General features: G+C 35.0%; 2 protein-coding genes across 3 annotated transcripts in view; one reads left to right on the forward strand and one right to left on the reverse strand.

The window, feature by feature from the left end:
• LOC123550440 (uncharacterized protein C18orf19 homolog A-like) overlaps positions 1–7,407 on the reverse strand; it is a 21,100-nt gene extending 13,693 nt beyond the window's left edge. For both annotated transcript variants that reach the window (XR_008371393.1, XM_053546097.1), the window contains exons 1-2: positions 7,141–7,407; positions 775–1,132 (exon numbers count right to left, since the gene is read on the reverse strand). Coding sequence is in view for 1 of the 2 variants with exons in the window: in XM_053546097.1 (XP_053402072.1) it covers positions 775–1,132; positions 7,141–7,267 (485 nt within the window). In the remaining variant the exon portion in view is untranslated. The remainder of the gene's footprint in view (positions 1–774; positions 1,133–7,140) is intronic.
• Positions 7,408–14,359: 6,952 nt separating this feature from the next.
• LOC123548709 (uncharacterized) lies at positions 14,360–48,963 on the forward strand. Its single transcript, XM_045336212.2, has 6 exons — positions 14,360–14,622; positions 41,625–41,835; positions 42,354–42,492; positions 45,287–45,426; positions 45,647–45,824; positions 46,243–48,963. The coding sequence occupies exons 2-6, from the start codon at positions 41,636–41,638 to the stop codon at positions 46,870–46,872; spliced, it is 1,287 nt and encodes a 428-aa protein (XP_045192147.2). The 5' UTR covers positions 14,360–14,622; positions 41,625–41,635; the 3' UTR covers positions 46,873–48,963.
• The last annotated feature ends 23,126 nt before the right edge of the window (positions 48,964–72,089 follow it).

Below are 72,089 nucleotides of genomic sequence, written 5' to 3' on the forward strand. Positions count from 1 at the left end.
TTTTGCTATTAAGATAGGGTAATAACATTCCGAAGTTTCAAGTATATGTATATCAGAATACGTTTTTCGACTTTGTCTCTAATATGTAAAGAAAGAAAAAACTTTGATGTTTGAGGAGGAAAAACTAGAGCTGCTTTATGAAAAGCGTGTCACTCCCAAAACTGCCTAATCATCTGAATTGTAAAAAGTCAGTGCAGTAGGTTTTGGTTTAGTGATTCAAAGTCGTTCGGATGAGTGGTTCAGTAGGTTTTGGTTCGAATCAGTGGTTTCGATCAGTAATTCAAGGGACATAATTCCGAAGTGCCTGGGCTGATTTGGCTAGTTATCGAACTTGGCTGAGGTCTTATTGGCAAACACATTTTGTTCAAGTTTGGTGAAGATTGGATGAGAAATGTTCGACTCGAGTGCGGACAAGATTTGTGACAGACACAAAGACAGATACACACATACACAGACAGGAGTAAATCAATATGTCTCTCACACCACTGTGTGGTGTGAGACATAGTTAACATGTGATCAAAATAATATTACATTCGTGGTTTTCCAAATTAAAATTACTAAATATGTTGAATAAAATTGATAAAATGCTAAACAGAGCTTAACACTTTTGTATTTCATTCAACTTTTTAAATAAATTCAGTATAAAACACTTTGTACTATCCTCTATCTATTGGCCATTTTCTATTATGTAGAGTGATTTCTACTATAAGCACATAAATAGGTACATATATCAAACTCACAATCCCTACTGTTAAGGTACTCTCAGAAACTTACACTTTGGCTGCATAAAAGAAGCTACCAAACCACACAGCAGATGTCACTAAATGCACGCCAACTAACACTTTCCCGTGCTCTTTGTAGGTTTTCTTAAACCTCTGAAATACTGACAACTTCTCCTCTGGCACATTTTCAGCTTGACTATTGACACCTTGATCTGATTTTGTGGTATTTCCACTGTCTACTTTGTCAGTTTTTTCACCAGTATCTTTCTTACTGTCTGTTTCCTTGTCAGGATATAATACTGTCCTTGAAAAATGCAGGTATCTCAACTGTGTTTCTTCAAAATGTGAAATATTTGTCAAAAGAGGAGTGTTTTCTCGTCTGTTAGAAACAACACCACAGTGCCGATAATCTGCAAAGATAAAAATAATTGAACCTTATTAGAAAAGGCTGATCATAGAAAGACGGGGATTTCTAATAAAGTTTCTGTTAGAAACAACACCACATTGCTGATGATCTGCAAAGATAAAAACAAAAGGGTCCTGACGGCCATCACTCACCTCACCTAGTTCTTTCCTCAGATATTTAAACCTAGTAGTAACATGACTAAATCAGCTCACATTTTTGGAGACACACATTTTGATCATGTTCTTTAAATGATTTGGCCAAGTGACATAGTTTTTCATCTTAGGTACCCCACTTTTGAACTTGACCGAGATTTCATACAAAGAAACATTTTGACAGGATTTATTATGATCAAGTTAAAAAAAGTGGCCTTTAAAGTAATAACAAAGTTTTTCTATGATTTTACCTGATGACCTGGTTTCCCCCAAGTGACCCGCTTAAAAATCAAGAAGACAAACATTCCCATCAAGTCTCACGAAGAGTAACAATGACCTAGTGACCTTGATTTTTACACAGATAACAAAGTTATAACCTTGCCTAGATTTCGAGGACAAGAGCTCGTAGAACATGAAATGCCCTCCTTGATGCATTCAGTAATCTGTTTTATTTTTTCAAGCTGTATTCAGGAAATGGTTTAAATGTTCCGGGTCATTGTGACCTTGACCTTTGACTTACTGAACTAAAAATCAATAGGGGTACTCTGCTGGTCATGATCAACCTCCCTACTAAGTTTCGTGATTTTAGGCCCAAGCATTTTCAAGTTATTGTCCGGAAACCATTTAAACTGTTCCAGGTCACCGTGACTTTGACCTTTGATCTACTGATCTCAAAGTCAACCTCCCTATCAAGTTTCATGATCCTAGGCCCAAGCGTTCTTGAGTTATCATCTGGACACCGATTGGTCTACGGATAGACCGACATTTGCAAAACAATATATACCTCCTCCTTCGAAAAGGAGGCATAAAAATTCTGACAAAGCTTTATGAAGATCAAGCAGAAAATGTTGCATGAAGAGGTATTTTTTTATAGTTCAACCTATTGACCTAATTTATGACCTCTGGTAACCCAGTTTTGAACCTGACTTAGATTTCTAAGACAAGAATTTTAACCCTTATCATGCTGGACACGATTGATTCTGCTTTTGTGACCAGTGTAGATCATGATAAGCCTGTACATCTGTGCAGTCTGATCAAGATCTGCACTGTTCGCCATTCAGTCAGTATCTCTTTGGTAAGTTCCCCTTTTAATTGTTAATAATAATGTTCAAATTGAAAGATGGACAAGTTCATTATAGAAATTTAGCAGGGTAAGGATTAAGAAGATCAAGTAGTAAATGTGGCCTCTAAAGTATGAGGAACATTTCTCTTATGATCTGATCTAGTTTAAGACCTCAAGCAACCATTTGAACTTCACCTAGATTTTATATACTACAGACCAAGTCTGGTGTAATTCTGACCAGTAGTTTCAGAGCAGAAGATGTTTAAGTAAAACGACTGACAACGGATGCCAGACCATCCATTAAATGTATTCTAATAGCTCATCTTGAAACCATGGTCCAGGTGAGCTAAAAAAAATAGTGGTTTTCATTTGGGAAGTGGCCGAATATCGGCATGTGTTTATTATGTATGGATGAAAAGCTCTGCTTTACCCATATCACTGAAAAGCTAACTCAACACCATCCATTTATACTAATAGCTCATCTTGAAACCATGGTCCAGGTGTGCTAAAAAAAAAGTGGTTTTCAATTTAGAAGTGGCCAATTATCGGCATGTGTTTAGTTTGTATGGATGAAAAGCTCTGCTTTATCCATATCACTGGAAAGCTAACTAAATACCAAGACTGTTGCAAATGCCCCAAATATACAGTCAGTACACTCCTTTTTAACCATTAAGACATCAGCTGTAAGTAAGTTAGTCAAAATAGGTCTCTGACAAGTGTCATACTATTTACCATTAAGCACCACTAAGGAGGCACTAAGGACTGTTAATGAGTTCTAAGTGCAATATTGGTGCTTAATTATAGTTTCAGCACCACTAAGGACATGTTCCATTTTGACAAGAGCTCATAGAACACAAAATGCCCCCCCTTGATGCATTCAGTAGTTGCACAAGGAGCAGAAATTATTTGGTCACTGTACACTGGACGTTTGACATACTGACCTCCAATCAATAATTATGGGTTATTTACCAGTCATAAGTAAACTCTGTAACAATTTAACAAATGTGATCTTAGACAAAAGCATTCTCTAGTTATTTGGCAAAAAAAGTTCTACTGTTCTGGGTCAATGTGACCTTGACCTTTTACTTACTGACCTCAAAATCAATAGGGGTCATCTGCTGGTCACGATCAACACCTCCCTATTAAGTTTCTTGATCCTAGACCCGATCAAATATTTGATCCACTTGTCTTAAAAATTATTGCATTAATAGTTTGGCGTACAGCAACAATGTTGGCAACGGACAATGAGTCCCAGCATTCAACACTCACTATATCAGGGGTTCCACTAGACCCGAAAACCCAAGAGTCCCAGGACCCTTGGGCCCATATTTTGAAGGGTTCTTTTCCAAAATACAGGAGTCCTGTCCCAACACGTCAATATAATTTACTATATTTTTTTATTCAATAATACGTAGATCTTTACCTAAGAAAACAATAAATCCAAGATCATGTTACAGCATAATAAAAATGTCAGTCTCAGGTCATATAGTCTCATATTGTAAACTAATATTTATCAAAATTCATGTTATTTTAATTAGGTTTTTCTTCAATATTTCATTTCATTTTTAATAACAGAACAGTGCTATAACACTCTAGAAAAAAGTATCCAAAATGTACTATCCGAATACTGTTACACTTTCAGAATGTCATCGGAAAGTAGTTTTTGCTCAGTTTATTTGGCAAACTAAGCGAAATCAGCGATAGTTCCTCAAATAATGATGCTATTTATCATGAAAAAAAACTGCATTGAAAGTCAGTTTTTTTTTTTTAGGAATTTTGGAAATATGAATATGACATATGACATCGGGTGTAATTAGACCCGTGAACGGACATTCTAAACTTACTTTTGCTTTCGAAATTCATCAAAATTTGTGAAGTTTCTTGTTGAAATTACGATATGATCACTAAACAATGGTCTAATTTAAAGTTGGCATGAAAAAATCTTGCAGGGCACTTTTCACATGCTCGGTAATTAGCTGCTTACGATAATTTAATAATTGGCGCCTTTTTTGACAGTACACAGGATTCGCTTTATCAATTAATTTCAACACTTCATTGATTTCTTGTTACCTATGTGCACTCGCCGTGACGTAACTTGTTGATAAAAAATCAGCGAGACATGTCTACAGGAGAAAGGGCGGGATTTAGCAGAGATCAAAGGCAGGAGAGCATGACCGCGAGTGCTTATTTTGAATACACGTGTCTATCGTGGAAATAGTTTTACTGAAGGAAATTAATGATAAGAGAAAGGATTATCAAAGGAAAATGCCCCCGGGTCCCGAAGGACGCACAGGCAAGTATTCTGCCGGGTCCTTTGAGCGTCTTTTGAAAATCTCCCGGGTCCGGACCCGGGGTCCCGGGTCAAATGGAACCCCTGCTATATACAACGATGGGAACCAACTGCACATGCAGGGCTTTCAGTGTTGACCCGAGGTTACAGGTTTTGACCCATGAAAATTGAGAAAAACTTGTATTTGACCTGCACAGACAAGAGATCACAGAGTCTGGCCTTGACACTAACTTATTTTTAGTGGTGTCCCAGAGGGCCCCCTACTTTTAGAATTTGGTGTCCCTCAACAATATATGGGATCACTCCAGTTTGAAAGGATGAAAATGTACTCAACCAAAACTGCTAGATTTAAAATCTTAAATCGTATTTATTTCTTTCCTTGTTGAATATTCTGTTAGAATTAAGAACTCTTTGAATTTAACTTGATCTTTAATGTGGCTATTACATTGTCATTATTGAAAATAGGTGTCCTGGCTGGAGGAACACCAGCTTTGAATAATCGGTGTCCCTCACCAGAATTTGGGGTCCTCAGGATCCCGGGACACTGTTAGTGTCGAGGACTGAGAGTGATCTTGGCGCCCACCATTGAGCCATTTTTGAATGTTCCCAATTTCAAGATTAGCTCAAGGTCAAAGTTCATTTCGGTACACAAAACTATGCATGTGGTCCATGCATGTGGTCCAAAATTGAAAGCTGTAGCTTAAGAAATGTGAAAGTAGGTCACTAGATTAATTTCAAGGTCAACAGGGTTCGAATTTAGCCAGATTTTCTACTTGCATTTTTTCGCAAGTGGTATTTTTTTTAACTTGCTAAATGAAAAAACAACTTGCATTTTCCGCGACTTGTCACTTTATTAGAACATTAACACAAACATCCACGTGACGAGTCCAGCCAATCGTATTTGCACTATATAAATAGTAGCTTATTATAGATTACCAAAAAACCCACCGGATGCGGTAAACGTCATCAAAATTGGCGCAGGTACTTGTCAGCAGTTGAAAAGACATGCGCACAGTACAGTATTGAGTGTAAACTTCCGTTTACGACGAAAGATGTAAGAGTGCTCCAAAATTCGTTCTGCAAATGGCAATGCGCTGCAATGACCGCGAGTTGATAAAGAAAGAACCGTGTAAGATCGAGACGACCGTTAGAAATGCACATTATTCAGTCAAAAATTTTTACTCGCAAAAAAATGCTGGTGTCTGAAATCTCACCTCGCAGTTTGAAATTTGCACTCGCATTTCGAGAGTATGCGAGCTTAAATTCGAACCCTGGGTCAAAGTTCATTACGGTACACAAAACTATGCATGTGCTTCAAAGTTGAAGGTTATATGTAGCTTGAGTAATGTGAAAGTAGGTATTAAGTAAAAATCAGCAAAGAAAAAAAAAAGAAATGAAGTGCTGACGCCAGTACCAGAACGAGGCGAATGACGTCACTGTGACACCAGCTTCCCCTAAATTTTGCAAAGTGTGATATTCGCTGTAACAGTTATGATGACACTAAATGTAAACTTGCTGTTTCAAGCTAATAGCTAGGTTCTCGCGAATTTTCACTTTCTTTTGAGTAGTGAATAGTTTCTTTGTAATAGGAAATATAAAGGATAAATCCCCATTCTAGGTGGTGCTTTAGTCCAACTAATTTGATATGATCCTAGGAAATATTGAGATAATTTTTCCATATGGGCAATATTGCGTCAAACACTCGAAAGACCAAAATAGTTGAAGCAACTTCCGATGAAGTTTTCATCGCTGCTGACGCTTTACATGATTTAGGTTTAAATGCAGATTATTTCACAAATTGGCCATAAATTCAAATAAAACTTACATGTATCGAAAGAGGATTCAATTCCTCATGATTTATGTAAAAAGTTTCAAATAATATCCAAAATTACGAATTATCAGGTGATTTAAACCTATGTATGTACTGTACACGATTAACGTTTACTGTGTACAGTACGCCAATATATGCGTGCGATAAAACCAGTAACTACACAACCTTGTTCTGTGATTTATACTCCCATTATTTTGGTCCTTCAAACTTTAGAGGTTTAGATTGCCCCATCACAAATATAAAACAATCTGAATGTCAAATAATTTTGACTAGGCGGTGCCTTAATTTATATTATCTTTGATGGCATCACAAAAATAAAACAATCTAAAGGTAAAATTTTATTTACCGTCGCTTTGTGAAACAATCAACATAAGCTCTGCAGAGCTTTTTAGCGACCCTATATTAAGAACAGTTAAAACCAATTAAACCTTACCCCCAGCAATTTGCTGGTACCCATTTGCAGCTGGGTAGACTGAGGCAATCGTGATAAAGTGCCTTGCCCAAGGGCACACCGCAATGGGAGTAGCCAGGATTCAAACCAGGGGCCTTCACTTCCATAGCCTAGGAAAGCGTCTTAGCCCTCTCGACCAATGCGTCCACTAAATCTGACCTTCAAATTATTTTGACTAGTACACATACATGCCTATGAGGGCTAAGTATCAAACAAAAATTTTACCTTTACTTAATGATGAAATATTGAAGAAAGATCGGGAATGCTCTAAAAACCAGCGTCCGTGGCACGTCTTGGTTGCAAGCAGCCTAGACTGCAAAAACAGATGCGATCTTAAGTGACAACCTGCCATTTGCCATTCAATGATTTTCGTTCAACACAATATCACGAAACCAAACTGAAAACACCACACATGACGAGGAAATCCCTGACATAAAGCACGTGAAATTTGACAACCGTGTCCTCAGGGGTTACCGAAAGTTGGTATCGTCAAAATTTAACGACACTGCCCTACCTATATGCTGTCTGTTACCGTACCTTACCGTACGTCCGATGTTATATATTATATTTATTTTATGCGAAAGATGAAATACTGTGTTTTTAATTTCAGTGAGATAGATCTGTAGATCTATATAATCCATATCACTCACCGTAAATGCCGATCTACTTGTACATTATGTATGAATTTTAAATTATTTGCTTAAAACAGGATGAAAATTGTAGTCGCACTTTGTTCTTTTATATAGTATATTTCTCGATTCAGTTAATGAGAACTTCATAACGTTATGCAGCAAAAAATAGAATAAAATGGAACTGTTTACGCGCACCTGCTTCCCGCGCTGAGATTAAAATAAGATTTGTTGCAAATGCACATCTCAACGTAATTAAGTATAAAATAAAAAGAAAATTTGTTTGTTTTTCGTGAATATGGAATATATTTCACATCCAAGTGAGAAAATTGATAAGTAACAGAATCCCCAGTAGAGTAACCCTTGATGAATCTAATTATTTTGTTTTTGTTTGTTTTGTGTAAAAAAAATATTGTTAATATAGAGTAAAAGATCAGTATGTACAATTAGTATGGATAAACAGTTGCTTAACTCTAGTAGATGAAGCATTAAGGCGTAAAAGAATTGTTTGTTTCCGGTATTCCGACCTACCCTCATTTTTTTGTCACGACCCTAAATGTTTTTATGGCCTTGGAGAATTTTTTTTCAGCTTTTCAACAAAAAGTTGCAAAACTGAACTTTTTATGTTTTAAACATGGCCAGTGATGCTAGAAATCAACTTACTGATACTCTAAATCATAACTCTGAGAAAATGTTAGTCATGTCCTTGATCCAATGTTACTTTGACTATACCTGCTCTGTATGGTACTATGGTATATCTCGGAGTCTGAAGAATAGGCTCCAGGTTACTTAAAACTAGACCATTAGGTTTGTCCTTAGACTTGATCAAAGTCATATTGATACAGAACACGTCTTGCAGTTGGGCTGGTTACCTGTCACAAGAAGAGTGTAACAAATAACTCTAAATCACGTTTTTAAAATACATTCAGGTTCTGTCCCTTCTGTCCCTTCTTACATGAATGAGTATTTTACTCAAGCCAGTTCTGCACATGGTCAAAATATCATGTTTAGCTTCAGTATTCCTAAAGTCAAAGGATTTGGTAAAAGTCATTCTGCTATATAATGGTTTTTCTTTGTGGAATAATTTGCCACATGATGTTAAAAATTCTGCAGACATACAGCAATTTAATGCTTCGATACTTTGCTCAAGTTACCACCATTTACCACAAAGTCGTTGTGCCTTGCTAGCACATGTCATAATTCATCCAGGACCACAATGGAAATAAGGGGTTTCACAATCTCCTTTTTGTGTAATCCTGGGTATATGAATGCATGTTCTGGTACATTTTTTGTAATTATTGGTATTTCATGTTAGTAATGATTCTTAATTGTCTTTCAATATGTTTTAATTCCTAGTCATTGTATATGTGATATTTGAAATTCTTAATTTGTGTTGTACCATACCATGTATTTTATAAACTGAAATAAATCAATCAAACTTCGATGAGTCACCTCTCAGCCAACTTGATGGCACGAGTCCCACTCGGTCTGGTCCTGGACAGGGCCTGGAAATGTAGTTTGAATACAAACATATATCAAAATGAGCAAACGTCTTAATCATGAGAAAAGCTCTTGACACCTCATTTTACATAAACACAATTACACTCAACCTGTAGTTTTATTCGGCACTACATTCTCCGATTTTCGACATAAGCTATATCAACAAGTTAAAGCATAGCAAAAGTTCCTTCTAGGGCATATCTATATAAATATAAAATGATCATCTTGTAAAATTTTGGTTGCAATGTCTGTTTTATACTGCCAAAAAATTTCAAGTAAGTATTTACGCTAGTTATTTAACATAAATTGTTAAATCCAACAACAAATTAAATCTGTTACCACTTTCAGTAGAGTAAATACGGCAATAAGACATTGACCCGGTTAATCATTTACGACTAGATGCGTGAATTTGTTGCGCATAATTAGAGAGTCGCAATGGGGTTTGTTTTCATATATTAATTATGCATGCATTTCAAGGTAACGATAATATTTAGTTGTTTACATTTAAATTTGCTGATATATGTCTATCTGGCCGACTGAATGTATGTTATGTTCCTCAAGAATGGAGGAAATAACATCCTCGGGTTAAGTAATATGTAATCCACGGAACGCGTTCAGTCAGAGAGTCGCCTCAATTAGGAAAGAATAGTCTGACGTCAGAGGTTATTTCTAAGGTCACGGAGTTTTATTGGTCAGCTTGTAATGACAACAGCTTTCGGTATCAGTAGCTCAGTCAAGTGTGACTTATTGAACTATAATATTCCTTCTCAAGAGAAGGAATAATTAAAATATAAAACAAAATGTGAAACCGGTGATAGGTGCACCACAGAACTTTTCTTTTCGCCACTTTTTTGGTGGTGGAGCTTGGGTCTATAGTAGCCGTGTTCTTGAGAAACGTTTTCAGTTTTATTTATCAACTTGGCCCATATAGGCATCAGCAAAATCTGGGCAGTAAACATTTAAAATGTGTTACCGAACGGTATTTCTCGACCATCAGCTTAGCATTTGATTTCTTGAAATCTGGATAATTCGAGTCCCTAGAAAGAGCGTAAATGAAAGTGTAATCGAAGAAATATGGGTGATTTTCACTATGTACGCTTAATTATTTGTGTAAATAAGTGTTGATAATGTTCACAACTATCGTCCTATTAACGTATTGAATTGCAGAATGAAGTAGTATGCATCGTTGGCAGAAGAATAAAGAAGGAAGTTCAGTTGATTCAGTGAAGAAGGAATTGGAAACCAACAAACAATTGATCACTGTGTTGCTCTTTCGGGAAAGTTTGTGGCAAACTTTGGTAGTTTATTGTATTCATACACACAATAAAATGCAGAACAGTTGCAGTTGCAGTACAGTACAGTACAGATCAGTGCCTTGCCTACCTAACTATGTTTTCATGTCTACCGGTTTCTATGTACAGATTATGAGAAGACGTTCTAAATCTGGCAAATGCTATTCTGTATTTTGGTTCAGAGATCACTTTTAGATATTTTTCTTATTCAAACTCATGTTGCATACGACTGAAGACGTCTTGAATTATTTATATCACTGTACCAGGTACCAATATTGCATGCAAGAATCATGTTTTTAAAATAGCTTCAAAGGGTATGCCGATTTGGAACTGATAATACCAACATAACTAGTTCCATCAAGAATAGACTTTATTTGGTATGCCCAATATTATTTCCATTATTTACCCCATTATTTTCAGCGTCTTAATTTAGTATTTCAAAGGCCTGTTTAACAAGAGATTCATCATTTTATGATAGCATTTTAACTAGTATTTAAGCATAATAACTGATAATGGGACTCGACCCATATCACCGTAGAGGGCAGATATACTTGTTGACCTTTTTACATCTATTATGCGCCGAACAGATTTTGTCTGCAGTTTCTAAAAATCAGGAGCGTTTTGATACCCCCAAATCTTTTAGCTACAATTAATACCAGAGCCAACTAACGTGTCGAAAAGCTCGCGGAATTTCTGCTTTATAGAGAATTCAGCATTATTTCTTAAGCGACAGAAAATAAACAAGGCAAATGATGCGTGTTGAGATGCAAGTTTCTGGCTTCTAGATCAATTACCTTCTTTAAACAGTGATTTAAAGCTCTCCACAACTTCACACAAAAAATGGTCTAAGTACTTATGACAGAGTTGAATCTGTTTGAATATTATTAATAATACAAAATGTATTAATTCAAAATAAGCGGAAACCCAATATTGCGATTTGAAAAACCATTGTTTAAAAGATAATGATCATTATAGCAAATACGCTCCCAAAACACCCGATGACACATCTCAATTAAATACCAGAAAAACAAATGAATTTTGAAATAGTACGAAAGAAGTAGAATGATATTTTAATTAGCAAGCGCGAGTTTTCTATGCATAATACATTAATACATATATGTTCCACTGTTAACCCGGCAATGAAAAAAGTAAGAAGAGAAAACATACAAATAAAATAATCAATTAAATCAGAAGATAACAATCTAAATCAATTGTTCAAGTCTATGAATATTTCACAGTATAATTCTGTTTCGTTATACCTTAAATAGACCTCAAAATAATGACAATACAGATGAATTATTTATGTAACCGCTACCAACCGTATACATTTGAAATTGTTCGATTTTTTTTTTCGAGTAAACTTTACGAGAAAAATATCGCCTTGATATCCGTCTTTCACCTTTCTTACTGATTTTACGTTCAGGATAATTCAGCTGCAAGTCACGCACACAAAGAGAATGTCGTGTGCATAAGAAACTTATGCCTAATTTAACTATACCTAATTTAACTTGAAGCAATATTATCATTTTTACTTATTACATCAAAAACAACCACATAATCAGAACAGCACAGATCTTTTATAAACACAGATTTCAAAACATAATTTCCTAATAACATGTCAACAAATATACAGATATATAAATACAAAGGTGGACATGGATCAACGTGGATGTAGGGATGGTGGCCAGTAGAAAAGCATATTTATGTTAAAAGCACTGGCCTCCACATTGGAAGACAACAAGAAAGAGAAAAGTTAAAAATATTTATCAGGAAATTAATACTCTACTTGAAAGCTTTAAAACTCACTTACTGACATACTGTATGTTATGAAAACACATGAGAATAAATTGTTTTTTTTTACTATTTTTACACTGAAAATTGAAAAGCGTTTATTAACTTTTACTTGAGGTATACTGGCTTAGTTATAAAAACCTATTTTTAACGGACGTTAAATACACATTCCTCCGTGATGTACTGGTTACAACAGCGGGAAAGTTCTTATTGTCGTGGCGGCCCGGGTACAATTTTAGACTAGGGCATCCTTGTTTTTGATTTGGCATTTTTAAACTGGTTTAAAAACAAAGACTCGTATTCTAATGTTCATCATCATCTTCTTCTTTTCGTTCGCGAGTCATAGCGATATTGCATGGTGCTATGGTTCGTTAGGAGAGTGCCAATGGCCCAGCACCTCTGTCTTCAACTCTCTACGTTTCTTTAGGGGTTACCTCACCCTTAGTTCCGAGTTAAAACCCTATCCTGGGAACACAGGAGCTATTTGTCCCATAGCTGGGGGTCTGTTCATAGGCATCAGGGCGTGTCCACACACCGGTGGGCCTGGCAAGCCACATGGCTGGGGGCACACCTCCGAGTCCCCTGCAGTTCTGCCCGAGGCCGCGAGGTGCTCAGTTACCGTGTGGCGCCAACTAGGAGGCACTGCAAAAGGGCTTGTCTGCAGGGAGGCTATGTACTGGCAGGGAAGACTTACGCACTCGGCTCCTTTTTCACCAGAAGGCTAGCCAGCGGCGGAGGCTGAAAGCGGAAGGTGACAAGCACACAACACAACAAGCACACAACACACAGCACACCACACTTGACGCATCAGCAGACCAATTGCTACACTAATGTTCATAATATGACCAAATTTCATTTTGAAAGAAATTCATTTTAGCCAAAATCTGGTGATCAGTTCCTTTTAAGTCAAATTTGGAAGTAAAAAAGCCTTTACATTGGTTATCAATGGACCAGTGTTCTAACATTTGTGTTGCTACATGTATTCATTAGAGAACTTTCACTAAAACAGGTCAAAACAAACCGAACATAAATGTGTTTATAATCGCTCCTCGTCGTCATTGTTCAACTAAAAATATATAAATTTAAAACAGGACTTACAATAAAATATACCTGTTTGTTGTAAGCGTTTCTTTCCTCTCTCTCCTCACTCCCCCTTTCGCCCCATCCTTTCCCCTTGCGTTTACGCTCACTTGCTTTGGCATCCCTTCCCCTTTTACTATGAGTAAGTTATCGCGCCTACCTTACTACCAGCAATTTCGGCTGCCGGACTCCTAGTGCGGTGCCCGATTGTTGATTTTTCCCCTGTTTATGTGTGTGTTTTTGTGTCTTTGTACGTATGTGTGCCTTGGGCGGTGCCCTACAGTGCTGTTATATCTTACTTGACTGTTTATCTATATGTTAGTTTATGTGCGTGGGTGTTTGTTTGTCTTTTGTGCGCGAGTGTCTGCGCTGCTGTGGTTTACGTTGTGGGTAACTGTGACTGAGGCATGTAGCATTACCTTTTGAATATTCATCCTTGTTCCAATTTTTCCTTCAACCCCATCCCCCTTTACATCCCCTACCCCTTCCTCCCCTTTTTCTATATTTTGCATAAAATTTAAATGAACTTGTTGGATTTTTGCAGCAACCCGTTTATAATATTTTTCCGTTACAGCTTCTTTTTGTTGTTGGCCTGCAAATGCGTGGCTCTGAAGCTGTGTTTATAGTGCTATGTGCTTCCGAGAAATCTACCTTTACCTATTATCTTTTGGAATAAAATATAAATGAAATATTAATTAATGATACATCAAAATAATAAGCTACTTAAGTGAATACAATATCTGTGAGATAAAAAAAAACAACAACAACAGAATTTATACCGGTAAGGCCTAAAAAAATTCTTTGTTTTCGGTAACATGCTCAAAACAATTTGGGTAGGTAGGTCGGAATTGTTTTTTTTTTTTTTTTTTGGATTATATTTTATTAAGGGAGACTTTTCAGAAATTATTTTTTGTCAAAAAATAAATACAAATAAGGGGGTTATGCCTTTAGAGCACCAGTAAGTTGATTTCTAACATCACTGGCCATGTTTAAAGCATAAAAAGTATAGTTTTGCAACTATTATTTTTAAAGTTGAAAAAAATATTCTTCAAGGCCATAAAAACATTTAAGAGTCGGGCCAAAAATTTAGGATAGGTTGGGATACCGGAAACTAACAATTTTTTTTTTACGCCTAATAGATCTGTGCGTATTTCAAAACGTTAGTTATAGCAACATTGTCACTGTAGATTTTTTCATTCACAATTTACGAATTACAACATTTGTATAGGATAAAAACAGTACATTAGAAACACATTGTTGAATAGTCAGCCTTATTGATTGATTGACTGACAGCTCACATGACCTTTACGCCCGTCTTAGTTGACTGGTTACTCTGACCTAGGTATCTAGTCAGCGGATTTATAAACATAACATGCGCGGCTCTGTTTGATGGACTTTATGCGGGTAACTGCAAGGTTTGTTGATATTTTAGTCTATATCTAAGCAATTTTATATATTCATTTTTTAAAATTATAAAAGTTCTAGTATCAATTGAAGTATACAAATTGTATTCAGTGTTTTAAGTTAATTAAACTTACATTTTGCTTTTAATATTATTAATATTACATAGTAAAGTGTTTTTTTCATGAACATATTTATGACCAATTAAACATATTATTACCCCACCCCCCCCCCCCCCCCCCCCGAAAAAAAAAAAGATAATAAAAAAAAATAAAAAATAAATAAAATAAAACAGCTTACATGATAACAACAGTATAACAATTCTGTAAAATTACATAGTTGTAAATAAAATTTAAGCGAATGATTTTTTTTCTCACAAAATACTCAATCTAGTCAAAAGCTGCGTGTCGGTAGTTGACAGTAAGTCTCTAAATTCAATAATATTTGGTTTAACGTAATATTTCAAAGGAATATAATTTTTCCTTTCTTCATTAAAGGACGGGCATATCAGAGTAGAGAGCTTTTATGTAATTTGTACCTATGTACATATATGTGTTATAGGACAAGATTTTATGATTTTCTCCTTGACACTTATTCATACATATAAAATAATACGTTTACACTTCATGTTCTTGCATACCAGACCGGTACAAGAAAAAGATTCAATCACTGTTGGTAGGTGAAGATGGAAATATCCGGCTCTCGGGTAACTGTTCAAGCGGTAAGTCGGCTCAGTCTCGTTACCGCCAAAAATAGTTACCCTCGAGCCGGATATTCCCATCCGCACTACCACCAGTGAAAGAATCTTATATTCTTTAGACAGTTATCGGAACAAAACCTATGTAAAAAAAAAACAAAACAAATATTTTTGCATATACTCATGTTGTATTATATATACCTTGGTTGAATAAAATATATGTCTGTCTGTCTTTAGGATTACGGAATGTTGTATTATATATGGTGTTTTTGGTGTAAAAGATCATATCGATAAAAATTAGCATTAATTATACACATGTTTGGTACTTTCCTTACAGGGATAAACATTTCTGTATAAAAAACACTAATGTATTGTGATTTGAATTTATTGATTGGGACATGTATCAAAAGTATGAATAAAGAAGATGCAAACTATTTTAATAATTACCATTAGTAATTCTTATTGACTTTATGTTGATGTTGATAAAATTCTACTCCTTGGTGTTTTGTTACAGGAAGTGGCTAGTGGTTCGGTAATCAATATACTTGTACTGTTATGTACTGTGTTTCAAGCGTATAAAAATATAGCTGTCAAAGTTACCGTTATAACGTAGTTTTTAGTCATATTTAAACCGCATTGTCCAGCCGTGTGTGCGTGCGTGCACACAGTGTGCGCGCGTGTGTGTTTGCGTCCGTGTAAATTCTTGTCCGGGCTGTAACTCTGCCATCCATAAAGGGATTTTGAAATAAATTGGCATAAATATTCGCAATAATGAGACGACGTGTCATAATGATCACGCGCAAGATTCAGACCCCTAGCTCTAAGGTCTTAGAAGTTAAAGGTTAACGTCCGGTCATCGATGAAGGTATTTTAGAATTACATGGCATAAATGTTTCCCATAATGAGTAAATTTATCATGTGCAAGACCCAGACTCCTAGCTCCAAGGTCAAGGTCACATTTGGACATTTTTATTAAATTCGCACTGTCCTTCCGTGTATGTGCGTGCGTGTGTGTGCGTGCGTGTGTGGGTATGTGTATAAATTCTTGTCTAGGCTGTAACTTCAACATTCATAGAGAGCGTTGAAAAATAATTTGACACAAATGTTAACCATAAATGTTAACCATATTGAGAAGGTGTGCCCCGCTTATGACCCGGGTCTCTCAGGTCAAGGTCAATGTCACAAAAAATGATTCATACCAAAACTATTCTGGCATATTTTGCGCAGACAACTGTAGGCTAGCATTCTTTTGCACGCTTCGGGTGCATTTGTCACTAATAGTGACAGCACTTGTTTGTAAACATTTTCTTTATGATCTTGCACTCGGATTGGAGACGTATTGGATATGAAATTTTATCGGCGATTTCAGTCAGTAGCTGCTATATACTTTAGAAGTAAAACAAATTCAGCAATAACTATGAGCACGCTTAATTAAGTTTATTGATTAATCCTTCAGTCCCGCGAAAACACATTAGAAATAAAAAAACCCCATATATTACTATGCATGAATGGCGCTAATTACTATTAATATTTAATCAAAATAGCAATTGGTATTTTTCTCATGATTAAAGATTTATAAATTGTTCTGTTTTTCCACCATTTGCACACACAAACACACGCGCGCGCGCTCGCGCGCGCACACAAACACGCACACGCATAACAAATCATTACCTGACTTTAATGAAAGTTTCCTCTCTGCAAGTACCATTTTAAGAATTCATTTTGATTACTAGTTTTGAAATCTTATTTTTTAATGTTCAAACCATAAAAGAGGCTGTTATTTTAGTTTTTATTACAAATGATAAACGCTATGAACCGTAACCAATACACTCTTCATCAGTTAGGCCAAACCAAATTGAAAAGTCGTTCATCGGATTTTTCTGAAGAAAAAAAATGAGGCTGCAAAGCGATTTTTTTTTTGTGGAGGCGGGGGGGGGGTGGGGGGGGGGGGGGGAGGTTTAGGCGTGAGAAAATCAGGTGCGAGCGAAGAAATATATTTGCCTTGTTTGGCTCTCGATTAACTAACGAAAACCTTATATTAAAGTGTACAGCCCTTTTACATTAAAAATGATTCTCCAGGGATTAAGAAAACATGAGTACATTTTAGTTTGGGTATGTTTTGATCTGCAGGCGCACAACAGAGGGAACTCTTGAAAAAATTTAATAACATTGGCATATAGTACAGTGTAATCAAATAATTTATGTGTTTGAAAATGATGTTAAAATATATATAATATCATATACAACAATGCATAAGCTTAAACCATAATCATACCATAGATATGTGACTTAAATATTTACTGCTATGAAAAATGTAGCATTTTGGTTAGACTTTTCGAAGAAAAAGTAGAGCTATTGCACTTGCCCCAGCGTCGGCGTCGGTCCACTAATGAAAAGGATATGTCAGTTTGAAATTTAAGAAAATTGCTGATCACGGAGGCAGCCATTTTGTGTGTTAATGACGTTACACACTTTTGAATTCTTTATTTAGCAAACAACCTTTTAAATAGATTAATTCTATATGTCTTTTTTGAGTGCAAGATGTAAAAGGCATGGTAATTTCTTTCATTATGACTGAAAAAAAATAGAGAAAGTGATTTACAGACATAAGTAGATACAATTTAAATATGTGTCTAGAAATTTAATAAATCCGACATTTTGTATTTTGTTGCCATCGAAACAAAATTGCCGCCAGTTTGATCAAATATTTTAACGCTCATAACTTTCTCATTTTTGAGTCGATTTTGAAAATTCTTTCACTTCTTTAGATTATTAAAGAAATTCTAGCTGATGGAATTAATTAAAACCAAAACAACATTATCTTTCCCTTTAAAGTTTTTGATAAAGTTAAGTATATCTCCGCTACTATCAAAGCTTTTGACTTGAAACTTATTTATTTTAAGTAAGTAAGTAAGCAAGTAAGTAAGTTTTAGTTGGCATTTAATGCACATCTAAATCATGGCTTAAAACAATGTATGGTATATAAAATATAAAATGAAAACATAACAAAGCAATAGTAAATTACACAGATTTTTTAACCATGATATGCACACCAATACCAGCGATAACACAAAAATTATAAACTGCTTTGGTTTATTCTTACTTTACAAAATGTTATATTAAAGTTTTAAACATTATAAACTTTTCTTAATTTCTCAAAACAGTTGTTTCTTTCAAATTCAGAACATAAATTCATATATTAACATCTGGGTTTTTAAAATACTTTTTTAAAACGTTGTAGCCTCTGTTAATATTGTAAGGTATCTTTAAGAAATGCTGATGTAGTATCATATTTTATGTAGATCATTTGCATGCGGATAATGTTTATACAATGTGTCTATGCATCGAACATACATACACATGTACAAGGTCCCTCGCTTACAGGGCGAGTGCTCTACCGACTGAGCTAAGCGGCTGTCTGAGGCATATTCTCTCCTAACGTGTACATGTCCGTACCATGACAATATTTTTGTCAGTTTAATTTGTTTTGAGAGTCTAAGAATAATTTTGTACGCTAGGTAAACAAAGTATGAGAAAAAAAAGAAAAAAAAATATCTAAATATATATAACCGTATAAAATATACATTACTGAAACGTAGTTTGATGATCATGAAGGTATCCCTCTATCTGCCACATCTGTCCAGCTTTCCGTCCACCCATGCATCTGCAAACTATGGATGATGTTAGAAACCAAAATAAAACTGTATTTTGTACATAATATTTGCAAAAGTATTCGTGAATGTGCTGTCTTTTGCATGAAAGCCAAAGAGACGCGAAAAGCAACCATATTGTCATGACCAGTAGGAATATAATCACTTATACTCGTTGATGCAAATAAACAACTTGATATGAGGATCATATATATAACGTCCTTCATATCATTTTCATTCTTATTATAAACCAAGAGAGTCAATATGGCCTAAATTAGTTCACTTAATAAAACTGACATTGATTTGAACTTTTTAGAAAATTTCATAAAACACGACTTTACAAGAGCTCGTCGAACACGAAATGCCCCCCTTGATGCATTCAGTCTATATGAACCATGTGACCCCTGGGGCGGCGCAATATTTGACCCTAGGGGAATAATTTGAACAATCTTAGTAGAGGACCACTAGATGATGTCATATACAAAATATCAAACCGCCTCGATAGCCTAGTGGTAGAGCGTCCGCTTCGAGTGCGGGAGATCGTGGGTTCGATCCCCGGCCGCGTCATACCAAAGACGTAAAAAATGGTACCAGTGGCTCCCTTGCTTGGCGCTCAGCATTAAAAGGGCAGAAACTGGCCTCTTCTCTCATACCCTCGTGGCGATGGATTCCATCAGGAATGAGGTGTCGAGAGTGATTACTAAAAAGTTGTAGAACTTCCTTCACAATCGACCTAAAATAAATTATGTATAAACTAAAATATCAAAGCCCTAGGCCCTGTGGTTTTGGACAAGAGGTTTTTTAATTTTTTTCCTATATAAGTCTATATAAACCATGTGACCCCCGGGGTGGGGCCATATTTAACCCCAGGGAAAAAATCTGAACAGCCGTGGTAAAGGACCACTAGATTTTGCTACATACCAAATATCAAAGCCCTAGGCCGTATAGTTTTGGACAAGAAGATGAGAAACCGTTCAACTGTTCCTGGCCAATGTGACCTTGACCTTTGATCTAATGACCTCAGATTCAATAGGGATCATCTGCTGGTCATGGCCAACCTAACTATCAATTTTCCTGACACTAGGCCCAAGCGTTCTTGAGCTATTGCCCGGAAACCATTTTACTGTTCCTGATCACTGTGACATTGACCTTTGATATACTGACCTCAAAATCAATAGGAGTCATCTACTGGTCATGACCAACCTCCCTATCAACTTTTGTGACCCTAGGCCTAAGCGTTCTTGAGTTATCATCCGGAAACCGTTTAACTGTTCAGGGTCAAAGTGACCTTGACATTTAACATACTGACGTCAAAGTCAATAGGGATCATCTGCTGGTCATGACCAACCTCCCTATCATCTTTCATGATCCTAGGCCCAAGTGTTCTTGAGTTATCATCCGGAAACCGTTTTACTATTCAGGGTCAATGTGACCTTGACCTTTGACATACAGATCTCAAAATCAATAGTGGTCATCTGCTTGTGATAACCAACCTTCCTATCAACTTTCATGATCCTAGGCCCAAGCGTTCTTGAGTTATCATCCGGAAACGGATTGGTCTACATTCCGACCGACCGACATCTGCAAAACAATATACCCCTCCTTCTTCGAAGGGGGGCATAAAAATGCATTATTGTTATTTAATCTCTATAATTTCAAGTCTTTAATCTTTACCCTGCTAAATTTCTGATATGGACTGGTCCATCATTCAATTTGAACACAATGTGTACCACTTACGATCAAAGGGATGTTCAATGAAAATTTGCTGACTGAACAGCGACCAGAGCAGACCATGATCAACCTGCACAATTATACAGTCTGATCTCGGTCTGCACTGGTCGCAAAGGCAAAATTGAAGAACTAGATCTGCCGGAGGACATCAACGCTCGACTGTTCAACAGTGTTTCCAATAATAAATAGTTAATAATGGAAACATATACGCAAGCAAAGTATACAATGGACTACAATTTTGAGTCGTAGAACTTCCTCCTATGATGCGTAATGAGATAACAGATTACTTGTCTATATAGGTGAAAAGAGGGCATAACCTGGTGGGGAAAACAACAACAGTTATTGCAACTCTTCATTGCATGTCAGATTACCACAGTGAACAAGTTTGTTAAGTTTCAATTCACTTCTACAAAAGGTTGCTCAGACACAAGTTTACATAAAAAAAGCATAACCAGAATTGCTTAGTCGAAAAAGACAGGTAATGTGTATGTGTGTGTTGGGATGGAGAGGTGGGGTAAGAAGTTGGGGGACTGATGCGATATGACAATATCAAACAAGAAGAGTTTTCCATTACATAGATATAAGGAAAAGTGACCACACACCCGGTGGCCGTTTTTGATGAAACAGAATAATGTGTACAATCTTTTTAAAAGCTCACCCAAGAAGCCTAGTATAATTTTGTGTAGAATTGTTTTAAAATTGGGACTGCTGTTTCGGACATGAACATTGTTAAAGTATCCAATATATACATTTTTGGAAAACAAGGACCATTTGAGTCAAATCATTTTAAAATAAGGCATGCAGTTTCAAACAAGAATATTTCTAAGTTCCTACTATACACATATAAGGTATAAGGAAAAGTGACCACGCCCTTTGGCGGCCATGTTTTTTGATTATCAAAATAACTTGAACAATCTTGGTACAAAGTCACGAAAGGATCATTTGTGTGAAATAATTCTAAAATTGGGACAGCAGTTTCACACAAGAAGAATTTTAAGTTTTCAACTAAATATATATAGAGAGAACACTTTCCTGGCGGCCACAATCGGAATAATTTGAACAATCTTGGTAGAAGGGTGTGTGAAATTATTTCAAAATCGGATCTTGCGGTTTAGGTGGAGATGTGGTTTGAAGATTTTTCTATTTTAGCGCAGGACGGACACAACGGGATCACATTAGCTCACATTGAACGCTTCGTGCTCGAGGAGAAATACAAACGGAAATAACTTTGTAAAAATGCAAACTACAGTTATAGAACATATGCAGTGCATGTCCGATGACCACAGTGAACAAGTGTGTGAAGTATCAATCCATTGTCATAAATTGATACTGAAATACAAGCCTACAAACAAAACTTTACCAACAAATAGCCAAGTCGAAATAGGGGAATACCTTTGCAAATAGAGTTATAGAACCTATGCACAGCGCTTCAGATCATCACATGGAATTTCAGTCAATTTCCGTTAGTAGATACTAACATATCAGCTTACAAAATTTTGCCCAAAAAATGCTACTTCGAAAAAGGAACATTATTTTGTAAAAATGCAAAACAGAGTTGTGGAGCATGTGCACTGCATGTCATTTCATCACAATGAACATGTGCGTGAAGTTTCAGTCCATCTCTGCAACTGGTTAAAGACCTACCAGCCTATATACAAAATTAAACAAAGTCGGGGCGCCGCCGTGGACGCATATACAGACGCCGGCGCTGACGAATGGTTAGCAACAGCTCTACTCATCTGTGGTAAAGGACCACATGTTTCGATGAATAGGAATAGTTTTAACAGGTTTGGTATACTTGGCGGAGGTTCACATTTGTGGCATTTTACCATCAGTTTCTGGCAACTGACTGACGCATGTACAGAACTTATTAGAATATGATTACCAAAGGATGCTAATTCTTGAGAAGTGTCGTCAAATTAGACATAGCGGCTCCAAACGTTAATAAATAAAATTAGGCAACCATTTACATAAACTTTTGTTACCATTAATGGGCATTTAAGTTAATTATAAACTATTTAAATGTACGACCGGTTCAAATATCCAGTTATTTTTTTAATCTTGCTATTCATATTTTAGCATATTTTAGTATGAAAGGTTTTTGTAATAAACTGAATGAAACTGATATTCACAAAGGCCCGTAGACGCATACGGAATATGCAAGCGGTCGCGCAACTAATCTGTTCCGTAAGATAAAGGTACAGAGTTGCCGTCTGTGACTGGAGGAAGAACGGACCGGGGTAGAGTGACAGAAAGACTGATAAAAAATACAGACAGGTCAAATATATATTTTTAGAAGTTACATTCTTAAGGCAGAATGAGGCTAATTTAAAGTTAGATGCTTCTGTTTCGACATTTTGTTTTATATGAAATTAAGCATATTCCTCATGTCTTTAAATTGGTGTAAAATTTGCGTATAATATCATTTTAACGTTGAAGTCGATGTTTACATTAGAGCGATTAATATGACGTCGAGTTTTAGATAAAAAGTTTCCTTTAATCTTGTGTTATGTAAAACCCAAATGATAGAATTTGACAAAAAAGATGTAAATATAATAATGAAAAAACTTATTTTCTGCCGATTGAAGAAACAGCATTACGGGGCCACCGAATTCATTTTCTCGTAAAATTATATCACGTTACCCCAAATCACAAGATAGCGCAATTCTGTATTTTTCCTGCACATCCCATTTGTTAGTCAAACTGGACTGCTGTACTGTTTATTTTTTCTTAGTATCATTAAATAAAGATAGCTCTTAAAACTGTGTTACCTTAGACAAAATTATTTCAGTGCAGAACTTAGATTTTAATGTTTAGTGTATATGAAATATATGACTATGCGACAAAATCGACACTCCATTACCGTTGCCGCTACCCCTAGCCCAGACAAAAAATGCGTAATTCATTGGGTTTTCTTATGTCCCGTGATCAAGAAAAACACATTTTTAAAACAATTTTAAGCAGAATTTATTCAATAGTGTCCTTTATATCTGTGCAATGATTTTTTATTCAACGTTAAAATCTTAAAATAATTTATGTAGAAAGTTAATCATAATACAAGAAAAATCATGTTTTGGTGTACATGGCATTGTAAACATTTACAAAAATGAAAATGAAAACGACAAAATATGATAAAAATAATTTCTTTAACAGTCACTTTTATTTTTTACAGGTAGAGCTACCTGCATAAAATTCTATCACAGGCCTCAGTTTCCATGATGTATAATTTATACGTTAAAATCGGTTACATAAAACTTATATTTCATGCATCAAATAGCATTTAAGTCTGAATAGCATAACATTTTTAGTTAAGGCCTAAAAATATTGTTTGTTTCCGGTAACATGCTAAAAAATAGGGTAGGTAGGTCGGTAGTCGGCTTGAACGGTAAGAACCAGTCCAAAACATTGTCATTTATCATTTGTGTGAGGCTGTGATCATCGAGGACTTCAAGTAACTTTTCATATGCTTGAGGACAGCTACAGTTGGGCCTTAGGATTGGTATGTGATCAGAGTCCCAGGATAGTTTCGGGGTATTGAAGTTACCAAATATTCATTTGGTTCCTTTAAGGCGTTTGGTAAATTCCAGTGACCTTTCAAACTCAATGATGCTCGATCTGGAGATCATTTTCGTTTGGTCTACAGTACGTAGCAACATAGAGGGATTTGGTCGTATTATATTAATTTTAACCCATAGAATTTTACAGAGGGTATGAAGATATTGCTGCGTTGAGGAGACATACTGGTTTGAACCAAAATAAACACGCTACCTCCTTTACTTACTTGTCTATCTTTACGGAACGGGGTATAACCTAAGGATGTTGGGAATATTTCACTTGTGAGGTGGTCTTTACTCAACCAGGACTCAGATCCAACAACAATATCTGAGTTGTGACTGTCGAGTAGGACATGGAACTCATGTTTTTATTGACGATGGACTGGCAGTTCATAACCTTAAAACTAGCATAGGGGATTATTATTTGCTTATCTAGGTAACCTGGTGGGACCTGATTCTGCTGAGTTGGGGCTATGATGTGAAATGGCTGAAGAGCTATTGTGGTGGCTGGTGGTGAGCTAAAGGTGCTTGATAGGTTTGAGATGTTTATTGCATTGCAGGAGAATGAGATATCTAGATTAGCCAATCTATCATAATTCATTATGTGTTGACTTTTCGGAATTGTTCGTTTCCAATATCCCGACCTACTCTAAATTTTTGGCCCGATCCTAAATGTGTTTAAGGCCTTGGAGAATTATTTTCAACTTTTAACAAAAAGCTGCAAAACTACACTTCCTATTCTTTAAACATGGTCAGTGATTTAAGAAATCAACTTACTGATACTCTAAAGGCATAACCCCCTTATCTGTATTAATTTTTTGACACAAAAATGATTTTCGAAAAGTCTCACTTAATAAAAGATAAATAAAAAAAATCCGACCTACTAATCCAATTTTTTAGCATGTTACAGGAAACAATAAATTTTTAGGCCTAATATATGAAGGCACATTTACAGTTTTTACAAAAGGATCTACCTCAACCTAGTGACTTACTTTTTCCACACGCATGAACTTCGTGTAAATCATTCTGATAGTGCTGGTATAATACAATTTAGGCCCTTCCTGAATTTATGTGTTTTCACAACGTCACCTTCAGTTTTATTCAGTCAATCTCTTGGCAGCGTAGTTTTAAAAACATAGGAAAATAACAATCTTACACTGTAAAAACAAGCAAAATGTGGTCTAAACTCATCTTAACACACAAAGTAACAACATACTGCTACATTTATTATATATTACATATAGGCATTAAACGCATTGTCTTGGCCTTACATATGTCACTGGAAACTTGATCCCAAGCTAAGCATTAACTAAAGATCGAAATTCAAAAGTTTAAAGTTGGCTATGGATCGTAAACAAAATCATATTATGGAGCGTCCACTAATTGCTAAATCCGTACTATATTCGTCTACAAAACGCTTAAAAGACCATTTTCTTCTTTACATAGAAAAAGTGGTTAATATGGAACAATAGCTCACCAAACGTTTGAAGTGGTCTAAAAGGGCAAATAATAATCTATTTATTCCTTATCAACAGAAGTAATTTGAGCAATTTATTTGTATTTTACTACATATCTTATTGTGTATAGACAGACATAAAGTATACCCTAAAAGACCATTTTCTTTTTTTTAAAGTTAGATATTCATTAGAAACAAAATAGTATATTGAATATCATCTCATCGTTAGAAAGCTGAAATACCTCTACTACTCTTCCCATAAAAGTGCAGGACTCTTTCTTTGCGCTATATAAAATATTTTCACTCGTGCGAAAAATAGATGATATGACTGTATATGCATAAATTCTTCTTTTTGTATAACAGTGTCCTAGAATGGAAAACGTGTTTTAATAATATTGGTACTTTAAGTAAGAAAAAGATGAAAACCTAATCTTTATCATATACACAATATACGTGTATTCAAAGCGAATTTAAAAAAACAAAACAAGTGCTGTCTATTGACATCGCGCTCGACTATTCGAATACTGTCTATTGACATCGCGCTCGACTATTCGAATAATGGAAGTATGGGGTTTTATATTACCAGAGATTTTCAGCCAAAAAGAAGATAAATAGATAAAACAAACAATGTACCTGTTTTTTTTTTTTTTGTTTTTTTTGATTTGGGTAAGTCTTGCACATATGGCAATGTTTGACCATGATGGTGAGCAAGTGTTCAAAGTTTCTAAGCCATGTATCAAACAGTTTAGACAAAATATGGAATTGTATGCCGAACTTAACTAATTTCTATGTAAAAAGGTCCATAACTGTCCTAGTTATGTAGTCTTGCATACACTTTGATGGTAAACAAGTGGTCAAATATGGAAAGGTATGATTATTTAACTGATTTCCTAGTACAAAAAAGGGCATAATTCAGCCAAAGTACATACTAGAGTTATGTACTCTTACCTACAGATGGAGATCAAGACGATAAACAAGTGTTCAAAAGCCACATGTCAAATAGTTTTGACCAAACATTGACTTGTATAAAAACTGAGCCAATTTCAAAGTCAAAAAGGGCCAAAATTCAGCTAAAATAGTTGACAGAGTTATGTATTCTTGCCTACAGGTAGAGACTAATATAAGTGTTCAAAGTTTCAAAACCAAATGTCAAATAGTGTTGACAAAACATGTACGAAAACTAAGCCAATTTCCAAATCCAAGAAGGGCCATAATTCAGCCAGAATACTTGATAGAGTTGTGTACTCTTGCCTACAGGTAGAGACTTTATAATTAACAAGTGTTCAAAGTTTCAAAGCCACCTATCAGTTTTTACAAAATATCGACTTGTACGAAATCTGAACCAATTTCCCAGTCCAAAAAGGGTAATTTAGCTAAAATACTTGACAGACTTATTTCCTCTTGCCTAAGGTAGAGACTGTTATAATAAACAAGTGTTACAAGTTTGAAGTAAATATCTTTGATGGTATACAAGATACTATCATTTCATAAAAACTGTAACCAACGCGAACGCTGTCAGACGCTGACACCGATGCCCACGCCCACGCCCACGACGGTCTGAGTAATAAAGCTCTCCATATTATGTTAAGCACAGTTGTCGTCGTATTGACGAATGTTACACATGTCGCGATTTATACAGGTCTAAAAGACCTCTTGATAAAAATCTCTTTCTCACCTATCATGCACCTATCATCTATGTCGAAACTCTGATTGATGAGACTGTAAATTACTAAAATTTGAAAAGAGATATATAAGGAGAATTTTTTTTTAATTATCTTGTAATTTAGGGGTAGGGATAACGAAACACGGTAGTGCGAGAAAATTAATTCGGTGACCCCGTAATTTTAATCCTTCAATCGATATAAAATGGGGTTTTCAAATATTAGGTTTTTTGGTAAAATTCTATCGTTTGGGTTTTACATGAGACAGGAATAATGGAAACTTTTTATTCAAAACTCAACGTCAATTGTCGCTCTAACTTATCATTTCACTTATATATTATCGCTTTCAATGCTGAAATGATATCCGCAAGGGGCGTGTAACTAATCGCCAGCATGAAATTGCTAACGATAATTGAGCCGCGTCATGAGAAAACTAACAGCATTTCCACAAGCGTGGATCCAGACTGCTCATCTGCTCAGTCTGGTCAGGATCCATGCTGCCCGCTAAAGGTTTCTCTAGTTGCAATAGGCTTTGAAAGCGAACAGCATGGATCCTGACCAGACTGAGTGGATGCGCAGGCTGGTCTGGATCCATGTTGGTCGCAAACGCACATTTTTTTTCTTATGGCGCGGCTCATTTGTTTATCTCCTGATGTTCAGTGGTTAAGAAATCTGACTTATAACTTCTTCTAATTACTACCCGACAGAAAGACAGAATCTCAGAAGTTTTAACAATTAGTTTTTACTTGGAACTTAACTAGAATTTTTAAGCATAAACGTTTAAAAATATAACAACAAGAATTATAAATATACATAGCATTTGGCACTATAGTACCATTTTATCCCTTCAAACGCTTAATGCAGCTATATCAATCCTAAGCAAACAGTATAGTCCCAGAAAGTCAGCACACTGTATAGTATAATTATACAGTTATATAGAATAGTATCGGCACATATGATGGGACACTCTCTGTACTTGCTTGAACTAGCCGGGATAGGAATTGTTACTGGTAAGCTCTGCTTTGTTTTTGTTTTGTTTTGTTTAATAATATTATGATATTGAAAGCATTTCAGCATTTTGTAGAAACGAAGTTCTAAACAGCAGATCGTTTATTACATGTAGCATTTATTAATATCCAGAGAAATTATTAACCCTTTTTTGTTAGAAGAGAATTTTTGTTATAATTATAGTTTAGTTTAGTCAGTCTTCTTTACTTAAGTTTAGTTTAGTTTTGTCAATTTAATTTATGGAATTATATCTTATTCTACAATCTTAACTTAAGGAATGAATTGGCATTTTTTAATTTTTAATTCTGATTTTATGTAAATTCATCATATTTTCCTCTATCAGATTCCATCAAAAATGAATTCAAAACTCCAAATATGAAATCTTTATTTGATGAATTTGCAGGGTAAGAGTCATTTTAAACGCGTTTACCATAACACCGTTCTGAACTCCCTTGCTTGGCGCTCATCATTAAAAGGGAAACTGGGCTCTCTGAATGAAAGTTAGAAATCTGTTTCTTTGAAAGGTAATCTGTAAAGGAACTGGAGACAAAACGAATAACTGATCAGTGTATAACGCTTTAGGGAAGTTTGTGGCACACTTTGGTAGTTTATTGGACTCTTACACACTGCACACAGAACATTGGCTGAAGTACTTATGACAGAGTTGAATCTGTTTGAAAATATTAATTGGGTTTTAAGTATATTGTTATCTTAACAGAATCTTGGTGCAAAAAAAAATCTTACTAAATAACACCATGGTATAGCTTAAACGTTTCACTCCATTTTGGTATGCTACATAGCATGCCTTTTCTTTTGAAATGTTGAAGAAAACCTTTTTTTTAAACAAATTCTCCCCTGCTCACGTATCTTTTACCTTTTAGTTCTGTTCAGTAAGACAAAATAAGTTTTGAGCCAATTGAAATTGCAATAATTATAACAGGAAAATGTGCAAAAATTTTAATTAAATTACGGGAAACAAAAATTGCGTATCTAAAATTTAATATTTTTTTATATCAAATATATTTAAAAATCCCTCTAAATTTTCCCTCATGCTAAAAAAATGAAGCAGAAGACCCTTTCTAAAAGTTTTTAAAGCGGCATGCCCACGATCGTTCGACAACAAAAAATTTTTTTTTGATATCTTGAAAAAAATGCTATTTTTTTAAAGATGGTTTAAAACTTAATTACTGCGAATTTATTTTACGGAAACACGTGGAATTTTGTTTTTTATTTTTTTCGATAAAAATCAAAAAAAAACGTTTGTCACGCTTTTACTCCAGGTAAACTTTTCTCGTTAAAAATTCTATGTTTTGTGTCTTTATTCATACTTCATCTTTGCGCTTTTGGTTACGACGACGGGAAATATCTATTCCCGCGGGGGCCCCGTGGTTCGTTTCCCCGACGCGGTCTCTGTTTTTCTTGATTTGGGAAATTTTTTAAAATTTTAAAAAAAAAAAATATTTATACTCAATGTTCATAATTGACCAAAATTAAATTTTAAAAAGAAAGATTATTTTTGCCAAACTGAGGATGCTGTTTAATGAGAAAGCGCAACTTCCTATGCATATAATACAGTACTTTTATGTTCCGCTGTTAATGTGGGGGGGAAAAAAGTAAAAAAAAAAAAAAAAAAACATCAAAAAACAATTGAACTTTGAAAACAATCTAAATAAATTTGTTCAAGTTTGAATATTTCCGTAAAATTCTGTTCGTTATACCTTAAATGCCCTAAATAATGACAATAGATGAATTATTTATGAACCCCCTCCCCGTATACATGTGAAATTGTTCGACTTTTCCGAGTAAACAAGAAAAAGATCGCATTGATACCTTCAACAATTTTTCACCTTTCTTGTTGATTTTATGTTCAGGATAATTCAACTGCAAGTCACACAGAAAAGAATGTCGTACGCTCGAAATAGTGACAGTAAATTGAGCATGCCGTTTTGTTGCATCATCGAGTTGCACACACAAAATTGCAATTATAAGTCACAATCCCAAGATAGTATGTTTTGCCCATAAGGGTGTTTATCATGAGTTCGAAATATTGACCGCAAGTCATGTACACGGGGTTTTATGCCGTGCCGCGGCTCGACTTAAGTCATTGACACGGAATAGTATTCCGCGCTCTCGAGATTCTGGCTGCAAGTCATGCACATGAGATAGTATGTCATGCGCTCGGAATATCTAAGTTATTTGACGGGGTTTAGGTGGGTTCTCAAAAATTTTAGCGTTTTTGTTTCATAAATAAAGACCAATCTAGGCATGTTAACGGTAGGTTGGTGGTACTACCAAAACTTCTTCAGAAGACAGAGCGTAGAGTTACGGATAGCGGGGTCATTAGTTAAATCCCTTGACAAGGCTATGCTCTCCACAATGATTGATAAAAGATATTGTGTCGAGTCATTGCCCTCACTCCGATTAATTTTGGGGAAAGTTGAAGCTATCTGCGGAGAAACAGGTTTTTTGGTACAGAATCGAGGAACATGGTTGGGTTAAACTGCCCGCCGTTACATAACTGAATGCTGTTAAAAAAAAGGGCGTTAAAACAAAATAACAAATAAAACCCGTTCTTTTTTCTTGGGTTTGTTTTCGTTTTGATATTCCTTAAAAATTTTTTTACTATTTATCATGAAAACACGATCTATGTAGACATCTGGTTTTGCAATTTCAGTTCTTTTTTTTTTAAATTTTTAATTTTATTAAGTTCTCTCGGTCGAAAAACTTGGGAACTGATGGTAAATTCTTGCACATGACATTTTAAAATAATGGGAAAAAAACAAAAAAAAAACCCAAACAAACAAAAACAATTGTTTTTTCAAATGTATACGAGAAGTTTCGAATAATTCATTTTTAAATCGGGGGTTGCTGGTCAAATAGAAATTAAATTGTTGTTTTGTATCAAAAAACAGCATTTCCCTTGAGCAACACCACAGCTTTAAAATTTTCAGTTGTTTTTTATTAAAAATTTTTTGTGCGGTGACAAAATTAAAACGTGGGTGTACGGGAGTAAATGTGGGGGTTTGGATGAGAAATAGGGTGGGGAAAGTGAGGGGACAAATAGCGATGTCAAAGCAAAGAATCAGAAGAAACTAAAAGTTTAAAAGTATTCATATACCCCTTCCTCTTCTTAGCAAGAAACACCAAAATATATTCAACTAAGACAAAAAAAGGGAAGATTGAAATTTAATTAATCAAAGATTAGGATTTATCTTGTCAGATTTTACATTAAAGACACACGCTTTCAGAATTTATTATGTGTTAAAATGAAAACCCAGTGAAAAGAAAACCCTTGATTCATTCGCGGGGTCTCCCTTATAATTTTAAACCTTTTCGTACATAAACATAAAGAATTTTTAATGTATACATTAACATTTTAAATTTTTTAAATTATGAAAAAATCTTACTTTCGAGCACAGAGCGTAAAGCTGTTCATAAATTTTTAGATTATTACCCCACTACTTATATATAAAAATAGTCGGGGTTCAGAGACAATTTATTTTATTGTTTGAGCTTTTAACACCTGTTATTCGAATCTTCTGCCCTGGAAAAAGTATACAAGAATGTATGACCTCCGTTGTGCTTAAACCTAGCACCACATGATTATTTTACCACTTCAAGTTTTTTTTCAGTCATAAACAATGGAAAAAAAATATTTGGCGTTTGTGTTGCTGCATATAACGATGATATAATATTTTGCGCTTTAAAGGTGGATGCGCCCCAAATTTTTTTTCCGAATTTCGTCGAAATTTATACTGTAAAAAATTCGGTATATGCGATTGAGTACCGTTTTTTATTTGATGCCTTTTTGTTCGGGTTTTTTCCCTTTTTGTGTCACAACAGGGCCCCCCTGACGCGTTTTGGAAAAGCCCAGCTCCGAGTGCTCACGGCATTTTCCTTTCCTGCGCTGAATGTCCTAATGAAAAATACAAATAGCTGTCATTTGTCAAAAAATTCCCCACCGGGTTTAAAATTTAGCGAAAAAAGATTGCGCTTAAGACGTCAGGGGGGGCAAAAAGGTACGTCAAAAACGGAAAAACTGCATCGGGTTTTGCTGCAAATTTTGCCTTAAAATCAATTTGTGAAAAAATTGGCTCGTTTAAAAAACGTAAAAACTTTGGTATGTTGTTTAACGGTATTTGTATTTTTGCTGAACAAGAAAATTAGGGGTCACCGACTTACCTTTTTAAATATTTGAAAATTTTTTACCCCTCCCCCATAAGAATGAACGTAAATCTTGTTTTTGCAAATTAATTAAAAACATCCGCGAAAACTGCATTGTCTCTTTTTTCTCCATTTTACGTCTTTTGCGTAAAAATTTTCCTTCACACGTAAACATTTTACGGTTTGAAAAAATTTCCACATGGAGTTTTGAGAGCTAAGGGGGTTTTTAAGAAAGTGTTGAAGAAAAGTCAGATTTTTAAAACAAGTAATAAACTAAAACATTATGTGATTACGGAATGTTCCGGGAAAAGAAGTTTAATTGTAGTTTTAAAATTTTTTTGGGAGAATTTGATAAAGGGTGAAAATATGTAAACGACTTTTTTATTCAAGGATATCATCGCGAAAACATTTAGGTTTGTTTTTTTGTAAATTTTTAGTGTTCAAATGAAACGGAAACTAAATTTCTACATCGAGGGTTTCCGGGGAAAAAATGATAAGCTTTGACAAATCCGTACCGTTAATTAAAAGCTGCAATGGGGGGTTTTTAAAAACTTTTTTCAAATTTTTTGGATTTTTTAATTTTTTATTGCCCTATCTTTTGTACTCTTTGTAATTGTACTTCCTGTTTTTCCCCAAAGGCTTGATAGTTGTACTACTTTAAATGTATGGAAAAAAAGGAAACCCTGATTACCATGAAGAAAACCCCTAAAAAACCAATAATGACACCTCCCCCGGGATTCGCACGAGAGAAGGAAATGGGAAATTACGGTAAATTCCCCCCCCCCCGACAGGTTAATCCGCAAACCTCGATTAGGAGTCAGAAGCTCATCTCTACCCATGTGCCTCCCAAAAATGTTTTAGATTTTTGTGTAGGAGGTTTTTAGTTAAATTCGTGTTTTTGGACCCAAATTTGATTATGAAAAAAATAAAATTAAAGAAAATTTAAAAAGGTTTTTAAAATTGACAGCCCCGATTTTCCCGAGGTCACAAAGAAAGTTTTCAAAATTATTGAAATTATTTGAACAGGGATGATCCCGTGGTTTAGGAAAAACCCACCATGAATGGTTTCTTGTGACTTTAGGGAAACCCCCCAATTACCCATAAAACTTGAAAAAAAAGAGGAAGTTGGAAAGTTTGGAGGAAATGCACGAGATTCATGTGCCCGTGCGTGCAAAGAGGAAAAGGGGGCTTATGTTCCCAGCGACTGTCACAGAACGGGTGATGGCGATAACTAAGGACAGTTTCTGCATAAACCCCAAAATATGATCGGTTGCAGAGACGCAAAGAGATTAGCAGCAGATGACACCGACACAGATCAAATAACTTTTTGGGGAAAGGGCTATGCTAGAAAAAATTGGGAAATAATCATTTTTCTTGTTATTTGGGACGAATGTCACGAATTGCCTCATACCCCCTAGATGACAGTTAAAATGTTTCCTACATTTTCTCCTTTTTATTTTTCAAATTTCCCATTTATAGAAAAGAGCCAGTTATGTTGATTTTCAAAATGATGTTGAAATTTCAGACTAGTATTAGCATGTGATTAGACGGGCTCTGTAATTCATCAATCAAAAAAGTGAAAAAAGGTCTCATTTTAGGAGCTAGTGTACGTTTGCTACCCGTTTTTTCTGCAGAATGTTTCTAGTACTGAAAAGTGTGATTAAAGATATCTACAGACTTTCGCAAACTTGGGAAAATAGGATTTTTTTATTATGGACTTCTTTCGAACTCGAGGAAGAATTTTTGACCGAATTACTGCCTTTTTCCTAAAATACAGATGCTTGCAAATGCTTAAATTAAAAAATGTGTTAAGGGGGGTAGGTTACCCTTTTTACAAGGGTAATTCAAATGTTGAAACCCCAAGTCTTTTTGTAGTCGTGTTATTAAAGTTTAATTGCTAAAATTCTCAGTTTCGTTTTTTCTGTTCCTTCAAGTTCGTTTTTATCCAGGTTTGAAGAAAATGACCCTCCAAGGGATTTTATGGAAAAAAGAAGGAAAATAGGATTTTAACACTTTCAGTGTATTTTAGTTTCTTGATATCCGGGGAGTCAGATAAACTATATTTTTACTAGTATGCAGTTACTTTTAATATAAGCTTAAAAAGTTTATGTCGCGGGGCTCGTGTTTCCATGGAAAAAGCATTTTCTCTCATTTTTAGACAGTATGTATAAAAATAGGGGTTTTCGACGGTTAGGCCAATTTTGTTAATGAAAACTGGAATATTGGGAATATCATTAGCAAATACCCCAAGCACTATACGGTACCCTATTTTTCTTTTGTTTAAAGTAACCCTGACAACGAGATGTTTTAAAATGGTTTTATCTTTCTTTTTTTCGTAATTTTATAAAATAAAATTGAATAGTTTTTTTCGAGTTGATGTTGTTTAAACTTTATTTTAACGTAAGTTTATTTTTTGTTACTGCATTTATTCAAAAAACATTTTAAACTTAGAAAACTTTTAGGTACCCTCGTTTGGGATTGTTCATGGAAAAATCGTTCAGCATGCTACTGTTTTTCTCTGGTTTTGATGAAATGAAAAAAAAAGCCGAAACTGTGTTTCTTAATGATAGTGTCAAGCTTTTTAATTTTCCTTTGTACTAGGTCACGGGCTTCGTTTCCCCGGTAACTCATTTCAATTAAGAAAAACAATTTTCTACTGAAATTTGAACAATTTTAGATCTTGTTTTAGTATATAGGTAACAAATTATCAACGGCCTGAAAAATAGGTATTCAAATCAAATGCTAGATTTTTTATTTTAAAAAAGGGCCCTAACAAGTAACCTCTCACCTAATTATTCCAAAAACATTGGTTCTCATCCATTTTGTACATTCCCCAAACATTTTAAAGTCTAATAACGAAGCAAAAAAATTGTTATTATTTGAGCAAAAGACCATAAAATTTTCAGCAAAAATGGTTATTTTAAAAAAATTTGAATAAAAAAAAATGCACAGAATTACTACTTTCAAGATAAAAGCATTAATTTTGCGCGGTAACTGACAGTAACGTCTGACTAATGACGTCTTTTAAGGAACTTGTTTTGAAGCGTTTTGGGCAAATTTTTTCATTTTTCTGCTTATAAACCTAAAGCATCGATCGAAGAAGTTATGATTTGTTTTCAGAAGAATGAATTACAAAACATTTTTTTTGTCGTAAAAGTCGTCGTAAAACGTCCGTTAGTTCCCGGGTTTGAATGCGCCAAAACAAAAATTAAAAGGGAACCCACCTCCTTTAAAATGTCTTTCATTTGAAAAACACGCAAAGAATATTTTAATTAAAACACCCGAAATCAATTATGCTATTGGTTATCGACCACGTGCTATAAATCGTGACTAGTTTAAACGAGTTATACGCTTTCGTGCGGGAATTCCTGTTCCTGTTTTCCCTTGCCCTTTTGAAATTTTTTAAATGGATCGGTTTTCTTCAATTTGGGCAGTACCCTTTATTATTTGAAGGGGGGTTTTTTTTTTTTAATTTACGCCCCTAATAGCGAACAGGCAGGCATGATCAGCTGCCTGGTCGCAAAGGTTTGAAAACTTGCCGCCCGCAAGTTTTGGTTAAAATTGTTCGACAAACGGGTTTAAAGATTTAATAATTAGTTTAAAATGTTTTCTTAAAATATAATCAGAAAGTGCAGGATAAAACGAAAATTTTTATCTTTCTTTCTTTGCAGAGCTGCGCATCAAAAAGAGATTCAGAATCGGGCCAAAACAGAGGGACAGTACCCTCCAAACTCTGCATTAAAACGAAAATTTCATCCCAAAAAAAAGGTGAAAGGAGACTTTGCAGAAAGGTATTTTAAAAAGTGTTTATTCAAGGTTTTGCGCTGATCTTTTTTATTAGAAGCCTTTAAAATTTAGGGGTTTAGCTATTTAAATTTTGGGGTTTCATTTGACAATATTGCATTTCAACAAGACTGCATGAAAAAAAAGAAAACAGAAAAAAAATAATTTCTATAATTTTCTGATGTGTCTCCAAGAAAACAGCAAATGTTTAAATATTCCCCTTTTTATTATCGTAAATTTATTTTTGTTTTTTGGTTTTTTCCTGTTAATTTGTTACAGACCAAATTTAAGTTGTTGTTAGCCAAGACGCGCATGGTCAAAAAGTGGGCCCCGGAATGAACGTTTATTTAGGTTTGTACAAGAACGATTATCAAGATGAAGATTTTTATAAATTTTCCCCTTTAAGTTCATTGAAGTTTTTGTTCATTTTATTTCCCCGCAAACACTGATGGAAAAAAACAAGGTTGTGATACCTTGAAAAATTTAACTTTTAAGCGTTCCCTTTCCCTTTTTTGTCATAGCCCCTTTTGGGGAAAAGAGGGGGTATTCTACTCGCCCGGTTTGGTGTCGTCGTCGGCGTCGGGGTGACCTTCTTGGTTTAAAATTTTACAGTAACCCTCGTAAATGTTGCTTTTTACTGAACTTCTGTAAACATTGTACAGTTACAAAAAATGTTTTTGTAGGGGCGAGCCCCTTTTACCGGTCAAGGTCACCAAGGTGTTATACCCAGGTTATTTTTAAAGGGTTTAAAATTTTTTGGCAACCTTTGTATTTTTTGTTTTTTTTGTTGATATTGCTTAAAAATTTCTTTAACTTACATAAACATTGTCCAGTATAAAAAAAAGTATGTGTGGGGCTGAGCCCCTTTTACTAGGTCAAGGTCCCAAGGTGTTTCACTTACTTTATTTCTAAGGTTAAAGTTTTTTGGCAACCCCTTTTTTTTTCTGTCATATCTTTGTTAATTTTTATTTCTTCTGAACTTTCAAAAATTTGTCCAGCATACAAAAAAAAGTATTGTGGGGGTGAACCCTTTTACCAAAGGGCAAGGTCAAAATTTGTTTATTGGAATTATTTTTTGTTGATTTTTTTTGAAAACTTCGTTTAAAGACATTCTTTGGTTTTTAAAAGGTAAAGACTTGAAAATTTGAAATTTTTTTTTAATCATCATCTGCGTTTGTTTATTTTGTCCCTTGTAGATTTGAAAATAGAAAACCCCTTTTTTCTCGCTATTTTAACCCTTTAAATGACTGGGAAATTCACTCTTCGCGGTTTGGGGGCATGTTTAGGGTGAAGACTAAAAAGTGTTTGAACTATTCTACACGAGTCAAGAAAGCGCAAAATGTAACTTGAACAGCAAAAGGGGGGAAAAGGGTACAGCAGCATGAGTGTCGTAAAAAAAAGGGCAGGAAGTGCTAAAGTAGGAACCGGATATGTAAGAGTCTGCCGAAAAAGCTAATGGTTTGGGATGAAATTTGTAGGTGTAATTGGGCGAAAAGGTCAGCTATAAAAACAAAATACGAGAGAAGTGAATCCAAATTTTAAGAAAAATTTTTGATTTCGGACATATAAAAAAAAAATTTGGACGGAAACGAAAATAAAACTCTCACCAGGAAAGTTAAGACCGCTTCCTAAAAAACTTCTTAGCTGTCAAAAAAAACGAAAAGGGACAGAGGATGACATGAGCAAATTATAATGGAATAGTATCCCAATGTATGGAAATCACAGATGGTGGTCATTGGGTTTCCCTCACGATGGCAAAAAGAAAAACATGCAATTTACCTAAAACCCGACGCTGCCAATTTTGAACTCAAATGGGAATTTGTTGGGCCCTTTTTTTTAACCCGGGAAAAATGAACTGGTACAACCCAGTCAAAGAAAAACACTGAATAAGTTGTTGGAGCAAAGCTCCCAAAATACGAAACTACAAAGCCAGCGAAAATTTTGCCCTTCGGTGTTCGGCTGGGTGCGCAGTTTAATGATGGATTTGGATTGTGAACAAAATTTTGAAAATTTAGGGGCTTTTCCACAAAAAAAATTTTTGGTAAATTTTACTTGTTCAAAAGACAGCAGAGGGATTATTTTAAAACTTATAAAACCCAAAAAAAAAATAAGCAAAAAACGTTTCGAATTTTAAGAAGAAAAGATTATTTGTTAAAAACCTCTTTCCCAAAAAAGGAAGGACAAAATATGCATCGAGTGCCATTCGAAACGGGAAAATTTTGATACTGTAAGAATCCCGGGTGCCCAAAACTTTTGCCAAGCAAACGAAAATGCGGAAACATTGGCGGAAATTTTAATTTTACGACATTGAAACTACGTCACTAGGGGAAAGAAGCTGAAATTGTGCAACTTTTTGCGAGTCCGGAACGGGACCCAAAATTCAAACCCGTTTCGTTCCGGGGTACATCACTAAAAAAAGCGGGCGTTACCCGGGAAATTCGTTTCTTAAAACGGTAAAAGGTTTTATACAAAAAAGGAAAAAACCCCTCCCGGGCGCACCCCTTTGTGATGGTTGAAAAGTTTTATTGTGGATTCGGTTTGTTGGTGAAAAAAAACATTTTAGTTGCCCATAATGGAAAACAATTGACTGAGAATCTTTGGGAAAAAGTTGTATTAAAGCCGGATGTCTGGACGAGCTTTGAAAGATTTATGGGTTTTTTGACACTTTACCACTGTTTAGATCTTAAAAGAAAAGGGAGTTTTAGATCGCTAGTAAATATATTCGAGGGGTTTGGCGTAAAAACAAGCACTGATCATTGAAAATAGCAAGCACTTTGATTTTGTTCTGTCACAAAAATCTCGAAACAAAGAGAATCATCTTTTTCATAAAATTTGATATGCTTTGAAAAATTTAAAAAAGTAAGTGTTGTTAAAGAAATCGCAACCAAGAGGTAAAAATCTGTGTGGAGAACAAATAAATTTCCCAAAATTTAGCAAGGAAAAAGTGTCACCGGACTTTCCTATGATCATTTAAAGCTAGCATTTGAAGGGATGTGTGAATGGCTTGCGGTATGTATTAGGAGAAAAGGTTAACGGTAAAACGAGAGTAACCGAAGACAACTATTATTCGAGCTTTGAATCTGCATTTTGAAAACATCAATAGGAAATAAATAGTGGGTAATACAAAACATATATTGTGTCAAAGTGTTTGCCTTTCACCATTAATGGTATCTGCAGTTCAGATCGACTGTATCGTGAAAATTTCTAATAATAAAAACATATTGTTTTTAACTAAACGATGTATAACTCATTGCAGAGTTGGAGCGGTCTTCTGCGCATGCCCGAAAGTGATCATCAATTGTAGCGCACGGCAAAAATATGCATATTTTTGCATGTCCGCACGCATTTAGTGTATAATAAGCATAAAATACTGACTAAAGGTTAGGGTTAGTATCACCATGGTTACAAAATATATACATTTAAGATATTTTTCGCTCAAATTTAGTTAATCCGGTATATACCGGAGTCTGTAGTTTATACCGGTGCTCCAAGTCTGCATTGAGTCACAGTCTTGACTAAAAATACTGTCTCTAAGATTAACGAACGTGACTTGTGTAAGCTGAAAACATAACTTTAAACGCTAACGTCGCATAGCCTCAAACCATGTAGGGATAGGGGTAAAATAACGCAAAATATTGAAAAATGTAAGTCGGTGACCCCTAATTATCTTTGTGTCGGCTAAAAGTACAAATACCGTTAAACAACATACCAAAGTTATACGTTTTTTTATCGAGCCAATTTTTCACAAATTGGATTTAAGGCAAAATTTGCAGCAAAACTCGATGCGAGTTTTTCCGTTTTGACGTGACCATTTCGTCTCTGACGTCTTAAGCGTCAATCTTTTTTCGCTAAATTTTATACCATCGAGTGGCATTTTCTGCATGCAAAGTGACAACTATTTTGTATTTTTCATTTAAGTGACAATCAGAGCGCAGGAAAGGAAAAATGCCGTGAGCACCCGGAGCTGGGCGTTGCACGAAAAGCGACGTCAGGGGCCATGTTTGTGACACAATAGGAAAAACCTCGAACAAAAAGGCATCAAAATAAAATCGGTACTCAATCGCATATATCTTGAATTTTTTACAGTATAAATTTCAGGACGAAATTCGGAAAAAAAATTTGGGACAGTTGAATTTTGCGACATTTAGCGGTGGTTGCAACAATTAACAGTCTCCTGGTCACAGTCAAATGCTGACATTTGAGTAACCTTATGCATTGTTATTTCATACTTTCTGCTTGGTGTAAAGATTATTGCATGATATATTTGGTCTTGATTCCCATCCTTGTTGCAAAATCAGTTTCTTTCATTGATTTAATGATATATCCATTTAACTGTTATTGCAGCTTTACAGAAATAATTAGTTAATGGATTAAGCCAAATAAAATATATTTGGCGAGGAATCAATATCAGTATGATAATTTCTGTCGTAAGAGATAAGCAAAGTACATCTTTAAAGTTACCTTTAAAGCTCGGTATCTTATGGCACGAAAACACATATACACTTAACAAATTTCCTGCAACACTTAGTTTTTATCAGTATCTTAAACGACATCCTTTTACATCGGTATTTGATGAATGTCATAAAGAAATTCCAATAAAAGATATTTAGGCCATCTTATATTTTGACTCATCTTTTTGTCGACCACACTCCATTTTTAAAAATTCACAAAGACCCATGACTGTTTAACAAAGAGATTTTATTCTAATATAAAAATATGAAGAAAAAAAGCTAGAAAGAACATTAAACTTGTTTTGCCTATTTTTTAAATATAGTAACTAGATATTGTTTCCATTCAACAAAATTTCGTTCATTTAGGTTACTCGCACTTACCCTCTGATAGTTTGATCTTGAAAATATATCTCGCATTGCAAAATAACAGAAGACGTGAAACCTCGCAATAAATGCTTGCCAAACGAAATTGAGACCAGTAGGCAATATCGTCAGTTCTGAAGAGGATAAAACGTTTTCCAGATCAGATAATTTTGTTAAATTCTGTTGATAGATATTTTTTACTGAGGTAAACAAACTATTACGTATGTCTTGATATAATGGACACTCATATCTTCAGACGACGAACAGTTAAAGCAAGAACTTGGTTCAACAATGAATGCTTATTATTTCAGTACGTAAATGATATTATACAAAACTTGTTTGTTCAATATATTGAACGTAGAAACTAAAGTCTCTCATCAGTGGTATTTTGCATTGTTGAGTTGTGGAAGAATACAATCCTGTTTGCACATTTGCAAATACTTTTTATCAGGCTAAACAAAACAGATAATTCTGATCGTCTTAAATTTTTGCTAACAGACCCAAAAAACATGGTTCTACGTGTTTGTGTAATTGGTTGCGGTGCGGCTGGACTGGGTGCATTGCGACATTTATCAGCCAGACCAGAGACATTCCAGGGTGTTGGTTTCGAAATGGCGGCAGAAGTTGGTGGTACATGGAGATACACAGACAATGTTGGTACTGACAAAAATGGTTTGCCGATCCATACAAGCATGTACAAGAATCTCAGGTAAAACATATAATAGTAGGCTCGTAGTGTCAGAAGGCAATATACGTGTGGTAACGCTTTCGCTTGTGACATTTGGCTTAGGAGTGCCAAAATCACATGTGGAGAATATGCAACATACTAGTAACGTAAACTGCCGTTCAGTTACCTTACCTAGTTGTATAACTCATTTGTGGAATCCGGAAAGAATCGTCTTATAGAAAAAAGTGTTCTTGAGAATCACCTTTAAAATTTATCAAACGTTTTAGGTCATTTTTAGTGTGACAGACAAATGCATTTGTGTTTCGAAAACTATTATCTGACGGTCCTTTTTGACGGCCCACTTTCCTTTTAGATGTGTAGTTAATTATGCCGTCACGTTGCAGCATATCAAAAAGTAGAAAGCAGTAGAAATGAAAGGACATATTTTATATGCCCCCATTTATACAGGCGGAGGTATACGTTATACAATACCCGCGGTACTGCTAGTATGCTATTTTTCTGTTGAGAGAAAAAACTGCTTCAGAACATTTGTATTCCAGAACAAACATACCAAAAGAAGTGATGGGATTTCCGGGATACCCTCTTCCAAGTCACCTTCCTTCATTCTGCGATCACAAAGATGTTCTTCAATATCTGGAGGAATATGCTGATCACTTTGATTTACGCAAATTAATAAAGGTTTGCTATAGGAGTCAGTGTCTAGATATTTTTAAGTTATCAAATTTGATGAGTTTTCCTTCCAGACGTACTGTCTTTAATCAATAATTACTTATGTAGAACATAAACTTCGCCTGAAAGTCGAACCAACGGCCTTCTGACTGGAGTCTTGTTCTCACCTATCTGGGCGGATTTGTTTACTTTTATTCTAAGACGATCCACATTAATTGCTATATAAAATATAGCCACCGTCTTGAATTCCAGCCAACGACTTGAAGTCTTGTGAACTCTTCAAGACATGTTCGAGGGGTTCCGTGATAAATTTGTTACAGAGATCCCAGTTTGAATTTTATCGAAGTGTTGCCTATGAGTTCGTAGGGAAATGACCCCAGATTTCATCCGGAAATAGTGAAGTTAATCGCAACATGTACAATAACTTGCTTTTGTTACGTCGATGAACATATATGAGTCGTGCCATGAGAAAACCAACATAGTGGCTTTGCGACCAGCATGGATCCAGACCAGACTGCGCAGTCTGGTCAGGCTCCATGCTGTTCGCTTTCAAAACCTATTGGAATTAGAGAAACTGTTAGCGAACAACATGGATCCTGACCAGACTGCGCGGATGCGCAGGCTGGTCTGGATCCATGCTGGTCGCAAAGCCACTATGTTGGTTTTCTCATGGCACGGCTCATATATATATATATATATCATAGAAAACATGAACATCTTAGTCAATGTTACACAAATCACAAGTACAGACATTTTCTCCATTTTGTGTGCAAAAGCACCGATAAAAATCAGACTTCAAATTTCATTTTAAGGGAGCCAGCACTCCGTTATTAAATATTTTACCGTCAGAAAGCTAAAGAAAAATTCATGAAGGAGGGCTCTTTTTGAACGATTGGTTGATCGCATCACCATGTACAAATGTACACCAAAACTGTATTGCTGAACTAAACATTGCACTCAGTTAATCGTACAATAATGAAAAAAAGACGTATTAATTTGTTGATTTTGCTCTTTTGTTGGATTTTACGCCTTTTTTTTTCAACCAGTTCTTCAGGACTTGGCCTAACACCTATATTCTTCGCACAAATCTTACTTTCTCCGCAGTTAACTGACTGACAAACTAACCCACGTGAATAAGAGATGTAGAGATGGTACCTACTCAAATAAATCAAAGGGGGACAACTCTGGATTGATCAATAAACTGAAGCCAACATTAAACATTGATCAAAAGTGAAAGAAAAATCAGATAGGTCCTTTTTCAAACAACTTATCAGGCAGACAAAGTATGACCTACATTTGTTTAAATCCCTTTGTATTCAATATACAATATGCATGCTTTTCTCATGACTTACACTGACAGTTATTTTGTAAGTTGTAGTGAGGCCCTGATAGAAAGTTTAGTAATGCATGAAGATTATATGTAATAATGCATACATTCCTTTGAAGAAAATTAACGACATTAAGAAACGTTAAGTTTTGATCTTTTAGCCAAAGTTGTTTATTTATTGTTCTCAATGGTGATATATTGGTTTACACAACATTTATATATCAAAATGTAAAATGTATATATCCAACAATGAGAAATAACAAACAAAGTTAAATTGGTAACACAAAAATTCATTGTCGTCAAATATAATTACAATGTTTTAAGGAAATGGTTGTAATTACTACATGTTAAGGTAGCTGACAGGTAATGACTCTATGTAATTTATTTTAAGCAATTCTCAATTTAAACATTCTCTGGAGGGAACTAAATGTTGAAAGTAGAGTAAACTTACCTTATACTCTATTGAATTTATTTAGCTGTGGGAGCTTTTGATATAGACTATAATTGGGGAAGTCCTAAAATCTTTTTTAGCACGATCATTTGCTTTCCTTGAAAAACGAATAAATGCTAAAAAAGTATATGGAGATTACTCTATTTGATGATTTTCGTTACAGGTCAACTACCCTGAACAAACTAAAAGGTGTTTTATTTATTGTTGAAAACAAAGTAATCGGATAATTTCAGATATCAACATTAATTTAAAACTTATACTGTTTACACAACTTGAAAAAAAGTTTTTGTTGGGGCCTCTCATTTACAAATATATCAACAATGATCACCTGAATTGAGTGCATTCATGAGTGGAAAATATTGATAGTAAAATGGTGTAGGGTTTGTTTACAATACAAAATCTTTAATAACTTCTTTAAGGTACATTTTTGGTATGGTTTTGGTAAGCTTATAATAAAGAGCATGTCATTCTCTTTCACTCAGAATTTTTTCAAGCGTTTTAATAGACTCTTGGCTAGTCTTGGAATTTGACTTTATTAAAAGACAAAAGGAAGTTTAGTATAGGCTCTTTCAAAATGTTGAAAGTAGAGTAAACTTACCTTATACTCTATTGAATTTATTTAGCTGTTGGAGCTTTTGATATAGACTATAATTGGGGAAGTCCTAAAATCTTTGAAAAACGGTCAATACAAGAGTTGTTCATTTTGCTTCAGATATTTTGAGAAAGTCATTTTTTAGATATCAAATATTTCTATTTTTGACATGGAGAAGAGGTAAACCATGAATATATTTAGAAAATTGGTGCACTTAGCTATCATTTCAGTCTGAAAAAACCTATAAAGATGAATTTGAATTTTTAGGTACCATCTCTAAGAGATGGATGAAGAATTTCCATAGACAGATAGTTACGTAGTACACACGCCTCGCCTGGAATTCGAACCAACGATATACTTACTGGAAGTCTTTTGTACTCTATCTATTGACCTAACAATCTTTTACTGGGTTATGGAAAATATTCCATTGCAGTTCAATACAAAAGTGGAGAGCGTGACTCCACTGTCTTCACACAGTAAAACAGCATGGAGGGTAGACTACTCTTTCGTTAACTCTTCAACAAATACTGAGACTGGAAGTTCTGTCTTTGACGCCGTTATAGTTTGCAATGGGTATGATTTACAAAAACGGAGCATCACTATAATTGGCCTTTGTATTTTATCTATTTTTGCGTGTTAACAAGAATTTGTAGATCGTTTCCATTTGAAAAAAAAATAGGTTGTCAGCCTTCTATATTTATAAGTGGTTTAAACACTTTATATCATAATATATGCGTTGATTTTTTCTGTTTTGTAAAACAAATGTTTTGCTCAGTTTGTTTTTATATTTTAGCCATTACTCTGTACCGTTGGTACCCGAACTGGAAGGCATGAATGAGTTTCGCGGAACAATAATTCATAGCCACGATTACCGGGATCCGGAAAAGTTTCAAAATAAGGTTGTCGTCTGCTTGGGAGGCGCGGCTTCCGGCCAAGACATTTGTTTAGATATTGCGCCTGTTGCTAAAAAGGTAAATAGGTTTACCAAACCTCATTGCTTAATTCATCTTGAAAGAATTTTCCTAAACTTCTTTTCTCGTTTGCAAGAACCAAATGGCGCCAGCTGTTTTGACCATATTTTATATCATTTTCAGTCGTTTCGTGAAAGCTTTTGACCTAAAGTTCTGTACACATCTAATAAATCTAAACTAAATACGTCATACGGGGATATTTTGATGTGATTTTGTCTCTTTATTGTTTCTTTTATTTTACTGTTGGGGATAAAAATGTAATTTTCAGATAATATTTCACATTGGTAAACTACTCATTATTTAAGCCCATGAACATCATGAAAATAACAGTCTTACAAAAATATAAAAAAAAGTCATGCTACATTTCCACTGTATAGTTGTTTGCGATTTTTAAAGAAACCTGTTGTGTGTATTGTAGATAATCATAAGCCACGATAGGCCAAGAATAGCTTCACCTCTCCCGGTAAACGTATTTCAGCAAGTAGGTATCGCTCGGCTTACACCTAACTCTGTTATATACAAGAACGGTACCGAAGAAGAGGCGGATGTTTTGTTGCTCTGTACCGGATATAGATACAGCTTCCCTTTCTTGACGGAAGAGTGCCAGTTAAAAATCAGCGGGGAAAGAATTACCCCGTTGTATAAACATATAATACATACAAAATTCTATACGCTCTCTTTTATCGGCATGTGCAAAATCATATGTCCATTTCCCCAGTTTGATAACCAAGTAAAATTCGTTCTATCTTCCCTTGATGGAACGCAGAAGTTACCAAGTACGGAAGATATGGATCATGACACGGAGTCGGACTACCAAAAGCGACTGAGCGAGGGACTTCCTCATAGATATGCTCACTTTATGGGACCACGCCAATGGGAATACAATGATGAACTTGCTAGGCTAGCGGGATTCGAACCCATTCCAAAAGCAATACAAATGTTATACAATGAAGTCCATAGAACTCGAGTTCAAGATTTATCCAATTACAAAACAAAACAATATCGCATAACAGGGGAGGCTACCTATGAGATATTGGATACTGAATGAAATGTTTGTTGTTTAATAAGTTTTATTTTTCAAAATTCCAGAAGGCCAAATGGCCCATGAGGACAAACAAAACATAATACATGACAGGACAGTGTTTTACAAAAATTTAATGCATACAATGCTACATAGTTAATCGAAGAAGGTATACAATAAATTGCATATCATTTACAAAACGTATCAAACATTTAAGAATACGTGATAATACAAAAATAATTATTTCATTAAAGTAATATAAATCAGTGCTTAACAGAGCTTATCACATTTTGATTTTTAAACATGTTACAGAATTTTGTCATTTCACATATATTTTTGTTTAGTAAACAGAGGATACATGTAGTAGCATTTGATTACTAAATATATTACATTATTGTTTTATACTAAGTGGGTAAATGTAGTTGCATTCGATCAATAGATATGTTATATCCTGTATGCTTATACATACACATATATACATATGATGTTAATGTTAAGTAATTTTTAGTACATCATTATCATATATATCTTGGTCGATATCTAACTTTTTGAAGAGGGAGAGTGATACCGTCTGGGATATTAATTGTGGCCTTTGATTAATACTGTACCTGATGCGGAAATCCAAAATATAAACTAACGATGCTTATATTAAAGTTAAAAGCTTCATTCTTAATTTATTTTGCTATTGGTCTCCTTTCGTTTTTTAAATTTTAAGTTAATGAACTGAATGTTATTTAAACGAAAGCTTATGAACATCACAAATAATATGTATTTGTATATTTTAATCTCTTCACTTCTCTTTAGTAATTGGGAAATGCTTTTGTGCTTATTATGCTATATCCTTAAACGTTTAATTCTATTTTCTTTACACATAAAGTATATTTGTATAAACTGAGGTGTAACTTTATTAAATATAGTGGATTAAATCTATTTTACATTTCACATAGTCGTGCGAGCAACAGCAAGCCTCACAGATCCAAATCCGTGAGATGCCCGTACGAGCTCCTCCGGGGCCCGTGCGCTTCCCGTACGGGGCTCTTGCGAGCTGCTTCTGAACTCGTTACTTTCTGCTAGCTAGTAAAGAACTCGGAAGCTCGGTTAAACATTTTCACTGAATTCCCGAGTCCTCTACGAGTTCAAAAAATCCGCACGACGGTCCTACGAATCAACGATGTCCGTGTGGACGCCGTACGAGTTTGCCAAAATTCGACTAAAAACCTATTCGTACGGAGCGCGTAGCGTTCTTGTGACCAGGGTATTAGCTGGTCACATATAGAATCTACGAAAAATTCATTTAAAGCAATAAAATATTAACAATGTTAAAATGTGCATATCAGAGCTGTGCAGTGTCAATGTGACATTTACACAATTGGAACAGAACAGAACAGAACATATTCTTTATTTCCGGTAACTTAAACAATATAATGTTTCTCGTTACATAGCATTAGTATAGAGTATATTTATGTGTCACTAAGGACGGTGAACAAAATCAGATAGTGAAATAAATACATGTGCTTATAGAGGGTGAACTAAAATAGCAACCGTAACATGTGATATTTACTTGAAGTATACAATATATGAATGCAAAGCAAATGGAACATTGTTGTCGTCGGAGCTATGGGTACAGTATTAGCATTGATATCCACCTAGATAAGTAACCAGTGAATTAACTAAGACAAGACAAATTGGACATCTCACTCTTATACTGATGTCATATGAGATGTGGTTGTAAGTTAGAACCCTGGTGGCAACTGAACCGCTGACCTCCAGGTTGAGTGGCCGAAACTTTAATGCTAGACCACCACTTCCTAGATATCAAATTATATATCTAATTTTGGTTAAAAATATTTTTTTTGTATCTGCGACTAGCTGGAGTAAGTGATCGGAATGCTGCTGGAATTAATTCCTCTTGAAATGTTATAAAATTTTCTCTCGTTAAAAATCAGATGAATCTTGAAACCCAGTGACAGATAATTACAAAGTTGTCGATGAATTTATACTAAGTTTATTAATAGGGACACGGTGGGGCGTATTTAAGATGAATGTTGTCTTTGAACAATAAGCATACTAAATTAATTGCATATCAATTAGAATCTTGATTATTTGTCGAATTCTTTTCCTAAGACCATCAAAATATGACCCTTGGATATGGAAAGTCCCACCTGTCAAAAATGTGATATTTTTTGTTGCTATTTTCGCACATCTTGACACGCAATATTTGATATATTTTAACCGCTTCTTTAAATAGTTCGCTTATACAATAGAAAAATCGCAGCTTGAAGTATCTACGAATCAAAAAGTGTGTAGTAAGTGTTTATTTAAATTATTTATTTAAGATTTTTTTTCCGAGTCATGCGTATGTACATTTAATGAATCATTAAATGGAGAGTAAATTATTCACATTTGTAAGCATATTGATTAAAACTCTGAAAGTGTAAGCAAAGATTAATTTAGAAATTGACCATTTGACTTATTTTTTTCAATTTATTATCACATCGAAATTGTAATTTCAAACTGTTGTAATAAATCACAAATTTGCGTATGCTCTAACTGATACTTAATTAGATAATCCCTTGCTTCTTAATTCTATTACCTTTTAATTGCAATAAAAACAGGGTAATAAAGGAAGGGAGGACGGACGTTTTGACCACGGACGTTTTGGCCCGGACGTTTCGGCCTAGGATCTTTTGGCCTAGGACGTTTTTGAGGTAGGATGTTTTGGCCAAAAACAAATTATTTCCATAATACGCCAATTATGATCTGGGCATTAATATGTTATCATATGTTACAGTATAATTGAACATTCTTTTTAAAAATGTAATTGTGAATAAAATAAACTCTTTTGGTTTGTTGTAAATGGCAAATATTTTCACATACACAAACACATACAATGTGTATATGTTTATATGTATACATATAGAAAGATTATAAAAAATAAAAATAAAATACCATGAGTATGTTTTATTATCAGTTTAATTTGTTCACTTATACTATAACATTCTTAAGAATAATCTCCAGACCATATTTTGCATGATATGGAACCACAACTTATTTTTGGCCAAAACGTCCTACCCCCAAAAATGCCTGGCCAAAACATCCTAGGCCGAAAGATCCTAGGCCAAAACGTCCGCTGGCCAAAACGTCCTACATTCTAAAGGAAGTGACTGTGGGTATTTCGCACTTTTATGGCACTTTTATGACAGATGTCTTTTGAAAGAAGTAGCCATTTAAAAGCATCAATAAAATGGGAATTAGTGAAAAAATAATGATTATGTTAAGTAAATAAGACAGAAAGAATGATTATGCTTTTGTCGGCTGCTTCATTGTTAATTTTGCTTATTCAAGCGACACTTAAAAATATTTGATTTGAAAGTCAGATTTTATATTACAAATTCTGAAGTGTGCAGGGGTCCGTACATGAAAACGGGGTAAACCGCTCCGTGGGCATCAATCTCTGAACAACTTTGTCCACATATTTCGCACGTGCAAGTTAGGAGTAATTCAATTTTACACCAGTTCCATCATAACTGTTATTTGTTTTAAAATGTAATCACGCATAATATAACATAATATGTATACGTGTAAATTTTAATACAAATTTTGCTGTATGGTTGTCTACGGAAACGTATATTGACCCCCCTTATATACGCATCATATAACTTGAATATTAATGAAATGTCTAATTTCTAAGATATGAAACTAAATATATGCTATAACTTTTACCACAAATTATTCTTGTAAAATCATATAAAATGTTTTGATCGAACATGTTTATGTTTATAAACAGAAGTATGTATGTAACAGATGTATATATTGACGTATGATTGTAATCTCAAATGAAAGAAGTTATGTTTTATGAAGACAAATAACCCCTTCTTTAAAGATGATTTTTATCACTGTAAATAAACATCTGTTAAGTATTCGTTTATAATTACAAAATTACGTCACCAGCGCGCGCGTTTTCCAGTACTCAAGAGGGAAGATGGCCCACAGCACCCCAATGAAATATTTCTTGAACCGGGTCTGTTATACATACACTTTGTATTCTTAAAACGATAGCTGACATCAGACATACTATTGTAATTTTTTTTTTAAATCTCAGATCTCCTAATGCAGCTTTAGTGAATATAAATAAATTCTGAATTCTTCGTTCGAAAAGAAAGAAAATGCTTCTAAAACCCTTTGCCATTGGTTTCTATCGTGGATGATTTCTGCCATTTCGTGTTGGCGGGGCGAAAACACGAAAACTCGACAAAAACCTAATTTGTCGTGTTTTCGTGTTGTCGTGTCGGCGGGGCGAAAACGCAAAAAAAAAAAAAAACGACACATTTTACGCGAAAACTCGACGTTTAGAAGGGCGCCGACACGACAAATTTATCTGTCGAGTTTTCGTGTTTGCGCCCTTTATTTGTAGTGTTTTCGTGTTTTTGCACCGCCAATAAGAAAACATGACAAATACCTTATCTGACGCTCCCCGCCTACACGAAAACACGACAAAATACATTACTTTTGAGTTTACGTGTTTTCGCCCCGCCGACATGACAACACGAAAAACGCTACAAATACTTTTCAGACATCGCAGAGTTACTCTGAAACCTATGGTGTCCAGTTTCTGCCATTTCATGTTCCTTCTTTTTAAATGTTGTCAAATAGTTTTTATACATAAAATATGTGATATTTAACAATCTTAATAACAGGATATTTGTTTTTTCGTACTTAAATAACTTTGATAAATGCGCGTAGAGGATAATTATCAAACATGTCATTCGATCAGATTACTTATTTATGTGGAATAAATAAATAACTTAACGGAAAAATTCGCTTATGTAGTGCTTTACATATAAACTAAAACAAAAGCTATCGATAATTTGCTAAATATTTAGAAATACAGCTTACTTTATATATTAAATATATACATAATCACTTGAAGGACTACTTTCACATTCACCAATACATATAACTTGATTAAACCTTCCCATTCGTTTCATATATTTTAAATATAAGGGGGGTCAATATACGTTTCCGTAGTTGTCTTTTCTTTATACAGTATACAATGTGTTTAAATATGTCATACTTCTACCGCGAGAAAATACTCCACATTTATACGTTATTGATGTGAATATCCAAAATTTAATTATGCCATTGGACAAAAAAATAAATTCAAACACTAACATACTATATTTTCAGTATGATATGACGACTAATAAAAATAGGGTTATTTTTATTGTTATTATATAGATGCATTGTTAAAGTTTGTGTTGATGTAAAAATGTGTGTTGCTGAATAAATTTTAAATATTGAAATTTTGTCTTATACAGTTACGTTATAAAATGTTTTCACAGGTAAAAAGAATTTTAAAGACTACTAGTTAAATATGTAAATAAAGACGCAAGATCCAATTTAACTGATTATTTTCTTTTTCCTCCGCTTATGTCACATCATCTCTCACAAAGCCTGTTTAGAAAATATCTTTAATCCCCCGTAACATAAATGTGTTATGTAGAGTAAGACTTATAACCTGAAGGCAATAAATATTGATTTTTATTGATAATGTGATATATGTCTCCCAATTAGTCCCGGAGATTTACGTAAAATTTACGGACGATAACGATCATACCTGTAGTATTATCGATTTTTTCTCAACCAGGCTTAAGCCTACCCGCTTTGTACAGAAAGTTCGATATGTTCCTCTTATGTGAAAAGTATGGTAAAATTAAAATCATAAATTGTACATCGTAAGTTGTTATGTACTAGATCTACATAATTATATTTGTGTATTTTTTCTAATAAGTATCACTTGTCAGTTTAAATAATGATGTAAACACATTTGGAGCCTCAAAACAGTTTTACTTGGGTACAATTATCGACTTAAGAACAAATATTTAATTGCTGGTACATTTTATGGTTTACTACCGTATTAAATTGATTAATAATAAAATATTTTATATTTAAAAATGTAATTCAAAATAACATTTTTTATTTAATCTGACACAGTAATGGCATTAATCATGTTAATCACAGAATTAGATATCTAATACAGAGACTTGTATCTGTTTATCCGGTGTCATCAGTACAGGTGTACTAAGACGGGCAAAATTTTCCAGATTAGTAAAATCAGTGATATTCAAACGTTTAGGGAAGCAAGAAGACATAAAATTAACTTAAAGATAAACTCATTGAAAGAAAAATTAACTTTTCTAGTTTCCTTCAATAACTTAATAAATGTTGTGAGATGAGTATAAATATGAGAATATATCATTTAAAAAGACCATGGAAAGCTTAAAATCTGTCATTTCCTACAGAATTCAGTAGAACTCGGGATCAAAAATAGTTACTTATTTCGAACGCTTAGGGAAGCAAGAAGATCATTATTTCAAACGCTTAGGGAAGCAAGAAGATCATATCTTATTTGATTAAAAATTATATTGAAAGAAAGTGTAAATATTGCAGATTACTTCAATAACTTAATAGATATTGTCAGATAATGCTTTTGATGTCATTTGATGTGTTAAAGTTTTTTCCCTTCTATATTTCAATAGGCGTAAATTGACCGATACTGGATAATCGATACACGTTTTCAAGGGAGACTATTTCGCCAATAAGCCAGCAAATTGACTTAGATTTCTGGGTATGACGGTATGAACTTATTTTTCCCTAGAACAGTATTCAGTGTCCAACACTTTACCATTTCACGTAGTCAGTGTTGAAACGGTCTCCGAATTCAAATCAACACTGGCTACATTGATGTTTACAAATGATTTCAGTACGTCTTCCTTTCTGTACAACAGTTGGTTTAAACATATTTTATTCCCAAAAATATACAAAATTATATTGAAATACAAACATTACATGTACAGTAGATGAAAAGGATTAGAACGAAAGACAAGTCTTATAGAGTTCTTCTCCTAAAATGGACAGATAAATTATTGTTTCGCAAAAGTACAGTGAAGCTTTAAATATAATATCTATGGGAATGTAGTCTAGTATATCAAAAAATCATGTTTCTGGAACAACAATATGAGCGCTAATGAGAGTAGAGAAGTTAGAAGTAGTTCATTAAATTTTCTAGAAGTATAACAAGGGGGTAAAATAGTGTCTCGTTGAGGTTCAGAAATATTTACAGGAATCTCTTACTTTCAGCTATATAACAGTGTACATTTGTGAAAATATTGACATTATCCTCGTCCGGTAAAGAAGTGTTTCCATAAAGAAGAAGGTTTTCGTCGATATCATAGTTCTGAAGGTTATTGAAAAATTTTCGGCGACAGTCTGTATATAAGGTACATTCTAATAGATAATGGGCATTCGTCTCCATCTGGCCGCATTGACAAAGAGGCGTGGTTGATATATTTCTAAGAAATAGATGTTGATTGAGTGCACTGCATTTAGTCCGTAATCTTGTGTGAAGAACTTGGAGCTTCCTTATTCCGACATAATAGTATTTGGGTATGCAGCGAATATCTTTATTCAGGTAATCTTTGAAAGAAGATAATGTTGTTAAATTACGAACACTATCTGGTAAGAGGTTCCAGTCACGTATCACTGAAGGCAGAAAAGAATTAAAGTATAAAGTGGTCCTGGACGGTATACCACGTACATTGTTCGGATTTCTTAAATCATAGCGATGTTCAGCTGGATGAGGTATTAGAGTTGAGAGATATTCAGGTGTCTTATTTGTGTACATTTTAAAGAAAAGAATGAGTCTATGCTTGTATCTGCGCTCTGACAGACTTTCCCATGGAGATTCTTCATGGAGTTTTTCAAGGGAAACTAGTTTTGTTGCACCAGTAGCTATACGAGCACATTCGTGTTGGATTTTGTCAAGTTGATCTACTTCATAATTTGTACAATTACTCCAAACAACATCGGCGTATTCGAGAATAGGCCGGACGAAGGAAGTGTAGATAGTTTCCAGAGATTTCCGATCGATGGAAAATTTGATTTTACGCATGACGTTGACTCTTTTCCATGCTTTGTCTAAAATATAGTCAATATGTGAGTGCCAGCTACAATCGCTGGAAAGAAAGACACCAAGATGTTTGTGTTCAGTTACTTCAGGTATTAGCTGCCCAAACATAGAGAGTACAGGATGAGGAAATGTATTTCGTTTTCTGGAGACAAGGAGTGATTCCGATTTGGAAGGATTAAATGTAACAAGCCATCTGTCGGCCCAGGCAGAAATTTTAAGAATATCACTCTGAAGGAGTTCAAATGCCTCACGGGGCTGTTCAACAATAACGTAAAGACTAGTGTCATCGGCAAATAAGTTGATGGAAGACTGAATGTCCATGACTATGTCATTTATAAACACAAGAAAGAGCAGAGGTCCGAGAATCGAGCCCTGAGGGACTCCTGCTTTTATTATAGTCCATGATGACTTAGTGCCAGGAAGAACAACACGTTGACGTCGGTCACAAAGGTAGTCAGAGATCCAAGCTAGAAGGGAACCTGATATGCCCGCAAACTTGAGTTTTGCTAATAGGCCTTTATGCCAGACTTTGTCAAAGGCCTTACTGATGTCAAAAAAGACTGCTCGAACTTCCAGGCCCTCGTCCAGTGATTTGCACAAGATATCATATATGTATGTAAGTTGATTCACTGTTGAATCTCCTGGAATAAAGCCAGATTGGACTGGGGTCAAAAAGTCAATGTCTTTCAGGTGGTTGAAGATGTATTTAAAGATCAGTCGTTCAAAAACCTTTTCAAGTGTATTAGAAGAGAGATAGGACGATAGTTATTTGGAAGTGAAGAATCACCCTTTTTAAATATCGCACAAACATTAGCTTCTTTCCAAACACGTGGACTTTACAACTTTGTAGGGATTCGTTAAAAAGATCACAGAGAGGTACTGATAGTTCACGAGAAGTTTCTAAAAGGATTCTATTACTTATACCGTCTGGGCCAGTGGCCTTATCAACATCTAGAGATTTGAGGATATTTTCCACTTCACTTGGGGTCAGAATGATTTCGCTAAGAAATGGTGTAGAAGACGGTAAGCCAAGGTCAGGTGCTTGTCTATTGTCGTCATCGATAAGAGTTTGTTCCTGGAAATAGTCGTTGAGTATATTTGCTTTTTCAAAGTCAAAGGATGAGATTTGATGGGTAATGGGGTGTTTTAATGGCGGGATAGAGTTATTTTCAGGTTTAGAAATAAAAGACTTGAGAGTTTTCCACCAGTCTTTGGATGACAGAGAACCATTTTTAAGACTATCTGACAATTTTGAAAAATGTTGAGATTTTGCCTCACGAATTAATAGAACGGTATCATTTCTAAGTTTTCTAAACTTCTGCCAGAGATAAATAGACTGAGATGATTTCGCTTTTCGGTATGCCCTTTTACGTTTACGGATAAATTTTCTAATATCGCTGGTCATCCATGGAACATCAAGAGGGCGAACTTTAACAATGTTGGTTGGGACGTTATCTTTTGCAAAAGATACGATAGTAGAAGTTACATTCTCTGCATATATGTTAATATCGTTATCTTTGCAATGATTCCAGTCATGATTGCTCAAATCGTCACGCAATTTGTCGTAGTTCCCACAGTCATAGTTCCAGATAAGCCTGGTAAAACATTTCATCTTAGGTTTTCTGAATTTCAGAATACCATAGACAGGACAGTGATATCGTTGATCTTGTTGAAGGAAGTGTTCTCCTACTCCTGACTGGATAACATTATCTTTGGTGGATACAAAAATGAGATCAATAAGGGATTCAGAGTGTTCAGTGAAATGAGTTGGTTCATTGATTATTTGCTGAAGATTGTATTGTTGAGTTATAGTAAGAATTTTACGAGAGCTATTTGCATTGAAGGCATTATAGTTAAAGTCGCCTGTGATGAAAATATCAGATATGTTGGACTCTACTGCTAGACCAATAGAATCTTCGATAAGGTTGTTTGTAATACTATCTGCATTTGGAGGGCGATAGAAAAGACCAAAAAGAATATGTCTGTTGTTACAGAGTACTAACTCCAGCCATATACTTTCCACACGATTCAGTTCAAGATCAGGTCTGCGCTTATAGTGTAAGTTGTCCTTTACATAAACTAACACGCCACCATAGGTATCACCAGTACGATCCTTTCGTTCAGGGTTGTGAAAAGTAGGAAGCAAGATATCATCAATTGTATTTGCATTACTCAATCACGTTTCTGAGAAGGCTAGGATATCAAAACTGCTGAGTTCCGTATAAAGATCATCAAGTTTGTGTTGTATACTTTGAACATTTAGATGCACAAAAGAAAGATGGTTAGAAAAGTAATTCAAAACTGGTAATGCACTAGAAGCAGAAGACGATACTGATGAGTGAGCTGAATGCGGTCCTGGATTTTGGTGAACGTCACCGGCAACGATTAATAGAATATACAGCCATGCAGAAAAATTAGCAGTTACTAACATTAGGACTAAGCGATATGTGAAAAGCAAGTTGGAACTAAACCGTTTTGCGGATACTGACACTTTTCTCCTTGGATGTCTGATTAAATATTTAGTATTGGCGGATGATATTACAGAGGAATACAAAGACCAAGCAGCCACTGAATACCAGTGGATGTATAAAAGAAGAAATATGTGTATCGACAAAGGAAACCGTACTTTCACTTGATATACCGGCATGACGGCCATGTGCCTGTGTTTTATATTTCTATGTAATAGAAGACATACGGATCAGATACAAACACATCGCCGTCAAAAATGAGGATTCATAACACAGAATGGTTTTGGTGGGCTGTGTAAAGTAAGAGAATTCTGGTACCAAGTCTGTTCCTGAGACACATAGAAGTAGAAATAGAATATGGAAAAAGTTCATGATGCTAATGAAATAAAAAATGAAAATGTGTAACTGTAACAAATCAAAGAAAAGAGGAATGAATATATGAGGACCTGCCGGGAGTGATATGAAAGAGTATTTCTTGTATATGATTAACATAAACTTTCTGAAAACCTAAAAGTGCAACTATGATTGAAATCATGATGTAACGATACTTTTACTTTTGTTGAGAAGTATACTTTGAAAATATTTATGCGTGCAGGTGTGTTGAACGTTTTTCACGAGGATTTGAACATAGTCAATATAACGTCACCCACTAAATGTCAATACCAATAGCGAATCACACAGAAATAAAGTTCAATAAATTTCAGAAAGTGTCCTCCTTACATATCAGCAATGAAAGCTTGGCTATTTATCTTCTCTTATCTCTCATTTCAGCTACAGTACAACAGTTTATGTGTAGATCTATATCTAATTCGCAGATGAAAGTGTCAGAGTTTTGCACTATTTTTATCACAAAGTTCTGTGTTAGAAAGCACTAGATTCGAGGTGAATTGAGTAGCCTAGGAAACCTGACAGTCTTTTACTTTCTCTAACCCTCACCCCACGCATGGTTATAATATATCATTAATTGAACGTTTGCCATTACTATGAATTATCGCATAGTGCGGCAATTTTCCTTTGATCTTTGCAGCATGTTATACATAGTAACACACATTATTACTACAAAACTGTGCTGATATCTTACAAAACTGTTGCGATATATATCAACACGGAAATCTCTATAGAGTTTCATAAGAAAAAAAGTGTTCCGATATATATCAGCACAGTAAAACTGTTCCGATATATATCGGAACACTTTTTCTCTATTGAGGTCCTATCAAGGGAGTATATTTTTTTCCTTTCAAAGAAAAGATGATTTTAGCTCCAATTTACAGTTCACAGAGAAAGAATTGTCACAAACACCTACATTTATAAAGTAAAAGAATAAATAAACTAGAATATTTCAAAAACTTGATAGTTATTGCCAAATTCAGAAATACATGAAATATATGAAATTCTGAGATTTCTCAAATGTTTCTTTTTCTTTGATTTTTTTTACAAACAAAACAACAAGTTTTACAATATGTCTGGCCAATGAAATGCAAAGATTTAAAACCAATGCAGAAATTTGTTGGGTACTTTTATCTGGGGAACACATTTTCTAAAACAGAAGTTTTAGTGTTTCAGTCAGCGAGGCGCAGAAAGGGAATCAAAATAGTAAAAATAATAATAAACAAATTTAAATGAAAATGATATATAAATTTTAATGATAAACTATGCGATAAAACAGTTATAATATGTAGTGCTCGTGTGTTACCAGGATATATCAGAGCTAGGGGTACATCTCGTTATTTTTCTCTTCACATATCTGTCTCGGCCTACCGGCCTCGACGATATGTGCAGAGAAAAATACCCTCGATGTACCCCTAGCTCTGATATATCCTGGTAACACACTCTCACACATACTATAACTATTACATAAAATGAACAAAAGAAGGCAATTTAGATCTAGTTTAAAAAAAATCAAAAAAAAATCAACGAACTTAAAATTTTTCTTATAGAATATTCTCCAGTAAAATACCCCTGTGGGAACGCTAAATGATACAACTTCGCTAAATGATACAACTGACGTTATATGATAATTTATCCTGTCACTTGCAGTATTTTCGACCCGATATCAGGGTGCCGTATATCTTTCTTGATATACCGTCAGTTGATCATGTGACCAGTGATATACGGTCAGTTGATCATGTGACCTTATGATCGATATTGTTGTCATAAGAAATTTTGCAACGAAACCATCATCATTGTGTTGGAAATGTCCGAACTAAGAAAATGAGTGGTCAAATAATGAGTTTTTATTCAAAAACGAAGAAGTTATTGCGATTTTGCCGGTAATCACGTCATTATATAAGTGACGTCAGTACGAATATGACGTCATTAAAGCGGTTGTCGCACACTTATTTTTGTAAAATAAATTGCCAAATATCGGAAAATGAAGTAATGACAAGATAAATAGAATAATAGGTTAGTGCCTAAGATGGAGAAAGTTTATCTGGCTCGGCTCCTGGCGTTATCAGGTTCGCCTTCGGCTCACACGATAACCTCCTCCACCTCGCCAGATAAACTTTCTCATCTACGGCACTAACCTATTATTCTCTATACAACTGACGTTATATGATACAAAACTGACGCTAAATGATACAACCAACGCTAAATGATACAAAATCGAGGCTCGCTAAAAGATACAAAACTAACGCTAAACGATACAACATTATTAGGCTCGCTAAAAGATACAAACTGTTGACGCTAAAAGATACAATTTTTCTATAGGTATAAATAGAGAATTTCTACATTTGTTGACGTTTCCACGAAATTATTATCTCATTTTATGCACAACATGTCAAACGGAAATTTAAATATAGTTTTGTATGTTTCCTGTAAAATAAATATATACATGATCCCAATTGCATTTTCATGGGGTGCTCGCCAGTAACATCCGCGCATTCATTGAGTCGGCTAAAGGCTGAAAGCCTTTTGACGAGTCCTTGCTGTTCAGCGATTCTCTAAATGGACCGAATAACACGTGAAAGGATGTAGTTCCATTAGATTTCTCAAACTTCAAACAGTTCAATGCATGAATGAAGTTAAGTTGTGTCAATTCCCTTTGCTATGACCAATATACGATGTAATCTGTCATATTTATGACTTGTAATTGTGCAATACTCGAATGTTACTCATTAAGCATAAATGTGCATTTTAAGAATTGTGCAGGCTTACAAAGCTTGGGTAACATCCAGCGAAAGACAAAAAATAGTTCCACAGGGCTCCAGATAAGATGCGTATTAGCGTAAATTACGTATAGAAATAATGCAAATACGCATGTCTAATAATTTCTAAGCGTATAAAAACGTATATAAAATTACAGAAACGCACACAATGCTTTTTTAAAAACAAAATCTGAATCGTCTGGATGCGTTAGGTAACATAGCTGATCAGCCTTAATTCTCCCACATTGAACGTAAACACGCTTCGTATGATTTCTATAAACTTTGCGTGGGTTGAATTTTGCAGTCAGTAAACGGATAAATTATCGGAAGAAGAAGCTCTTACTGGTTTGTTTAGTTACTACTGATATTAAAAATGATTTTAATTCTTATTTTTCGAGAAATAAACAAATCGGCGAAACATTAAATTGTATTTTCTTGTAGTTTTTGAAATCGAAAGTAGATCGTCTATGTTTGGCTGCTTTCACGAAACGAAACAACTTTTTATGAAAAGATTTAAATAAGAGGTAAACTAACCGTAAACTTCAATGTCAGATACTGCCAATTGCTGCTAAATGTCTTCGTATCATCACAATTTGTAAAATATATTGTTGAAACTGGAGAAAAGTGTAATCGTATCCGGATATAATATTTTGGGTAAATATCGAGCTGTGTTATGAAATTTTAAGAAATAAAACTAAAAACAAACTGAAACTGGTAGACTATACTGTCAGTACATCAATCATTAGCCGACTCAGGCCCTTCAGGCCTTTGATTTTATTCTTAAAACTAGTTACACAAACTAGTGAAAATTGAAAGGAAGTTGATGACACAGGGATATAAGCGCGCAATACAGGTCATATACATTGTATATCATATTTTGTCTCTGCTTTGCATGAGCGCACATGTCAAAATACACGTGCACTTATATAGAGGATATTACATGAGTATCTTGTCATATTGAATTTCTGTCGAGCATTTTATCAATTTTATTGAACAAATTTCATAAATTCAGTGTGGGAATACACAAACGTAATATACTTTTTATCACATGTAACCTTTTTTTCTGCTGAAACATCAAAATTTCTTCTTTCTTTACCCATTACAGAACAAGTAAATTCGACCAACGTCTCCTATACTTAAAACGACGTCAACGTCAGAGCTTAATTACATTAGTGTATTCTAAAATTCATCTGGAGGCTTTATTTCATTCCAATGACATCAAACATGTGATAGAAATATATGTGCAAATGAAAATATGTAGGTGCATTCTTATATGGACGTGCACGTGTATAAATTTACTTGTGTATGTCAATATATGCGTGCACGTGTATATATACGTATACCTATAATTGCAAGTGTACGTATAAATATACGCTTGCATATTAATTTCTAAATATACAAGCATCAAGAATCAAGCGTGCACGCATAAAATTATACGGGTACAATGGTAAATATATAGGTGCACGCGTATATATAATATACCCAGAATTACGCATTCACGCGTTAAATTACACGTGTACGTATATATTTACGCGTACACTTGTACATGTATAAGTACAGGCGTATATGTAAGTGCAGCTAGAATGTGCGTGCACGCTTAAATATATACGTCCACGTGTATATTTTTAAACGCACGCTTTTAAATATGTGGGTGTTTACGCATGCGTGTATAAAATATACACGCGGACGTATATATTTACACGTGTACACGTTTTTATACGTGCACGTATAATATTAAATATGTGCATTATAAACAGCAACCCAGAATGTCATATTTCTCTGACTTTTTCCTGAATTTTCTAAAATTTCATTTTTCACTGACCATTATCAAGATATCCCTGACAATTCACTGATCTAGAAAAAAAAGCATTTTCGTCTTAACTTTAAAGGGTTAGTGACAAGCCTGTAGCAGGCTATTGGTGGCTCTGGAAATATATCGTCTGGGAGTTTGTCAGACAAGCTGCCACAAATTAAGGGCCCTGACTCCAGTGAAAATCACTTAACCATAACATTTAAACTATATACACAACTAGGCTTGGAATGTCGGTGTGCCATGCCAATTTCCAAATGATAAAATGTCATGCGCAGGAGATGAGATGTCGTGCGCAGGAGATAAGATGTCGTACGCTCGAGATAAGGTGTCGCACACTCGAGAAAAGATGTCGTGCGTTCGAGATAAGACGTCGTGCGTTCGAGATGAGATGTCGTGCGTTCGAGATAAGATGCCGTGCGCTCGGGATAAGATGTCATGCGCACGAGATAAGATGTCGTGAGCAAAATTAAGATGTCGTGCGTTCGAGATGAGATGTCGTGCGTTCGAGATAAGATGCCGTGCGCTCGGGATAAGATGTCATGCGCACGAGATAAGATGTCGTGAGCAAAATTAAGATGTCGTGCGCTCGAGATAAGATGTCGTGCGCACGAGATAAGACGTCATAAGCAAATATGAGATGTCGTTCGCTCGAGATACGTTTTCGTGCGCACGAGATAATATGTCGTGAACAAAGATAAGACGTCGTGCACTCGAGATAAGTTGTCGTGCGCACGAGATAAGATGTCGTGCGCACGAGATAATTCAATCTTAAACAAAAAATGCATGTCCTAAACATACCACCGTAAGTACACACACATTGAGTGTATTCTATTCTGGAAAAGGTTTGGATTAGGTTTAGTAAGTGTACATTTAATGCATGTGTACGTTCAATGTGGAAGAATTAATCCATTCTAACAACACGCGGATAACACTTTGATGCATACGGAGAGACAAGTGATAAAGTCATTTACTACTATAAAATAACATTCTAAAGACATGTTGAAAAATGCATACGCAGTAATGAGCCCATTTTGTGAAAAAGGCAGTTATACAGACTCTGATCCAGGGCAGAGTCCAGAGGGCCCGTGCCCATCCTCTCCCCGCGGTCAGCTGAGAGGTGAACTATATTCAACAGAGTTGCAGTCAAAATTTAGATTCAATAATACACTAAAAGCCACCTGCAGTATTTTGAGTTTTGGGTACCCCTTCCCGAACATATCCCACTCTATACACCTTGCCGATGATTAGCTGGTGCCCCCCCCCCTCCCCCCCCGCATCCCCCCCCCCCCCCCCACCATTCAAATATTTCTGGATACGGGCCTGGAAAGCACCCCTTAGAAAATGAGACTTCATGCACGTTTTAATGTCAGTACTTGCTTCCCAGCACGTGTTGTACAACATCGCGTTCACTTGTATCGATGCTTCTATGAGGGGTCACAAATTAAACCGAAATCCACCTAGAAACCGGAATACACCGAAATACACTTTCTATAACCGGAATACACCTGTATTTCTTTTAATTAAAGGTATTTTTGAGGGGTTTTTGATATAATTCAATCATATATATATATATCATAAATAATCAACACATGAAAGGAAAATAAAATACGTTCACGCAAAACGATTTTATAAGAGATAGAAAATTCGGCGACCGCGCGGGAAATTACCATAACCGAAATACATCCGTATTTCTTCAACAAATGCTATGTTTGAAGTAGTTTATGACTGAATTCAAAGATATATATCATAAATAATTAATTTTCGAAATGAAATTAAAATACTTTTGCGCATTACGGTTTGTACACGATTGAAAATCGGCGAAGGCAGTGGAAATTTGCGTATTCATAAATGATTTTCCATGCCCTAAAATTCTCTAATGTACACCCGTATTTCTTAAATAAATCGTATTTTTAGGGTTTATGACAGAATTCAATCATATCTAAAATAAATAATTAATTTACAGGAAATTACGCACTCGTGGATGAACCACAATCGCCATAATTTTGTTAGATTTTAACTTAGGTAGGTAAATTTCTTTCAAGTTTCGATTCCTCAAGGAATTTACATTATTGTAAGAATATCTTAAAAGTAGTGTCGTGTCAAAAATATACATGTACAAAGATTCATTTAAAACCGCAACGACATCATATTGCTATATTTTAAAACCACATTTCTATTTACGTTCACGAGGTCACGTAACCTATTATGCCGCACTGACAGAAATCTGTTTGCCAAAAATCATTTTACTCCATTTATTTAAATTGCTGCCGCTTTTTCATTATTTAAGATTTTTATATTCTGTTTTTTTTGTACTTTCTGGTCAAAAGTCTGAATTTTATGGCCATAGTATGTATCATTAATTTACTTTTAGAAAGAAATAAGTAATTCAGATCGCGCTGTTTGAAGTTTTACAAATAATTATGAGAAAATTCGACCGTTTTTATAGAATTTCCTTACATTACTATCGATACCTTATTAAAATCGTTATAGAACTTCTTAAGCGGTGTTGAAAACTTGAAGCGATAATATTAAAAAATGAATGCACTACGTGCGTTTTTTGTACGTGTTGATAAACAAAAGTAACGTCGAGCGATGTAAATTAGATATTACGATAGGTCGCACGTGCTCGTGGAATGGAAAATTACCGGCATGATGTTTTGTACCTTTACGATTCCCGGGTAAATTCCAGTCAATCCAAATAATAAGTTTGTTGACGTTTTTCGCGATGTAATTTCTGAATTTTTGGTAAAGTTACGACGTAAAAACAATTCTCCTAAATCCAGAGTGGACTGGAATTACTAAAACTGATTTTAACAAAATAAGGAATTCTATAAATGAAACACTGAAAAAGTATTTAAAGGAAGACTATGTTGATAAAGGAAAACGACTACGATACCCGAGACATTATGATCGAGACTTAGTGCATCCTTGAGAGAAGGAAGGAGGAATGAAAATGTTTAAATCTACAATACATCGCTGTTTTAGCAAAACATTGGATTAGTATTGAAAAATAAAAAAATATACTGAATGTTACGGAAGCCCTGGAGGGACATTTATTACTTATTACCTATAATTTACAACTTATAACTTATTAATTAATATTTATAACTTATAATTTATAAGTTATGGATGTTGCTCGTTATTGCGGGAGATCTTTATGTTTGAGTACACTGAGAGCTTAGACTATCGACGTGTACATCGTTTCTATTCATCGAAAGGCGGCGTTTTCTGAGGTTTAACATTCACAGGAACAAAAAAGGTATAAATACACATGTGCAACCAAAAATACTGAATATTTTTATTAATGTTTATAGAAAAGTAGCATTTGGTGCTATATGTAACCCACACCCAAAGTGATCTGAGACCAAGTTTGGCCCAACCCAATGGTCTCCCGGTGACTCCTATGCAATCCTTCTACTTTACAAGCCTCTCATGAAACTACGAGTAAAATGACTTAAAGAAGTGTATTGTATATTCGAAACGCATATAAAATTTTCTGTATGTCGCAGTGTTTAAATAAGACTAAAAACCAGTTTTAAAATGGCAGACAATGCAACTTCGTAACTTAAATACGGTAAGACTAGACTGCGTTCGGTTTATCCGGGTTATTGACATGCGGGATGATACTATAGTTCTACTAAACTCGAACTGTTCCTAAATTGTTTGTGGTTTGGTTGTTTCGCTCATTTTTCCCAACGTAACTATCAAGGGCTTATGATACTGCCATGATTGAAGACCCAATAATATTTATATTATATGTGTTTTTGTTTTTTGGTCCGTTTCCTTCAATTTAGTTGGCGAACAGAATTTTTTTACAACTGTGAAAAACAAATTTATGCGGATAACTTTTGTGTGCTCGGATGTTAGACTACTTTTTTCACTTTTTATTTATACTTAAAAATGATTGACTTGAAAACAATGACTATAAAAAGAAACAAAAGCAATAAATGTCATATATTTGTTTTGTTTTACACACTTGTAAAACCTGAAACCTCGTACACATATCTACGATAACGGCCTTATCGGATATGTGTACTTCTGTTTTGGATTTTACAAGTGTGTAAAACCAAAAATATGACATTCATTCCTTTAGTAAATATCATTGTGCCATCAGATCTCGGCAGCACTATATCAGGTAGAAAGGTAAGGGATTGCCTGTGGTGATTAATGAGGATAGGGGCGACCTTTTCCCTAATGTCATTGTAATTTTGCCCACTTTTCCCATGAGACTATACCATGTCATTCCTGTGAAAATTGATATTCAGGCTTAAGACTGTAAAAACAGTACCATTAAACAAACAGCAATACGAAGTATACAATCGTGTTGATGATAGACCCCATATACTCCTACATGTATTTGCCTTGAAAGTGGTACTCATTGCATACAGTGTGTCTATTGCCAGATGCTTTACTGTGAAGAAAGCAATTCATAGAATAATATTCAGGCAATATTACAAGTTTTCGACACCCGTGAAAATCAGAAAGGCCTAGTGCAGGTGGTCTATTAAGGTTGTTTCCAGCTAGGTTAGATGAAAATAAATTTATTGTATTACGAGGGGCATGCAAAACGTTTGGCACTTGATTTGTTTTCCAAAAAAATATTACGAGGTTTGTGAGTGGATGTATTAGAGGGGGCATTCAGGGACATGTTCTGAAGTGGTCCAGATTACTGTTGAAATGAAACGACAGTGGCTGCGTGTATAGGTGTAGTCATACCAACTGAACAAAAACCTAGAAAAAAATATGAATTGAAATATATAAAAACTTACCGTAATTACCATATGTTTTTTTCACACCTTTGCATTCAGAATTCCCTAAATTTTGGTACACACAGTATTTGCTTTAAGTTTTTGTGACATCGAATAATGTTTTAATTACAAATAATGTTTCATTTTCGAATGAATCGTAATTGATCTATTTGGATAACTTTTTATATTATAAAGCAAAATAGAAACAGAAGGTTTTAAATTGCGTGATTTTGCTGATTTCTACATTATTACTATGATCCTAAAATATATTGGGACAAGAAAAATAATTAGTTATTTTTTACTGTCCCAACACTTATGGTAATTACAGTAAAGCTTTCAATAAAGTAGTTCCCGACTAGGCTTTGGTCAATCCGCTTCAAGACCAAGGGAAGACCAACAATAAAGAAAGTTCGGTTCGAAATTTTGAAGGCATTCCACAAACAACGGCCAAATTGAAGTTCCCTCAGTTTGTTTACTTTTGATCATATATCAGTTGAAAACATACAGTGTAAATAATGATTAAATACATTACTCAAGACAAGACGCAAGACAAGACACAAAGCTGGAAAAGACACATGACAAAATAAAAGACACAGTACAAGACAGAAGCCAAGCATAAAACCAAACACAAGACGCAAAACAAGGCACCAGACAAGACAAGATTAGACACAAAACAAGACATTAGGCATGAAAAGACAAAAAATGAGACACAAGACAAGACAGAAGACGATACATGCATTGTAAGTTATATGTACATTGTAATAGGTTCTACGTAACAAATGATAAGGAATAAGTTATAACTAATAAGTTATAACTAATAAGTTATAAATAATAAGTAATAAAATAATAACTAGTAAGTTATAAATAATAAGTAATAACTAATAAATTATAAATAATAAATAAAAGGTAATAGATAATAAGTTATAAATAATAATATAGTTAAGCTACCGTATAAGATGTAGTCATAACAACTGAGCGAAAACCTAATAGAAAATGCATATGCATAGATGGCCGTACTGCTGAACGAAAGGGATAAATGCATAGACTATCTGTCTTTTATGTGTAAGTGTCTAAAACTATTATTTTAAATTGCAGATACTGTACAAGTAATTGGAAAAATGCTTCGGAGTACTGTGATTGTACTTTTTTCGACAGTTATGATGTGACCATAGGTAATGTAGGAGCTGTCGTGCCTCCATATTTGCCGCCAGCAAGTCGAAATACGCAGTCTAGACTTACACTGGTGAAAGAATACTTTTACGCTGGTTTTAGATACTTTTTTGAAAATGTTCTTCTACTGTTATGTCAACACAATATTAAAATAAGTATTCGACAATTAAAACGTATATTGAAAGCGCCGTGGGGATGTGTATACGCGGCTAGAAGAAGTAAAAGACTTGATAGAAAAGGAACTCCAACTCAGTGGAAATTGTGTTGGTTATAGACGTATGTGGCGTCGATTAATGTACGATTATGAACTGAAAGTTAAGAGAAGTGATGTTATGAGTGATGAAAGAAACAGATCCTGAGGGAGTAAGCTGAGAAGGACTCACAGGCTAACAGAAGAAGATACTGTGCACAAAGTCCAAATTATATCTGGCACGTCAACGGAAACGACAAACTTAAACAATTTGGTTTATGCATTCATGCAGCAATAGATGGGTATAGTCGCAGAATAATGTGGTTAGAGGTTGGAGCAAGTAACAACGACCCAAAATGCATTGCAAATTATTATCTGGAAACAGTAAAGAGTTTGACGCGTGCTCCACGGATTATCAGAGCTGACTGCGGCACTGAAAACACGTACCTCAGTTACTACAGCCTTTACTTCGACTGAGTCACAATGACACCATGGCGGGAATCAAGAGCTTTATGTTCGGAAGAAGTACTTCCAATCAACGAATTGAAGCCTGGTGGAGCTACCTTAGACGCCAAGGTATACACTGGTGGATAAATAAACTAAAAGATTTACGAGATTCTGGCAGATTTAACGCACTCAATCCGATTCACATATTTAGAATGCGTCAGATTTTATCTTATGGATGTGCTGCAAGCAGAACTTGACCGGATAGCACAGCACTGGAATTTGCACTATATTCGGCCTCAGAAAAGTGCAATGTATCAAATTCAACCAATAGTGATATACCTTGGTTATTTCAGCAGGTATATTGAGTGGGAAGCATTGTGTGAAGTTTCAATCCAACACAGACAGTTGTTATTGAGATACAGCTTCACAGTTGCATACAAGTGCTCCACGGATTATCAGAGCTGACTGCGGCACTGAAAACACATACCTCAGTTACATACAGCCTTTACTTCGACTGTGTCACAATGACACCATGGAGGGAATCAAGAGTTTTATGTTCGGGAGAAGTACTTCCAATCAACTAATTGAAGCCTGGTGGAGCTACCTTAGACGCCAAGGTATACACTGGTGGATAAATAAACTAAAAGATTTACGAGATTCTGGCAGATTTAACGCACTCAATCCGATTCACATATCTAGAATGCGTCAGATTTTGTCTTATGGATGTGCTGCAAGCAGAACTTGACCGATAGCACAGCACTGGAATTTGCACAATATTCGGCCTCAGAAAAGTGTAAACGAGCTTCCCTCAGGTAAACCCGAAATCTTGTTTAACGTTCCCGATTTGTTTGGTGGATATGAAATGGGTAAAAACGTTGATGCCGTTGATTTAATTCTTTGTCAAGAAATGTATGCTTCGCCAAAACAAAAAGGTCGTGCAGGTTTCGTGAGCAGAGTTTCGTGAACTGGCATATATCCTTAAACCAGCTCTTCAGGCTCCGTGCAACGCAGATGATGGTTTCAAGTTATATGAAGAACTGATCAGTCTGTACGAACAAGAAATATGATGGGGTAAAACTAATAGACTATGTTCATCAAATGAAACCTATTCACGATAACCATAGTGTTTTGGGAAGTAGTTATCACTATAAATATGATATTGTGTATGTGTAATATAATCTGGAAAATGTCATAAAATGGTTAGATCTTAAACAGCTTTAGTCTATGATAAGCAGTTTTTAAATCCTGAACTGTTTTGATATCTGTCTTCTGGCCTGTTTCGTCCGGCCCTTAAGGGTGTTTCTCTGTTGCTCTGTCTTCTGAAAAGGCACTGAGTACATGTGTTTTTGGTTCTAAAGGTTTGTTTTTTTTATATTTATACACAAGCATTTTTGTGTTTTACATGCCATGCCTTTTTGTTTCCATTACGTGTGTTAGAGATTCACCTGGAGGGGATTACTTTTATTTACACTGCCCCGTGTCTTTGGAACATGGTGGTGTTAAGAGAGAGGTTGGGTGCGCACCATAAACCGGTTTAAGCTCCCCAGTGTTTATTTGCCATGACAGTTCCAAGGCGGTGCCCAACTGTGTTCCTTTGTTTGTTCGTTTTGTCCTAATGTGTTGGCTTTGTGTGTGTGCGCGTGTATGTGTGTGTGTGTTTGTGGTGTACGCGTCTGCGTGCTGTGGGTTTCGTTTTGGGGAGGGCTGCGTTTTTGGTACGTGGCATTCCCTGTGTGATTTTTTTTTTGGCTTTGTGTGGTGCGCGCGTGTATGTGTGTGTGTTTGTGGTGTGCGCGTCTGCGTGCTGTGGGTTTCGTTTTGGGGAGGCTGCGTTTTTGGTACGTGGCATTCCTTGTTTGATATTTGTCTTTGTTTTTTACATGAAGGCACGTTAAGTTTCTTGTATTACTTTAACTGCAGTATAGGACCTCAAAGTCACGGTGGTCTTTTTTGTCTTCATATGCATGCAATTCTAAAAACTTGTATATCAATTTCTTTGCACCAATTTTAGAGAAACTTCTGAGTAATATAATTCTGGAAATGTTTTCTTTCTTTGGAAAACTGTTGATACTGAGCACTTTCTAAAAATCGCCAGGCATCCTTCTTGAAAAATAAAAATAAATGCTAGTAACTGTAAGTGTGGAGTTGTTAACATCCGGCCATGAAAAACCGAAAGCAGGAAAAACAGAACTGCCACTGAACAAAATTTCAACTACAGAGTTATTTGTCCCTTCCTCTATATTCCCAACCCCCTCATTCAAATCCCCACAAATTTTCTATAATTTTTCATCTACCTGGTGCTATGTTTTTTCTTTGTATAATGAATCTGACTTTTGACCTTTGACCTCTAAATGTGACCTTGGCCTTGGAAGTAGGGTGCGCATGGCGCATTGCAAAGTTATTTCGGTTCCCTTTATGCATGAGGAAGTTGTGATGCGAACACGAACCATTCATTCAAAATTTGGCCTCTAAATGTGACCTTGAAGTTAAGACTTAAAAGACATGGGTCTTGTACATTTCACACTGCCTCATCATAGTGAACATTTGTGCCAAGTTATCTCAGATTCCCTTCATGCATGAAGGTATGGCCTGGACACAAAAATGTCCAAATTTTTATCCTTCGACCTCCAAGTGTGCCCCTGGACCTGGATCTTGTGCATGACACTTTGCATCAAGCTGTGTGCAGGACTAGTTCAAATCATAAAAATGGAACGACTATTATGCAGACAAGACAAAATAATCCCTAGAATGCATGATGAGAACGGGCAAGATCAAGATGGGAAACGAAAAACGAGGAAATTCCACGAAAACCAGGTTTCCAATTGCACCATGCCAACAGGTTCTTTTAAAAAATGGTCATATTCTATTATACATATATTTTTTATTACAACCATGGCCATATTTTTCTATTTTTAGTTACCCAATGGCATTAAAAGGACCTTTTTGTCACCAAAAAAAAAAAAAAAAAAAGAAAAAAGAAAAACACGAGCTCGTAGAACACGAAATGCCCCGCTTGATGCATTCAGTTATTGCACAAGAAACAAAAATCATTTGCTCACTGTAAACAAAAGTTCTACTGTTCTGGTTCAATGTGACCTTGACCTTTGACCTATTGACCTCAAAATCAACAGGATCATCTGCTGGTCAAGATCAACCTGCCTATTAAGTTTCATGATCCTAGACCCTAGTGTTCTCCAGTTATTGTCCGGAAAGGGTTAAACGGTTCAGGATCAATGTGACCTTGCCCTTTGGCATTATGACCTCAAAATCTAAAGGGGTCATCTACTGGTCAT

The sequence above is a fragment of the Mercenaria mercenaria genome, chromosome 6 (genome assembly GCF_021730395.1).
Source record: "Mercenaria mercenaria strain notata chromosome 6, MADL_Memer_1, whole genome shotgun sequence".
Lineage (NCBI taxonomy): Eukaryota > Metazoa > Mollusca > Bivalvia > Venerida > Veneridae > Mercenaria > Mercenaria mercenaria.

Coding starts and splice junctions, on each gene's coding strand:
- LOC123548709 (XM_045336212.2), top strand. CDS start 41,636: ATGGTTCTACGTGTTTGTGTAATTGGTTGCGGTGCGGCTGGACTGGGT. Junction 41,836..42,353: donor AGCATGTACAAGAATCTCAG/GTAAAACATATA, acceptor TTTGTATTCCAG/AACAAACATACCAAAAGAAG. Junction 42,493..45,286: donor ATTTACGCAAATTAATAAAG/GTTTGCTATAGG, acceptor ATTCCATTGCAG/TTCAATACAAAAGTGGAGAG.